Here is a 72,089-nt window from a genome sequence, read left to right as displayed (position 1 = left end):
TCTGAAATGAAATCTTGCTTTAGTTTCCTTCGATGTTTCCCATTAGTGGGAAGTTTCCAATTTATTGGTCAGTCTGTATAGAGCTGGTTGCTTAGGACAATCCTGAACCTCCTCAGCAACTTAACATTTAAAAAGTAAATTCATTCTTGCGTGTGTGCGCGTGTATTGGAGGGGTGTTGTTTGGAGGGAGGGTATGGATGGAGCTATAATGCAAGCATTTAATGCCCAATCTCAACTGCCCTTAATGTGGCACTGTCTCTTCTTCAGTGAAGTCGGTGTGCTGTAGGTACGGACAATCTAATGCCGAATACATCCATACCACAAACAAATTACACACAAACTGATTCTGGGTGCAAGTTGCAAAATCATTGCATATGATAATTGTGTCTGTATCTGTGAAGCTGAGATAATTTGTTCCCATCTGCTTCATGTTCAAATAACAAAGGCTGTACCCATTGCAAAGTCTGAAAGGTACAGAAGGTGATGCGGACTATTAACCAAGAGCAGAGATTCCTCTTCCACAAAGGATGTTAGCACACTTTACTGTGAACTTGTCACTTCTAAGCACAAAAAAATGCTGCATAATAAAAGAGAGAACAAAAACAACTTGGCTGTCAATGGTGTGTTGATAGAAGGCTGTAAAGGTTCTCGAATCTTCCTCATTAGTACAGGAAGAAAAGCACAACCATTACTTGCATGATTCTGGACCTTTTCAGCAGAATCTGGCTAAAGGAGACATGGGTCAGAGAGAGGAGGTCACCAGTCAGGGGTAAACTGGGGGCACCCAGCTCCCTCGAGCAGCTCTTTCATACCCTCCAGTTATGGTGCTTTCAGGAAGTATGGCCCCCTGAACAGTTAACACAGAATGAGGACAACTTTCACGAGCAGGACACAGGGAAGATCAAAGCAATTTTCGATGACCACAGCACAAACACCACAACCCCAGTTCAGACTCTGTATATCACGGCATAGGCTCAGTAACCCCCAGCACAGACTCTGTATCTCCCAGTACAGGCTCCGTATCTCCCAGCACAGGCTCTGTATTTCCCAGTTCAGACTTTGTATCTCCCTGTACAGGCTCCGTATCTCCCAGCACAGGCTCTGAGACTCCCAGCACAGGTTCTGTATCTCCCAGCACAGATTCTGTATCTCCCAGCACAGGCTCCGTATTTCCCAGCACAGATTCTGTATCTCACAGCACAGACTCTGTATTTCCCAGCACAGATTCTGTATCTCCAAGCACAGGCTCTGTATTTCCCAGCACAGACTCTGTATCTCCCAGCGCAGATTCTGTATCTACCAGCACAGATTCTGTATCTCCCAGCACAGGCTCTGTATTTCCCAGCACAGACTCTGTATCTCCCAGCGCAGACTCTGTATCTACCAGCACAGATTCTGTATCTCCCAGCACAGACTCCGTATCTCCCAGCACAGACTCTGTATCCCCCAGCGTAGACTCTGTATCTCCCAGCACAGACTCTGTATCTCCCACTGCAGGCTCCGTATCTCCCAGCACAGACTCTGTATCTCCCACCACAAGCTCCGTATCTCCCAGCACAGACTCTGTATCTCCCAGCACAGATTCTGTATCTCCCAGCACAGACTCCAAATCTCCCACCACAGGCTCCGTATCTCCCAGCACAGACTCTGTATCTCCCAGCACAGACTCTGTATCTCCCACCACAGGCTCCATATCTCCCAGCACAGACTCTGTATTTCACAGTGCAGGCTCTGTATCTCCCAGCACAGAATCCGTATCTCCCAGCACCGACTCTGTATCTCCCAGCACAGATTCTGTATCTCCCAGCACAGGCTCTGTATCTCCCAGCTCAGACTCCATATCTCCCAGCACAGATTTTGTATCTCCCAGCACAGATTCTGTATTTCCCAGCACAGGCTCTGTATCTCCCACTACAGGCTCCGTATCTCCCAGCACAGGCTCTGTATCTCCCAGCTCAGACTCCATATCTCCCAGCACAGACTCCGTATCTCCCAGCACAGACTCTGTATCTCCCACCACAGGCTCTGTATCTCCCAGCACAGACTGCATATCTCCCAGCACAGAATCCGTATCTCCCAGCACAGATTCTGTATTTCCCAGCACAGGCTCTGTATCTCCCACTACAGGCTCCGTATCTCCCAGCACAGGCTCTGTATCTCCCAGCTCAGACTCCATATCTCCCAGCGCAGACTCTGTATCTCCCAGCACAGATTCTGTATCTCCCACTACAGGCTCCGTATCTCCCAGCACAGGCTCTGTATCTCCCAGCTCAGACTCCATATCTCCCAGCACAGACTCCGTATCTCCCAGCACAGACTCTGTATCTCCCAGCACAGGCTCTGTATCTCCCAGCTCAGACTCCATATCTCCCAGCACAGACTCCGTATCTCCCAGCACAGACTCTGTATCTCCCAGCACAGGCTCCATATCTCCCAGCACAGATTCTGTATCTCCCAGCACAGACTCTGTATCACCCAGCACAGGCTCTGTATCTCCCAGCCTAGATTCTGTATCTCCCAGCACAGGCTCTGTATCACCCAGCACAGACTCTGTATCTCCCAGCACAGGCTCTGTATCTCCCAGCACAGGCTCTGTATTTCCCAGCACAGGCTCTGTATCTCCCAGCACAGGCTCTGTATCACCCAGCACAGACTCTGTATCTCCCAGCACAGATTTTGTATCTCCCAGCACAGGCTCTGTATTTCCCAGCACAGACTCTGTATCTCCCAGCACAGATTTTGTATCTCCCAGCACAGGCTCTGTATTTCCCAGCACAGGCTCTGTATCTCCCAGCACAGGTTCTGTAACCCCTGGCATAGACTCTGTATCCCATCACTGGGAGATTTGATAAGATGGCACATAAAAGTTTATTGTGAAAACTGAAAGCTCACATAAGGAGTAACCTGTTAACATAGAGGATTGGCTGGCTGACAGAAAACAGAGTGTGTGCAATAAAAAAGTACTTGACTGATTAGAAAGATGGAACGATTTGAGTCCTGCAGAGATGATACTGTGGCCTCAACCTGTTACAGTTTCCTTCAATGATTTTGAAGATAAAAGCAAAGGTAATAGTAGCTAAATTTGCAGGCAATAACGAGACAGGTAAGATGGATTCGATAGTAAAATGGGCTAGATAGTATGTTCTGAATGAATGGCAGCACTGACGTATATACAAAGAAACAAAGAAACCTACAGCACAGGGACAGGCCCTTCGGCCCTCCAAGCCTGTCTAACCTGTCATCTATTTTCTAACGGTCTGTGTCCATTTGCTCCCTGCCCATCCATGTACCTGTCCAAATATATCTTAAAAGACGCTAACATGTCTGCGTCTACCACCTCCGCTGGCAACGCGTTCCAGGCACCCACTACCCTCTGTGTAAAGAACTTTCTACACATATCTCCCTTAAACTTTCCTCCTCCCACTTTGAACTCATGACCCCTTGTAATTGAGTCCCCCACTCTGGGGGGTAAAAGCTTTTTGCTATCCACCCTGTCTATACCCCTCATGATTTTGTAGACTTCAATCTCCGTCTTTCTAATGAAAATAATCCTAATCTATTCAACCTCTCTTCATAGCTAGCACCCTCCATACCAGGCGACATCCTGGTGAACCTCCTCTGCACCCTCTCCAAAGCATCCATATCCTTTTGGTAATGTGGCATCCAGAACTGTACGCAGTACTCCAAATGTGGCCGAACCAAAGTCCTATACAACTGCAACATGACCTGCCAACTCTTGTACTCAATACCCCGTCCGATGAAGGAAAGCATGCCATATGCCTTCTTGACCACCTTATTGACCTGCCTTGTCACCTTCAGGGAACAATGGATCTGAACACCCAGATCTCTCTGTTCATCAATTTTCCCCAGGACTTTTCCATTTACTGTATAGTTCGCCCTTGAATTTGATCTTCCAAAATGCATCACCTCGCATTTGCCCGGATTGAACTCCATCTGCCATTTATCTGCCCAACTCTCCAGTCTATCTATATTCTGCTGTAATCTCTGACAGTCCCCTTCACTATCAGCTACTCCACCAATCTTAGTGTCATCAGCAAACCTGCTGATCAGACCACCTATGCCTTCCTCCAGATCATTTAAATATATCACAAACAACAGTGGTCCCAGCACAGATCCCTGTGGAACACCACTGGTTACAGATCTCCAAGTTGAGAAACTCCCTTCTACTACTACCCTCTGTCTCCTGTTGCCCAGCCAGTTTTTTATCCATCTAGCTAGTACACCCTGGACCCCATGTGACTTCACTTTCTCCATCAGCCTGCCATGGGGAACCTTATCAAACATATAGAGAGATTGGATCAGTTAGGATTATATTTGCTGGAGTTTAGAAGATTGAAGGGAGGAATCTGATGGAAACCTATAAAATTCTCACAGAATAGACAGGGTAAACACAGGAACAATATTCACAATGATCAGAGATTCCAAAAACAGTGCTGATGCTCTAAGAATACGGGTTAGGCTATTTAGGACTGATATGAGGAGAAACTTCTTCACCCAGAGAGCGGTGAGCCTGAGGAATTCTCTGCCATTGAAAGCGGTTTAAGCCAAAGCATCGAATGTTTTCAAGGATTTAGATATTGTTCACAGGGTTAAAAGAATCACAGAGTTTGGGGCCAAAGCAGGAACAGGGGACTGAGATGGATGATCAGCCATGATCGTATTGTATGGTAGAGTAGCTTTGAAGGGATGAATATCCTACTCCTGCTCCTATTTTGTAAGCTTCTATGCCTGTGTTTCTATGTGAAGAAGATGTTCAGTTTGCAGACAGATTATAGATGGGTTAAGTGCGTAGACAAAATCTGACAGATGGCTTATAATGAGGGAAAATGTGACATTGTTCACTTTGGCAGGAAGAAAGAGAGTATTGTTTGAATGGTGAATGAATTCCAATGTGCAGAGGTGCCACAGTGCATGAGTTGCTAAAGGTTAATGTGCAGACACAGCATGTAATCAAGAAAGCTAATGGGATGCCATCCTTTACTGAGAGGAATCGAACATAAAAGTAAGAATGTTATACTGAATGCTTCAGTTAATCAGGGTACTAGCGAAACCACATCTAGAATATTGTGCGCAGTTTTGGTCTCCTATTAAAGGAAGAATGTGAAAGTATTGGAGATGGTTTATTAGGTTGATAGGTGGAATGAGTAAACTGACTTGTGAGGAAACTTTGGACACATTTGCCCTTTTTCTACTGGAGTTAAGAAGAGTGAGGGGTGACTTGATTGAGGCTTTGAAAAGGTGCTCCTTTTTGTGTGTCTGTCCAGAACTAGGGAGCACCCTTTCAGAACAGAGAGGAGGAGAATCTATTTTCTCTCGGGCTTTGGGACTGTTTGCCTCAGAAGGTGGTGGAGTCAGGGTCATTGAATACTTTTAAGGCAGTGGTACATGAATTCTTATTGGGATCGGGAATTAAAGGTTATCAGGGAGAGATAGGTATATGAAAAACACAAACACAAACAATCTTATTGATTGATGGAACAGGCTGAATGGTCTACTCTTGCTCCACTTTGTAGGTTTGTAAGTTATACCCTAAGTATCCAGGGAATTGCAGCACCTTGTTCATCCTTTGCCAGTATCTGGTTCTGCAGCTGTTTGTGCCTGTGGACAGCTGTAGGTGACTGAGGGAGCAAGGGATAACAGCCAGTGATCTGATGGATGAAATCAATGACAAACGTCATCAACCAGACACTGAAGAGTTACGAATCCACAAGGGCGCAACTCAGCAAGTTATTGGCTTTCAGAGTTTGCTATTATTGATGGGTCAGCAATACTGTGCTGCCTAAATCTGAACATTTATGATGAACCATCCAACTCTCCGAGGCCTCTCTTTCTATTGCCAAGATATGGGTTTAAACAGCAGATAGGGCAGAGGGATGGAATAGGGATAATTGTGCACTAATTATGATATATCCACACCCAACAATTTTAGGCCTGTTATCTCCAGGCCTTAAGGAGCTCCATCGCCAACCCCATTATCAATTTGCAAATGCCTTAATGTGGAGACCAGACTGGGAAGGATATTTTGAATATAACAATGGATACTATTGAGTTCAGCGCTTTGAGAGACACCCTGAAGTTGTGAAAGACTCTACAGAAAGGCATTTGGCTCCTTTTTTCTTTTGAACTTTGTGATATATTTCCCTTGAAGTACAGTCAAAGTCAAGTGAAAGGCACTCCCAGAAATGTTTGATCAAACACTAAGGGCCCTTTCTCCCACACCCTTTATAGAATAAACCAGTGTGTCATAACATGCCTTTTACTGCACCTCCCCCCAAAAGAACTTAAGAAGATTCCAGAACCCAACCCATAACTGTCATTCAGTAGCAAAACAAAAGATTCTTTACATTTCTTCACATCAAATCTTTCACCAAAATGGCCCCTGGAATAATTGAATTGTGAACACAATAGCAGTATAATAGGACTGTGAAAGTCAAAATATACCATACAAATCTGGATGAATGACAATAATGCCTTTTGACAATACTGCCTTTCAATTGTTCACCGTTGCGAAAACATATCTTTTTTAATGAAGTTTGTTTTTAAACTGTTGACATGAATGTTACAATGGCTGCCCACATCAGCTGTAAAATCTTTCTTTTGCAATGAGTCGGAAAACTATCCTTTGCAAAGTGTTTGTTTTCCTGGAGTAACGCAATATGTTGTCTTAAATCTGCTGAACAATTCAAAACGGGGTGTAGGAATAAGCTCAGCAATTACAGAGCAATCAATTTAACGTCCATGCTAATGGTTCTTCCACAAACAGTAATGTGGGATTGAATTAATACTCACACGTATAAATGAGGGTTCAATACGCAGAGCCAGCACAGATTTCTGAAGGGAGAATTGAGTTTAAATAACCGGCAGGAGCTTGTTCAAGAGAGAGTCGATGAGAATAATTCTGCTGACAAGAGGGCATGATGGGTTGAACGGCCTCCTTTTGTCTCTTAACAATTCTGTGAAATGATGTACATGGACTTTCAAAAGACAACTGGCAATGATTGGCACAAAAGGCTTGGGATACCAGGGACAGCAGTCACATGGATATGGAAATGGCTGAGTGGTAAGTAACATAGAAATGGTTCATGGATATATTTTTGGGCTGGTGACACCCCCAGTACATCAGTACCTGGTATATTAATCACCCAGACCCTCGTATGTTGCCCACACACTGAAGATAATTGTGATGGCAGGACAGGAAGGACTTCATGGGCTGAGTCATATAGATGCATCTGATCATCGCAGACCAGAACCAATTGAGGTCAACCTTTAGTAGGTCAGTACCAACAGGAATCAGTTGTTAAAACTGGCATGAAACAGCAACATCCAGGTCTAAAGCTCCCTTACCCGACCTAGTTGTGCCATCTGGAGGCAACATTTAGGTTCCTCAGAAGAATGGTTCAAACTGGTTGCTACAAGATAAAGTTTGATCAGGAAAATAGCAGTGGAGAATATTTAGTGGAGGTGAATAGTGTCTCATCTGTTAATAAGAGAGCAGGCTCACCATTTTCTCTTGTATTAGGTACCACATCAGGCACCAAAATGGATCCCGAGAAGCCTGAGGTAGAATCAGAGCTCAGTAGCCCCTATTACACTGTGGTGCCAATGGGTAGATGGTGGCGGTGCTGCCAACATGGCACCCATGGGTGGCCTGGTCTTGTCATTAGATCCCAGGCTACAGGCAAGTGATGGCAGGAATGGGTAGGTGACTTGGGGTTATGGGCAAGGGGCTATCAACAGCAAGGGAGAGAGGGTTGGCTCTAAGGGGACACTCCCTGCCAATGTCAAGTCCCTCTGTCAGGCATTGGGTACTTTGGAATGAAGGACCCCTCCTGGCCGCCCACGCTGCAAGATGCCAGCTGGGTAAATACCAGCAGTGGCTAGGAAAGACCTGTAAGGGCTTTCACCTAACTGTTGGTGACACCTCCGCCTCCCCTTCCACCACAAACACACCTCCAGTCTCCATAATCCCCCAAGGACATGACATGTCCCTCTCCCTAGACCACCACTCCTCCATCCTACTGTTCCCCAGGGTCTAACACTTTCCCTTGCCCTAGGATCTAAATCCTCCCCTCCCCAAGGGGCACATAACTTCCCCCTCTCTGGTTGGAACCCAACACCACCCAATTTTTTTGGGACCCAACAGTTCCTTCCCCTCTCCAGTTGGGAGATGTCCAGAAAATGCTGCCCCACTCACCTAGGACCCAATACCTTCTCTCCAATGATCCACTAAACCCACAATCTCATGTGGTACCCTGTCAAATCTCCATCAACCATCTTCCTTTGTGCCAGGAATGACATAAACCAGTGGAGAGATTGTCCCAATACCCGTTGATTCTAGTTTTGCTAGGGTTCCTTGATGCCACACTCTGTCAAATTATGTCAAAGGCGTCGCTCTCATCTTGGGAATTCAGCCCCTTTGACCTATATCTGTAATGAGATCAGGAGGTGAGTAACCCTGGTGACACCCAAAGTGGGAGCCAGTGAGCAGGCTATGGCTAAGCTGGTGCTCTGCAATAACTCTATTTTATGACCCTTTCCAATAGTTAACCGATGGTGAATTGAGGCAGTAATAACTGTCTGGGTTGGTTTGTCCTTTTTTAACGTACAGACCATACCTGGGCACTTTTCCACATTGTTGAGTGTTGTAACCGTACCAACTAGGGGAACAGCAAGTTCTGGGGCACAAGTCTTCTGTACTATTGCTGGAATGTTGACAGAATCCATTGATTTTGCAGCATCCAGTGCCCTCAGCCATTTCATGATGTCACGTGGAGTGAATTGAATTGGCTGCAGACTGGCACCTGTGATGCTGGGGACCTCTGGAAGTGGATCATCCACTCAGCACTTCTGACCAAAGGCTGGTGCAAAAGCCTTCCACCCTATCTTTTGTGATGATGTGATGGGTCATCCTCTTGAGGGTGGGAACATTTGCTGAGTCTTGTCCCCAGTGATTTGTTTAATTGTCCCCAACGGTTGGCTCCTGACTGGATGTGTCAGGGCTTTGTTGTGGAAGTGAACTCCAGAGGGAAATGGTGACAAATAATCGAAGCAGTGTTCTTTATTCTATTGGTGTTAAAGTGTATTTATATTCTACGTTGAAACTCAGAGGAAAGTTTGAACATTAATCTCTGCAACTGAGCAAACTTTTCAAGTGAAAATTAAGGAGCCCCAATCAGATCAGAATGCCAGTGACTGGGGACACCTGCTGGCCAGTGGTGAGAACAGCAAGGGTAAATAAGACCAGTTAGTTAAGGACATGCTTGTCAAATTAAATTCCACAGAGATAATATCGTAAAAATGTTGACTTTTAGACTGTCACATTTGATTTTAGTTAGTTTTTTATGAATATAGAAGCAGGACAAAGGCATTTTGTGGCAAAAGTGTACTGAATTGCAGTGCACTGTAGATATTCAGCACTTGTTTTGAAACCCGATGCTCAAGTGATATGAAGTTTCCTGTTTTCAAACAGTGTAAAATTAGATAGGGATTACTTTACATTAAAATATACACCTTGTTCATTTATCAGGTGAAAATAGTCTGAAACAAGCATGTGATGATTAATGAGGTGAGACTACAGCTAATTATTGTTTCCTGCAGTAATTAGGTTGGCAAAGCTCATTAAGATGAATGAACACCCTGGTCTTCCATTCTCAGAGTGAGGATGTGAGCAGTTCCTAGTTTCAGCTGCAATAAGATTTCATTCTGAAGATGAAGCTAATATTGAGTTGTCTGTGTGATTTCATTCCTTTGATATACAAAGCATAACATGAAAGCAGCTCTGAAGTTTTTCACTGTCTGAATTTATATCAGAATCCCTAGTGTGGAGAAAGGCCTTTTGGCCCAGCAAGTCCACACTGACCTTCAGAACATCCCACCCAGACCCATCCCCCTACAACCCACCTAATCTCCACATCCTTGAACAATATGGGCAATTTAGCACAGCCAATCCACCCAGCCTGCACATCTTTGGACTGTGGGAGGAAACCAGAGCACCCAGAGGAAACCCTCATAGACAGTCCCCAAGGGTGGGATTGAACCTGGGCATCCAGCACTATGAGCCAGCAGTGCTAACCACTGAACCACCGTGCCACCATACGGTGTTTGTGTGTGTTGAACAGTTTCCTGAGATTTTTTTGAAACTTGTTTTTCCTTCTGTAAAGAATCTGAGTGTTTTGTTTGGTGATACTAAATGACTTGTTTTCAGTAGTTGAAAGCTTATATTTCAATCAGTGAGGACTTAGTTTCAATAAGGAAAAGACAGTAGTTCCATTTCAGCAGTCTCATTTTAAAAAAAATTCCAATTCAATATAAAAAATCTAGGTCTGGGTGAGGTGCTCTTTGGATGGTCAGTGCAGACTTGATGGACCAAATGGCCTCTATCTGAATTGTAGCATAGAGTCATGGAGTCCTCCAGCATGGAAACAGACCCTTCCAACCAGCCAGTCCATGCCAAACATAATCCCAAACTAAACTGGACTCCCCCGCCTGCTCTGAGCCCACATCCCTCCAAGCCTTTCCTATTCATGTACTTATCCAAATGTCTTTTAAACATAATTGTACCCACATACACCAGTTCCTCAGGAAGTTCATTCCACACTCAAACCACCCCCTATGTAAAACATTTGCCCCTCATGTCTTTTTTAAATCTTTCTCCTGTCACCTTAAAAATGTGCTCCCCTACTCTTGAAATCCCCCGTCCCAGGAAAAAGACAACTACCATTAACTCTATCTATACCTCTCATTATTTTATAAACTTTTATCAGGTCGCTGCTCAACCTTCTACCTTTCTCCAGAGAAAAAAATTGGTTCAGCCTGTCCAGCCTCTCTTGAAAACTCAAACTTTCCATACCCGGCAACATCTGGTAAATCTCTTCTGAGCCATCTCCAGCTTAATAATATCCTTCATATAACTGGACACAGTTATCAGACACAGTATTCCAAAAGAGGCCTCACCAATGTCCTGTACAACTTCAACAGGACTTCCCAACACCTATATTCAAAGGACTGGGAAATGAAGGTATGTGTGCCAAATGCTTTTTTAACCATCCTGTCTATATGTAACACAAATGTCAAAGAATTATGTACCTACACCCCTAGGTCCCTCTGTTCTACAACACTACCCAAGGCCCCACCACTAATTGTATAAGCCCTACTTATTTGCTGTACCAAAATGCAAAACCTCGCATTTATCCTGATTGAAATCCACCTGCCATTTTAAAGCCCTTTGACTCGTTTCTATGAATGACAGTCAATGAGCTACAGTGTGTAGTGTCCCTGCCTCTCAACTAGAAGCTCCACATTTAAATCTTAGGTCAGGGCTTGCTGGCCCAGGAAGGTACATTTGTAGCAAAATGAACCAGGTTGATTTTCAATCTGTGAATGCTTTTGATCAAACTACAGCCTCTCGTGCCAGGTTTGCATTGTGTTCCAGGAGAAATTAGCTATGAAAACAGATGTAAGCACATGTTTTATCTGAATTGTACACCACTAGGGTTGAAAGGAGTGAAGAGTAATGAAGGATCTGAGATAAAATTCCAAGTTAGGGTGGTGTATGACTTGGAAAGGTACTTGGTAGTGCTGTTGCCCATCACCCTTTCCTTGTACGTGGTCGTGAAGTAGGTTTAGGAGATGCTATCTGAGGAGCTTTGAAGATAGTACACGCTGCCACTGTGTGTCAGTGGTGAAGGGCTAGGTGCTCCAGACAGTGGATGGAGCATCAATCAACTGGGTTGCTTCGTCTTAGATTGAACCAAACCAAAGTTGCACTTATCCAAATGCGAAAATTAGTCCATCACATTCCTGATTTTTCCCTATGAGGGCATGCAACAACTTTAGGAAGTCAATAGCGACCTGCTGCAGGATTCCTGATAGCTGACCATTACTGTAGTCACTGTATTTAAGTAGTTGGTCCAATTTGGGTTCTGGTCAATGGCAAACCTTACCCCAAGCTGTTCATGGCAGAACATTGAGCAAGAGTAACACCGTTGAAAGTCAAGGGAATGGAGATGTTGGTTGCATCACACGCTGCAGTCATTGCTTGCCTCTTATGAAGCCAATGATGTTGTCCAGATCCTGTTGCACGCAGGTATGCACTGCTTCAGCATCTGGGTAATTACAAATGATACCCAAAATGATGCAATTATCAGTGGGCATACCCAAGTCTGAGCTTACGATGGTAAAATGTTAATTAATGAAGCAGCTGAAGATTGTTTGGTAGCGGAACCCGAGGAACTTCGACACTGATGTTCAATGACAGGGAGAGGTGGTTAGTGTGATTGCTCCTGATGGTAAATTGTTGATCATTAATAGTCAGTAGGTTTGTGGCAGAACGTTAGTGCATTTGGCTCTGGATCTAAAGCTGTATCAAATCACAATAACTCAAGTTCCTGCATTAAGAGTCTTGGGAGACCGTAGTAGCGTCAGCAGGTTCAAATCCGACCTGCTTCAGAGGTAGGCCCTAACAGATTTTTTTTAAAATACATCTTAGGTAATAAGCTAATTCATTTCAATTAATTTCTGACTTGTTTATTAAATTGCTGCCAGCAATAAGCTGACATTATTTTCCCTTGGGCCTATAAATGATCATTCTCTCAGTTGCTGCACTTTCTTTTAACGAGGCAGTATTATCACCCTCAAGATGTTACAATACGATAAATTTCAAAGAGAAGCATTTTGTTTAAATTGACGTGTAAATACATTAGATTGCAATGCTGTAGACATAAACCTGAAAAAGCCCATAAGTACTGTAAATATATTGCACGAGGGTATTGTACCAGAGCATTGTTGAGATAGGAAGTGTCACGAGTTGGAACAGATCAAGCTCCAGGTTTCAAAGCTTGGTTTGTGCTACTGCAGAGGCTGGGAATGATGTGCATAGGCTGTTTCTGCAGGTGGGTACTCTGCAGCCTAAGGTTGTTCAGAGACAGAACGAGATGGAATGTGATTGAAACTTACAGAATACCGAACGGCCTGCACAGAGTGGATGTTGGTAAGATGCTTCCATTGGCAGGAGAGACTAGGAGCCGAGGGCACAGTAAAGGGAAGTGGAGTAAAGAGAAGGCCTTTCAGAACAGAGGTAAGGAGAAACTTCTTCAGCCAGAGAGTGGCGAATCGATGGAGTTTATTACCTCAGAGGGCTATGGAGGGCAGATCATTGAGTATATTTAAGACAGAAATAAATAGGTTTTGATTGTCAAAGGAATCAAAGGTCACAGGGAGAAAGAGGGAGAATGGAGTTGAAACCTTATCAGCCATGACTGAATGGCAGAACAGACTCAATGGGCTGAATGGCCTAATTTCTGCTCTGATGTCTTACGGTCTTGTAGAGTCACTGCTGGTCAATCAGGGAGGACTGAGCAGATAGCGCAGGAATTCCCCCTCAGCTCTGATGCTGAGGACAATGATTCCTTTAGGGAATGCAGCTAGAGGTAGGTCTATGCTGCCACAGCTGACTCAGATGTGCGGGATGGGACTGGGTAGAGTGGGGTGAGGGGGGTGAGGGGGGTGGTGCAGGAGGAAAATTGGGAAAGATAGAGTGATGGAGGAATTCTATAATGAGGGCTTTGCTGTGGCAGGTGACATGGATCACGGAATGTACATTGTCATTCTGGTGCCAAGGACAAAGATGTCACTGATGGCTGCAGCGTTGGTAGAGAGGAAACATTTGGCAGTTATGATTCATATCAAAACCAATAACAGAGGTAGATATGGGGATAAGCCCTTCAAACAGATAAAGAAAAAAGGCCCAGCTGGAGAAATAGATCAGGATTTAGGTTCCTGGAATACTGAGAACGGTTCTGAGGAGGTTTGACCTGTGCATATTTGGACCAATTGTCCTTCAGGACAGTTTGCTAGTGTTATTGGGCAGGGCTCAAACTAACCTGACAGGACAATAGGAACCAGGAGGCAACGGTATGTAGAAGAAAAACAAGGAATTGAGACACAAGTAATACTCAACAAGGAACAGTAACGTATCAGGGGGGGTAAGAGGAAATGTACTAAAGTGTAATGCTAGTAAATAAGACAGATGAGCTGCAAACACATACAACCACCTAGAAATATAACCTGCTGTTATAATAGAGACCTTGCTCAAAAAGATAAGTAGGACTAGGTAATAATTATTCCTGGATACAAGATATTCAATTTGATTTGATTTGACTTGATTTGACTTGATTTGACTTGACTTGACTTATTGTCATGTGTAACGAAGTACAGTGAAAAGCTTTGTTTGCAAGCAGTACAGACACAGTGGGCAGGGACACACAGATCATAGGGTGAAAAAAACTTTTGAGTGTGGCATAGAGGTTACGCCGCACAGGATGTACACTAGGCAAAATCAACATTAACAAGATTAGTACTATTTGAAGTTACAGAGTCCATTCATCAGTCTAATAACAGCTGGGATGAAGCTGTTCGTGTGTTCGGGCTTCTGTATCTTCTGTCTGACGAAGAGGTTGTAGGAGAGCATCAGTAGGGTGGGATGGGACTTTGATGATGCTGGCAGCTTTTCTTCAGCAACAAGTAGTGTAAGTAGAGTCCATGGATGGAAGGTTGGCTTCTATGGTGGTCTGGGCTACGCACACAACCTCTGTAGTTTCTTACAGTCCTGGACAAAGCAGTTGCCGTACCAACCCATTATGCTTTCAATGGTGCATCTGTATAAGTTGGAGAGAGTCAGGAAAAGTAGGGCCAGTGGGATAGCAGTACTGGTTTAAGAATTACATTACTCAGGAGTAAACATGTCCTAGACAGGACAAAGTCAGAAGCTAATTTTTGGAACTAAGGGGCTGAAAATAGGAATGGTGAAAACAAACTAAGAGCTGCAAAGCGAGAGTATAGCAAGAGAATGGCAGCTACAAGTGGGAATCCAAAAGTCTCCTGTAGCCACATAAATAGTGAAAGGGATGTAAAAAGGGAAGAGTAAAGTCAGTGTAAGACCAGAAAGGATTTGTCTGTGGATGCAGAAGGCATTGCTGAGCAATTAAATGAGCATTTTACATCTGTTTTTTTTAGCAAGGAGGAAGATACTCCAAAGTCATAGAGCAAGATAAGGCTAGATGAGATAAAGACTAACAAAGAGGAGGCATTGAAATTACTAGCTGTACTTAAGATTAGTAACTTACTAAGACCTGATCAGATCAGATACTTATTAAGTAAAATAAGGGTGGATATCACAGAGATTCTCACTATATCTTTTTATAGATACAGAGTTAGTGTCAAAGGTAAAAATTGCAAATATCTCTTGTTGAAAAAGGCATGCAAGGAAAAACTCGGCACCAGTCAATTTAACTGAAAAAATCAAATATACTGTGGATGCTGGAAATCAGAAACAAAATCAGAAATTGCTGGAAAAACTCAGCAGGTCTGGCATCACCTGTAGAAAGAAATCAGGGATTAATGGTTCAGGTTCAGTGATTTTCTTCACAACCAGTTTAACCTTGCTGATGAGGGGAAAAAAAAGGCATTGATACAATAACCCAAACAAAACTAACCATAATTTGGCCAAAATGTGGATGAATTTAAAAAAGCCGAAATAACTCTGTTAAAGTCAAATTTTGGGATTAAGTTTATCGACAAGAGTAATGTGGTCAATGTGGTGTCAGTGAACTTTCAAAAGGTGTGTAATGGGCAGCAAAGTTGCCACTCACGGAATAAAAGGAAAGGCAGCAGCATTGATGAGGTTGGATGAGTGACAAGAAACAGATGGCAGTGGTGAATGACTAACCTTTGAACCGCAGGGAATTATGTCCAGTAATGGTGGCTCCACAGGGGTCCATGATAGGGCCACTGTTTCTCTTAATCCCTATTAATGTCATCTATGTTCATCATTATCCTGAAAGGAAACCAAGGTGGCATCTGTTATTATCCTTTGACAATATCCATATGGTTTAAAATATATCCCTCTAACCCTCCTCCACTAGTGGAAATCTCTACTGGCCATATTTTAGTCCTTGCCTTGCCAAATTTTCCTCTTTCTCCTAACCGTTTTCTTTCCCAAATTTCCCCTTTTCAGTGTGTCATTTGTGCCAGGCATAAATACTGGCTTGAGGGTTTGAGGTTTAAGAGAAGAGTCTGATCCCATGATAACCAATACTCTTTAGGTCATTGTCACTACACGTCGGTATACAGGAATTGTAAATGCAACTAACATTGAGGAACTTATCTGAATCCCCCACCCCACCAGCTGCAAGGATTGAATAAAAAAAGGTGTAAACAAAAGGGACTGGGTAACATGGAACAAATGGCATTAACAGTTAACCTCATAATGTACTGAGAAGTAGACAACATCATGGGGGGGGGCGGGTGGTGTAGGCAGTGGTAATTGAAAAATATTACACAGTCATGAAAACTCTGAGAAAACAGACAATCACTGCTTGCAAATTACAGCACCCTGTCAGTACAGTATCCCTGACAAATGTCTGGAGAGCAGCATAATGGTTAGGAGGGATGCCACAAGCGCTGGCATCAATGTGGCATGCAATCATTGTAATGCGGAATGTATAAATATGGTGTACTTGACTGGAAGAGTTGAGTGCCTGAGAGACTGCACCAGAGACCTTCCCCACACTGTGTCAGGAAATTGAGTGATCTGTGCTGCTGAACACAGGACTCAAGACTCCTATTTAGAATCTCTCCCCAACAGAGGGTCGATCCCAAAATTTAGAGCTGGGAGCACAGTTGTGTGCATCCGTATTTGTTCTGTAGTGTCTCTTTTATTGTCTCGGGATTGGTGCCACCATGTTAGCTGGGCCATTTTATCTAGCTCCCAATGGTTGATTGCCAGTCTCCAAAAGGTGTCTGGTTTTCTAAGGGGCCAAACTGGTGAATTGTTTGCTGGAGCTACAGAGGATGTTGTCCGAGGCCAGTGATTACTTTAACAATCTTGCCCATGGCTTGTTTTGGAAAACCATACTGTTTTGGGGGTTTTGGATTGGGGCCCCTGTCATTCAGCCATTCATGTTCATGCCCTGTGAATCAGTGTGGGTTTTGTAAGGGTCTCCTGTGCTCCCAAGTCTTTATCCAAAATTCCCTTACTGAAAAATCCTGCCTGTATATCTCCCCATAGCTACCTCTGTCAGTGCCTTGTCTATCTGAGTCATCAGCTCAACAACAGTTTGTCAGATCACATGACAAATTGTATTTATGCACGGAATTGGAGCCCAGGATATGCTCTGTTCCTGCAATGTAGATTCACAAACATGGCTGGGTGATGATACACTCTTTTCACTATCCTAAAATCGAATGGGCCTATCTCTGCTCCCTCCTGTAAACATCCAGTGATCCCACTTGACTTGACTTTTCTTTGTGCGCCATGTGCACCAATTTCTTGGCTGTATTCAGGGCTGAGTGGGAGCCCTTGGCTTGTGTCCCACAAGAATGCAACAGGGTGACTCTGTACCTCCCTGTCCACTGGAGAGCCTTTCTACCCTGTCCCACCTTACATTACACGCTCATTTCGGTGTGGTCTGACCCCGTAAGACACATGCTCAGCTGAGGGGACAGGAGAAAGGAGCTCTCGGTTTCCTCCATCTGGCCTATTGGGGCTTGTCACACTTGTCCCTCTAGTGGCTTGGTTCAATATCCCTGCTCTTTTTGTGGGGAGGATGGTGGGTGCTCTATATTGTCAGGCATGATGAACTGCTCAGCATTGCACGTGCTGTGGTTATGGGGTACCCTTGGAACTGACGTTTTTACACCCCCCCCCCCTCCCCCCAAAAGGGAGAGACAGTGTATGGAAGCCATTGACCTCTGCCTCTGCAGACTTCCGCCATTAATTCTCTGTACTGTACCTGGGTTTGAGACTTGTTTTTTTTGCTTTATTCATTGACGGGATGAAGGCATTGCTTGTTATGCAACATTTATTGCCCAGATGGCTGTTAGGAGTCAACCACATTGCTGTGGGTCTGGAGTCACATGGCAGCCCAAACAGGTAAAGATGGTAGTTTACTTCCCGAAAAGGACATCAGTGAGCCAGATGGGTTTTTCCAACAATCGACAATGGATTCACGGTCATCATTAGATTCTTAAAGCCAGATATTTATTGAATTCAAATTCCATCATCTACCATGGCAGGATTCAAACCCGGGTCTCCAGAACATTATCTGGGTCTTTGGATTAACAGTCTGATGATAATACCAGTAGGCCATTGCCTCCCCTATTTTACTGGGATTATTTTACCACTCTTATGTGCCTGAACCTAATCTTCCTTCTGAATCTCTTTCTCCCAATCTTGGGCCATTCTCCTGAGCACCCATGCCTCTGTGTAACTATTATGTGTGGGGTTGAAATTCTCACAGGTCTTTCTACACTTTTCAGGAGCACGTGCCACCAAGATCCTGGTCCAGTTTGAGTGATTTTTGTCCATCTAACCTTGTTCTGCTCATATTCCCAAAGAATCCGGCAAAGTGGCTCCACACACAACATGTGAATTGAGGTGGGTGTTCGTTTGTTTATACTCTCCTGCTGACGGCTGCTGCTGCCAAATAAAAAAAATCAGTTTGTGCCCAGCAGTCACTGCCACCCTACATTCTGGGAATTGGGTCAGGTAGATTAGACCATGGCACTCATTAATATTAACATTAGTTTACTTTTTTCTGTGTCATCAAGCCCATGTAAAACTTTGTTGACAGGTATCCTCAAAGAACAAATGGTCAGCAGAGGGCTCAGTTCTGAGGATCTCTCACTATCTCAGCCACTTATGCTACTGGGAACAGGCTTGGGTACATGACTGGACTTCCACTGCTTTGGTCATTCTGGTGGCATGTGCAGAGGGCTCTGATTTCCCAGTCATCGCGTTCAGTGTACCAATGAACCGATTCCTCCAGTTCTGGTCAGGGCTACCATGTAATCATTTCCTCTTCTGATTCTTCTGTTTCAAATGCACATCACTCCTTTCTGAAATCTAGAATTTCATCAATAGTGCACTGGCATTTGGAATAGTCCGCAGCATAGGTTTTATTTTCTTTGTCTGCTTGGTGCAGGGCTTCCAGCAGGAATTCTAAACTTGCATTTTTCTGACAACTCGCCCTTTTGGTCTTTATTCCATTCACTGACAAGCCTTTTGATACGGAGTGTGGAATGGGCCCATGTGGAACAAATTCATCTGGGTCCCCTACTCCTGCTGCTTTATTCTTTAGTTTCTCCATCTTCTGCTACCAAGCAACTCCTATCTTAATGTAGTAGTTGTGCAATCTCTCTCTCATAACTGGAATATGGGAATTGATTAGGGTTGGCATCCAGCTTTCACTTAAGCCCTGTTCCTGTGCTTCTAAGTTTAAGGCATAACAGAAGCATGCATCAAAGCCCTCTGACAGACCAGGAGATGGGTCTTAGGCCTTCTCGAGTTTGATTTGAGTTTACCCACACCCTTAGACTGAGCTAGTTGCAAATTCTGCCATTTGTCTCACTGATCAAAACACCTGGTTTACGGCCTAATTACTGGCCATTCACCAAGTTGAATCCTGGCCATCACGTGGGGCAACTACCTTCTGAGTTCAGGCTCAGGCTGAATTTCTAAGAATACAAGGTTCTCGGGTTCAACTTTAGACCAACTTAAAGTCACTAAGTAGCAAAGCCCACACAGGAATGTCAAGTGCTTGCTGTGAAATATTCTATACAGATACTGTGTCCAGTTTATTACTCGTAACATGCATTTCTGATACCAGTTGAGAAAACATCACAGCACTTCATCAGAGGGTGCTCTGATGATGTTAGCCAGCAGGGTAATGAAACATCTGTGAGCAATGAACCATCTCGGTGAACGAACCAACCACAGCATCCACAACCCGAGCTAGAAATCTTCAAGAACCTTAGTTCAAACTTAATTTTATTAAAACATTGCAAGTTAAAGAACCAACCCTTACTTAACAAATTAACCTTTCCCCAAATTAGGCTGCTTGCCTGAAAAACACGTACTACATACTGTAGTAAACTGGTTGGGCTGTTGTATCCAATTCACTGAGCTCTGTCAATGGGTGGACTCAGGGTCTACTTGGTGCTTAAGTGTATTTCACTTGTCCTTCCATTGTCACACATTGAAGACTCCATCAGCCCGCTGAGACTGCAATGAGAGTTGTCTCCGGGTGTCCAATTTTACCCTTTTCCAGATCCTTCTGGCATGTTTCTGGCTTCAGCTAATATAGTCACAGGGCAGGGGGCACATCACCCAATGAGGTGAGGCCAGGTCATCTTAGGTATAAATCTCCCCAAATCTTTCACTAAGAATTCTACAACTACTAATTCTTAACCTTAAGCACTGATTTAATCCAAGTTTGGTGCAGGACATGGCAAAAAAGACTTGAAACTCATGATAGCAAAAGTCATCTGTAGGTTGTCATGCAAATCACCTGCTGGTGCTCATTAAAAAGACTGCATGACATTTTGGTGGCTAACATTTGACCCAGCCTTCTCTTCTGACAGCAACCAACCTGATTACAAGTCAACAAGTGGTTGCTGAGGAATTCCAGCCTTACATAAAGATATAGAATCCCTACATTGCAGGTAGAGATATTTCGCTTGTTGAGTCTGCAATGGCACTGAACAGCATCCCTGCCTATCTCATATTGCCCACAGTTAACCCACCTAACTTGCACATCCCTGGGCACCACAGGAGAATTTAACGTGGCCAATTCGCCCAACCTACACATCTTTGGACTGTGGGAAGAAACCAGAGCACCTGGGTGGAAACCCACACAGAAATGGGGAGAATGTGCAAATTCCACACACAGTCACCCCAGGCTGGAACTGAACCTAGATCCCTGCTGCTGTGAGGCAACAGTATCATTGTGCCGCCCCACTGTGTGACTGCGGTACAAGATTCATGTAATTCATAACTGATCACATGACTGACAAAAGCATAAAAGACAACATCAATCTAAATACAAGCGAAGAGAGACATCTCAGACACTGCAGTGGAGAACTGCTTCTGACATCTCACTATGAACAGATATAATTAAGGAGTGTTACAGCATATAAAAGGAGTTGGAGAGTCTCGCTCAGTGATAAAGAACAAGCAGTCTCAGTACGTGCAGCCAACCACAGCGCAAAATACATCAGAGCAGTGTTTCAATGTACAGGTAGCTGTATTGACTTTAGACAATAGATGGTGGTAGCTTAGGGGGGAAAAAAAACTACAGTACAGAGTGTGGCTTTGAAGTTAAAACACAGTCCAACGGCCAGGGCTGAAAATTTAGCCAGGACAGATGAGGCTTGCATGCTGCAGGTTAAGTAAATAAATAACTCTGAAGGCAGCCAAGACCGTAGGAGAATTTGAGGGAAAAAGTGGAAAAGGAGAAACCTCAGAAGACAGAGGAAAAAATTTCATAAGACTTTGCTTACAGAGCCACAGCACGGCAACACTCAAAGCGGGGAAAAGAGACTTCAAGGCCTAGCCACCAACTGGTTTTACTCGGGAGAGGATAAAACAGTCAGAATACTTTGAAAGTAAGGAGGAAAAACAAAAAAGTACTTACCCAAGTTAGTCAAGTGTTAGTTCATAGGATGACAGCTTTTGTTGACACCTTACTGTTACCTCTAACAGGTGATAACACAAGACACACAATGATGTCAAAAATGGGATCTCTGCAAGCAGCAGTTTGTTTGATAATAGCTTCAGACTTACATGTGCAGGAGCAGCAACATAGAATGGAAGTGATTTATTGTCGTTTGCATTTTTACAAAAAAAGTGAGATGTGTTTAATTCCCAAACTCTGGCATCACTATTAATTTTTACATATGTCTTTTGTTAAGACCAAGTCTATCTTGGTTCAATGTACAAGGTGGAAGGAGATAGGAACCACATTCTCCACTGCTGCAGAATGCCGACAAAGCTGCCAAATCTTGGGCCACTAGAATTCCAGGCTGAACCACCATACCACCAAAGACAGTGGCTCAAAGAATCCCTTCACATCAGGTCAGCAAGTTTTATATGCTGTGTCTCTCACAGCTAATGATGTTCTGATGTGGAGGTGCCAGTGTTGGATCGGGGTGGACAAAGTCATAAGTTACGAGATACCAGATTATAGTCTGACGTGTGTTAAATTCACAAGTTTTCATAGCACTGCTCCTTTGTCAGTCAAAGTGATTTTAAACAAGCCTGTTGGATTATAATCAGATGTCATGTGACTTCTGATGTTCAAGTAAGACAAATCATGGAAGAAAGTATCACAAAGTACGACACATTGACTTAAGCACTTGTGTGTTCTTTCGTCTCAAAAGAATTGTGATAGAATGCATGAGATTTTGTAGGCAAAGGCAGCTCAGAGAAGCTTCACTAGATTATAAAGACAGTTTGAACAGTTTAGGCTGACCCTTGCTAGGCTTTAGAAAGGGAGATCTAATTGAAGTATATAAAGATGCAAAATGTGTTTGTCAGAGTAGATGTTTCCTATTGTGTGGGAAAACTAAAATGAAGGGTCACAGTTCTAGTCCAAGGGGTGACAGGTTTAAAACAGAGATGAAGATAAATTACTTCTCTCTTTGGGTCATAAATCTGTGGAATTCACTACCCCAGAGTGCTGTGAACGGCAGGGGCACTGAACAAATTCAAGGAGGAGATAAGACATTTTTAATTAATAGTGCATTAAAGGGTCATGGGGAGTGGGCGCGACAGAGGGTTGAGGCTGGGATGAGATCTGCCATGATCATATCAAACAGCAGAAATGGGCTTGAGGGGATGAACTGTCTACTGCTGCTCCTAGTTCTTAATGTTCTTTATACAAGCATTAGGAAAACACAATTCAAACCTTTATAACAGATTTACATTGTTAGCTGGAGGTTGCTGGTACAAAGTTTTGAAATGCTATTTAATTAGTGACCAAGTAATAGTCAGGTGAGGAATGAGAAATTACAAGACTTCCTTTAATTTGACGATTTAATATTGGAGCAGGCAATCCAATTCTCTGCACAGAGAGGCAATGGTATCCAATAGCGTTAGTACTGTGGGAAAACATCAAGGATTTTTCTGAAGTGATCGAATGAGTAGTCCCTAAGATGGTGTCATCACACTTCAGAAAGGCTGCCAAAACACACAGAGCAGAAACCAATGTTATTTACCATTGTAAGGTTGTACAAGGTGCGGTTCCATAAACAACCACAAGTGTAACGTGTGTCCAGCATCAGGACCTGTATGCCCATTTAGGGCACTTTAGGAAATATTGTAAGCTAACAACATTTTCATCACCCCAAAAAATAAAGTCCCTCAATAGGAAGATTTCCAGAAGAAATGAAATCATATTGCAAGGAATAAGTTAAACAAAGCTGCAGAACAGCAAGTAAAAGCAACATCTCCACATGAGGTTAATAAAAAGTCAAAACAGACTCTGGATATTCAACTAAAGGCTCGAAACAAAACTTAAACCCAATATAGGGGTAGCTGTTTCAATACTGGAAGGCAAGTTGCCATTGTTGAAGTCCACAAGAGACAGGCTAGCACATATAATATTTAGTACAGAATGTCAGGTGACAAAATCTTCATATATATGGGCGAATCACTATAGAGCTTAATCAGAGGGGAAGAAATATCATGCAATACTTCAGATACAGGGAGCAATCAAAAATACTTCTTCATTGAGCAAAAAACAAAATGCACATATCCACTCTCCAAGAGGCAGAAATGCATACAATAATTCAGAATAGGATGGAAGAGCAGTGAATTTCCAAAGTTGTTCAAAGATTTAGGCAAATTAAACTTGAAGTATCGCATTAATCCACAAGGTAATGTCAAACTAATCCGCTTAAACACATTCAGGACAATTTCTCATCCTTTAACGGAGAAGCAAAAGCTCAGAGAGAGATGTGGATTCATATTACGACACAGCCAGGACAAGTTGAGAACCAAGACTTTGTGTAGATCTCACTCAATTTAAACAAAGGTGTAAGAAGTGGAAAATATTTATTTTGTCCATCAATAATAATTTTACAAAATTGGCAACAAGCACCTTCTTTTCTGCCCCCACAGAACTGTATACAAACCATGTGCTCTGGCAGATACCCTTAGACCACTTAGAACTCATGACCACTTCCATCTAGAAGGACAAAGGGCAGCAGATAAATGGGAACATCACCATCTGCAAGTTTCCCTCCAAGACAGTTGCCATCCTGACTTGAAAATATATCACTGTTCCTTCACTATAACTAGGTCAAAATGGAACTCTCTCCTTAACGGCATTGTGGGTCAACCAAGAGCACATGAACCGCTGTGTCTAAAAAGGGAGCAGTTCACCACCACCTTCCCGAGGGCAAATAGGGATAGGCAATAAATGCTGACCAGCCAGTGCTGCAAATGTCTCAAGTAAATTTTTAAAAAATGCCCAATGAGTCAGGAGTGGTGACTACATCTATTACCGTATTCAGGTAATAGGGTATTACTTCAACCATGTATCATTTGGAATCTCCTCTGACCCAAAGACTTTGCAAAGGAAAATATCTAAAACTCTGGAAGAGAAACAACAAACATTTTGCCTTTGCATATCATCCTATTTCACAGTGAAACAATGGAGGCATCACAGAACATGTCTTATACTAAATGAGAATTCCAATTCTCCATTTTTCTAGGACACAATACCTAAGACTAGATACCACGATGGATTCAAGGAAGACTACAACACTTACCAGTGAATCCCTGGTTCTTTTTAGATATGAGGAGTCAAAAGGGGAGGGTTATCCCCAACAGAAAGTCCTGTTCAACCCATGACAGTCTTTGAGAATCTGACAGAAGTGGATTTAAGTCAGAAATGGCTCCAGCTTTGGAAAGAATCAAAAAGTTACTTTCTACTTACATTTTAGCACATTATTGTCTAGTCTCATCTACTGTTGTAGCCACAGGTGCATCTTTGTGATTTTGCAAGGTTTGTGATCACAGTTACATGATCAAGGCAGTTAACAACTTGTTACAATTTTCTTATACATCTACTGAACATAAACTGAATAATCTTAGTTGGTGGTAAGGACCAAACAGTCTCAGGGACAACGTCTATACAGTCACCCACAAACTAGAAATTCTCCAGACCTGAACCTCAAAGTACAGATTGCAGTATCGGCTTTGAGCACAAATAAGCAACACTGGTTTTTCCTGTTCACTTGCTGCCACATATTTGAACAACTTTAGCAACATATCTGAAAACAACGTGTGATACCTTTGTCAACCAGTACTCATCAACATTAATTGCTGCATGAAAGCTGGCTGCCACATTCACATTAAACTCGATTACAACTACCCCCTTCAGAAGTACTCAATTAGCTATGAAACAATTGGATGTCCTAAAGACAAGTTCTCAACATAAGTGCAAATTATTTTCTTTGATATTCATTCATATAAGTCAATTCTACTTCAAAGTTATTTAATTATGAGAGAGCAATGAATTTGCATACAGCAAGACTCCACAAACAGTATCTGCAAGCAAGCTGTTTAGGAATGATTGAAGAGGTGGTGTGTGTACACAGTTATTTATTCTCTACTAGAAATGATCAGTCAGATTGCAGCTGGTTCTAAAGATGCAACAACCTCCTCCATAGGTCCTCACAACAAGGACATCACACCATTCATAATCAGTACAAACACAGTAGTGCTAAACAGCATGACTTTACCCCAATATGCAATGAAGTCTGTACAAGCTACAATAGCTGTCCGTTTCAGATCTTAAGGACTACATTTTGACATTCCTGTAACAGATACTTTTTTTACAACATGTCTCAAGCTGGGTGAGACCTGCCACAGAATCTCACTCCTACCTTGGGGCAATGGTGAGTAATTTCCACAACTGCTACGGAGGGTTTTAAGAGTCAATTCAATGTGAGGTAGGCAGACTACAGGAGGAAGAAAAGTGGAAGATCAATAGAGGTGAAAGACTTTCTCACAAAAGAAGTTATAATTACAGGGTGGTATATTGTCTCTTTCATGCCACGATCAATGACATAACTGAGCAGCGAAATGTAAGCCAAGGAAAGTAAGGTGAACAGCTAAAATCTATTTCATCACTAACACTACAGAGCATAAAAAGAGATAAGGTTCTGCAGACACAGTTTATGGAGTTCAGAGACAGCAAGTAAAAAGCAGGATTTCAACTGGAAATACTCATGATGCCACTTAAGTATAGAGAAATAGGAAATAAAAATTGTTGAATGTGTGGCTGGAAAAACCAAGTAGGAGGCAGGGCTTTAGATTCTTGAGGCATTGGGACCCATTTTTAGCAGGAGGTGTAGCTTTTACAAGCTAGATTGGTTAGCATCAGTCCAGCCTGAACCAACATTTTATCTTTGTACTGTGTCAGTGTTGTTGGGGAGAGTCTAAACTAGCCTTGCAGGCAGATAAGAACTCAAACAGATTCTGAAAAGGGCAATAAAATGGATATAAGCAGGCAGAACAACTTGGAAAGGAAAAAAAAAGACATCAAGTTTAAGGAATAAAGCAGATGACTCGATAGACCAGATTGACATGTGGGAGCATGAAATTCGATAGGAAACATAATGGAAATAAGGGTTAGCATGACAGCTCAACTTTCCAGGTTAAAAAGTTTTCTAGACAACAAAGACATTCAAAAAGGGTCATGGACACAATGCTCATTAAAGAAAAGTACAGGATAGACAATACAATTGAACTAATACTAAATAAAGCCAGATGGGTTGAAATGAATAAAAAACAATTCCAGGTTATTCAGGGTGTGTACTAGAGGCCTCCAACAAGGAGGAAAGAGTAAATCTGAAAAGTGTAGAATGGATCAGTAATTGGGAGGCAGGGGATATTGTTCAACTACCCTAATATTAACGGGACGACTAATGCCTAAAGGCAGAGCAGGATGCTGCTCATCTTGCTGCCTAGGGAGGGATCAGATCAGGGCCTGTGTTTTAGGAATGAAGCTGGAAACGTGACAGGAGGAATATATAGACAGTATTCTGGCGGCAGGGATCATAACTCAGTTAAATTTAGAGTAATGATTAAAAAGGGCAAAGCAGACCAAAAATAAAACCTTAAGTGGGGAAATGCTGACTTTATTAAGCCAAGATGTGATGTAACTAATGTGGACTATTTGAATCAAAGCTTCAGACTGTATAAAAGAAATTAATGAACCATTCAGGTGGTGCAACACAGTAAATTGAGTTAAACAAAAGGTGAGGGGCAACAGGTTTGGGCAATGCTAAAAAAGCAAGTACTCATTAAATGGTACGAAAGTACCAGGTAGAGAGAAACAGGACTCTTAAAAGCTACATGCTCTCACATTCCTGAAGGCAGCTGGACGGATAACTAAAGTGGTTAAGGAGACTACAGTTGGATGCACATTAGCTGAGCCATAGAAGTGCACAACAGTTATGGTAAAATTACATAACAATAGCAATTTAGGAGATTTGAGAGAATACTATCAGGGTCAGGGATTTTTTTTAAACTAGAGGACTGAATTGGTTAGAGTTCTTTTCTTCAGAACAGAGGATGAGGAAATTGCTAACCGAAGAGCATCAAAATAAGAGATCTTGATAGATCAGACAAATGATCCTATTCTTATTGGTCAAAGTGTCCACAACCAGGTATAAAGTGAGAGGTTGGATTAAGAAATTGGAGATGGAATTATTCCACCGGATGGTAATAAGTATCTGTAACTCCGTCTGCCCTGTCACAATTTCAGGCACTCTTGTTATATTGAGAGTACTTAGATATGCACTTGAAGTGCTGAAACCTGCAAGGCTATAGGGCAAGATTTAGTGGGTGGGACGAGCAGGAGGGCACCTTGAACACCCTATGGTGTAAATGTCTACGATTCTCCTGAACATAAAAGATAGCTACAATTGATTCTATTCCCTGAAGTACATTTATGAATCAGTTGACATTTTAAAAGGAAGCTTATAGCATTTATCTTTCATTCCAGGTAGTCCACATTTGTTAAATGGAATTTTGCACAATGGAATCCAAAAATCAAAACTTTTTCATTCCAATAACAAGATCACTACTGTATTATACCTGGCAGATGTCAGAAAACAGCGACAGAAATTGGACCACCAATTGAAAAGCAAACAGATTAAGAATTTTATTTACAAATTTAAATATTGTCATGCTGGCACAAATCTTCTTTATATGTTATATGTGGCTCACGTTTGGTGATTAATTTACATTACGTTGTATAGTTATTACAGAAGCATCAAATTCTTGCGAATGTTACCTAAAATAAGCTCATGTTTAAATGAACTCCCCATTACATGATAATACAAAAACTAAAATATCTCAATCCTTGATAGAACTGCTACAGGGGAGGAGGATGATTCCTATGTTCAAATTGCAATTACCTGGAATATCACTATTGAACAATTAAGTGGGCATATATTCAATAGCAACCTTTTTTAGGGGGAAAAAGGGTGGTGTCTGTCAGGAAACAGCACAGGGTTGAGACTAATTGGAGATATTGACTGATGAAACTGTTCAGGAGATGCTATGACACATCTTTAGTGCAGGTGGTTCTTAATGTGGGCTTCCTCAACTCAGGGATAGGGATACTGCCACTGCACCTCAGGAAGCCTGCAATTAATTGGATAGCTGGTCAAATAATTCCCGTTGTCTGCACCAAATGAATACTTTAATGCAACAGCCTTGAAGTGTCTTGCATCAGCTGAGATGTTTAAAATTTTCGTTATGTGACACTTGAAAGAAGATGCTGATTGAAACAACTTGGACAGTTGCATCTGTCATAATCTAACTATATCCTATTTTCAGCAGATTGATGCACAATGTATCTTACAGGGTCATAAATCTACACAATGTTTACATCACTTCCACAAAATATATTAGTTTCTTTGAAGCCATCTTAGGAAACATTATACAACTTCACTTTTGATAGTTAATTTCAGTGCTGTAGGCCACAAAAATCAGATCCTCCAACTTTAATGTGATAGAACATGTTCTCATCATCACTCAAATTAGCCTCCACTGATGTATTATATAGTCTCCAATAGTGGATTCTCATTAAATAAAAATAATTGGGTATAGACACACACAGACCTCCAAAAGCAGTTAAGTTAGATTTAAGAAAGCGAGGACTGCTGAATTTGGGAAACAATAGGTACCTCCACAAATATGTGGGTAGTAGATACATGCTATAAAATGCAATACTGGAAGTATCCTAGCTAGGTACAATATTAATTTTCTTTGCTTATTTTAATTTGCACGAGTTCATTTTAAAACTGAACTGTTCAAAGCAAGTGCAGGAAATACTGGGGACAAAAGTTAACCTTTAACTTTTCCATTTTAGATGAAAGGCATCATGTAGAGAAATGCAACAGATTTTAAGCAAGATTTGCTGCTATTGCAAGAAAACAATCCAGGCTGATGTTGTGCAATGCATTAATAAACTTTGCATAAAAAGTGTAATTTAAAAATTACCCCCATTGTATATGTCTATATACAAGACTGACAGACCATCATTGAACTATGTGGAATAAATGGGAAAAATATGTGGCTTATGAAGTCAGTCTATTGAATTAGAAAATAGATCAGTCTTGTCATGTTTGACTGAAAGACCAACATTTTACAACAGGGAGAAAGCTTCCATTTTATATCTACGCTGATATTTTCCCGAGAAATAGAGAACCTATGTCTACTTCATTAGAACTTATTTTTTGTTTGTAGCAGTTTCTTCATATTAATTATAGTGATTACATACCCATTCTGACCAATTCATGGAACATAAATGCAGGAATTAAACTGGAAGTTTGTAAGCTCAAAACGGTATTTGGTTTTACTTCAATCATCTCTAAATTTTAAACAAAGCTGCTGCACATCACCAGAGAACAGAGAGACAAGTGACATTCTTTTACAATATATAAATTAATTTTACATTCTGCATACCATTTAATTCTCAGTACAGGTTTGGCTGAGCGCATGAATTTATGCAGCTTAATTCTTAATAGTTCATTATTCATACAAAGAATTTAAAACCCTTTACCAAATTTAGGCAAACATTTTTTGGTTCAAGTGCAAACAGTGAGCAACTGTTCTGGTCAAATCACAAATTCCCTTTTCCAAGGATGACACAAGTTAAATAAATTGTTCAGCATTACTTCACAATCAGAGTTACACAAATGAAAATATGCTTGAAATAAGAGACCGTTTTAATGGAAAGAAATTACAAAGTTTAAAGATGAAATTGTGATCAAGCTTAATTAACAATTTAACCCCAAAGCCTTACACCATTGACAGAAGGTACTTTACATAAAATGAAGAATACAAGAATTGCTGCAATGCGTTTCTTTTTATCGTCTCCATTAATACAATGCTTACATTTAAAGGAATGGAAGATGAACATAGTTTGTTGCATTATAACCAGTAATTCTTCAGAGCTAAGGTATTGTCTTTAGCTATTGCAGTATGGATTTAAGGTTAGCATTTCCAGTTAAATTCATCATGGCTGGCATTTTGCAGCAGGAATGACAGGAAAGCTGTTGGAATTTGCTGTCGTTACTCTCCTGAAATTAACAGCTATTAAAGTTTGCACGTGCTAAGTTAAACACTGATATCCAGAAGCTGCTAAATCACTGACTGTACCCGTCCTAATACGGTGTTGAAGTCACCCCAAATTTGCAATTTACTGATTGATGCCTTAGTACACCTAGACTCACTGGAAAAACAAAGTTGTAAATTTTTATTCCTGCGAAGTGCAACAGAGTTTGAAGTTTATAACTACTTAACAGCCTAGATGCTTGAAGGTACAGTTGTCAACAGTAAGGTGAAAGAAGTGGGGGATGCACAAATTTGCAGAAAAACAATTCAAAATATTTTAATGTTGAAGTGTTCCAGGACCAGGGGCCAACGTAAATCAACAAGATAGTTGAAGATGGGACAAAGTTAAAAAATAATACTGAATTGGAAGACAAGGAGAGAAATGGGGAAAGTAAATGGAATTTGCTTGTAACCAAATTAGTTTTGAGTAAAGAGCAGTGAGCTGAAACATTAGCCTTTTCTCTCTCCACAAATGCTGCTTGACTTGTTGAGCATGTCCAATTTCTTTTATATATAAATGTAAATACGCTTATAAAATATCCTTGACATGTGTCCTCCTATATTCAATTCTTGATGGGTTGGAAGATCTGCATATTACCTCAGCTGCTGCTGGGTCACAAGAGTCATCTAAAAATAACTCTAGCAACCATATGTGCAAATTAGACAACCGAAGGTTAGGGTCTTGAGCCAGCTAACATCTGAGTATTTAAATCAAATTTTTCCAATAACAGAAACACAAACTATTACTCACTGAGAACATTCTTTCCCCCTGTACCTTTAGATCTCACAATACTTATTGCACTAGCTGGAAGAGGAAACCATGCCCAGCTGTGAACAGGGCTTTTGTGCAAGGCACGGCAGCACTGGTGAAGATTTTCACAATCTGTTGAAGCATGTAATTGCTTCATGGTTGTGCCTCAGCACAGATAGTGGCAGTGGAACTGTAGATGAAGAAAATTTTTAGTTGCAGTGAAATGGTGTTTTCCACTAAAAATGTAGAATATCCTTACCAATATTGCCTTCAAGCATAATTAAGTGGCATAATTAGTGTCAAATTACTAAAGTATGCCATAAACTATAATTTTTGGCTGATTGTTATCTAGTTTTAATATAATGACATGATGTTCTAGAAAGCAATAGAATTCCGGTACTTTGTAACATACTCAATTCATTCAGCCTGTTTTCTCTTCAGTAATGGTAAAGCTGCTGTCATTCAGGAAGTTTTAGGTTTGTAACTTCTGGCTTCATTTTGAAATATTGGCAGAATCGCACAGAAGCATACCTGGGGAGAAAAAAATGAAATAGTCAGGATTAATTTTAAATTTACTGGATTCTTCATGTGTTCTTCATAAAATTCACGTGTTGTCAGGACCAGACAGCACATACTAGCCCTACATTATTAAAACTGATCAATGAGGGAGGAGTGGGCAGGGATTCAATTTAGTACATAAACTGTCAAAGAGAGGTACAAAACACTGAGTTAGCTTGCCTTGGGAGGAAGAAAATGTACTGTAATTAAATGAAAAATAGGTTACTATTTAAATTGGCACGGGCTGATCAGAAACAAACAGTCGGAAGTGAATTTCTAACTTGTATGTCAGATTTGAGTAATATGGAAAAACCTGGTAAACTCCATCCCTCTAGCAATGAAGTTCTAAAAAAAAGGGAGGTAATGCTGCTGCTGTATAGAATGCTAGTGAGCCAAGCCTGGAGTACTGTATACAGTTTTTGTCTCCGTACTTAAGAAAAGGATGGACTGACACATGTGCCGGCAGTGGGGGTGGGTGGTTAGACAGGAGGTTCACTAGATTGATGCCAAAATTGACAGTGTTGGCTTATGAGGAGTGATTGAGTAGACTGGGACCATATTCATTGGAATTTAAAAGAATGAGGATGAGCTTTTATAGAAAGATATTTAAATTTATGAAGGGAATAGATGAGATAGAAGCAGGGAGGCTGTTTCCACAGACAGATGAAAGTGGAATCGGGGGCATAGCCTCAAAATAAGGGGGAGCAGATTTCAGACTGAGTTGTGGAGGAACATCTTCACCCAAAGGGTTGTAAATCTGTGAAATTCCCTGCCCTGTAAAGCAGTTAAGGCTACCTTGTTGAATGTTTTTAAATACAATAGATAGATTTTTGGAACAGTAAAAGGATTAAGCGCAGGTAAGTGGGAGCTGAATTCATGAAAAGATCAGCCATAATTTTACTGAATGGCAGAGCAGGCTTGACAGGTCAGATGGCCTACTCCTGCTCCTAATTCTCACGCTCATATGTAAAATGATGAATGCAATATAGCATACATTTCTGAAAAAAGGCTTTTAAATAATACATAATTTGCAAGCATATTCCTTTAAGGCACAATCCTCAAAGTAGCTCAACTGTGATTAACAAAAGCAACTGAAGGTAGTATTTGAGAAGACTAATTTATAATGTTGCAAAAACAGCAGTAAGCCTGGGGATTGGGGGGATTTTAGAACTCAACTGTGACCAAGAATTTGTCAGGAAATACAACATGAAATGAAGTTGGCACTAAACTCATTCTGGACATAATAGGGAACCACAGGTATGAAGAGAATAAGGAATTTAAGCAAATTATCTTGGAGAAATTAATGGGACCAGGTGGCAATCTTCTGAAGCTGACAACTTTTATTCCTGGGTTCTAAAGAGGTAGCCACAGAGACAGTGATTGTGGTTTTGGTCTGTCAGAGTTTCTTAGATTTTAAAGTTCCCAAGAATTTAGAAGATGGAAAACATAACTTCGCTATTCCAGAGAGGTGAAAGAGGGGAAAAAACAGAAGCAGGGAAATACAAGCCAAATTAACCTCAGCCCTCACAACAAAGTGGTTACAGGGTGATTAAGCAGAATCAACTTGGATTATTGAAACTAAAATGATGATGGGATAGTGTGGGGGGGACGAGCTTAGATTAGTTCACAGGTCAGCACAATATCAAGAGCCGTAAGGCCTGTTCTGCACTGGATTGTTCTATGTTCTATGTTTGGCAAATCAGTTAGGATCTTTTCAGGATGTAATTAAGATATGTAACAGAAACTGTAAAATGTTTTTGCATTGTGGAGCAATACAAGAATGGAAGAAGTTACACAGGGTAGGAATTGGGTTAAGTGTTTGCTATGTTCATGCCAATCAGCAAATTCAAAGATTCTCAGGCAACACCTTCCAAACTCAAGACTACTATCATCTAAAAGGACAGGGCAGCAGATAGATGGGAACACCACCATCTGCAAGTTCCCTCCAAGCCACTCACCATCCTGACATAGAAATATATTGACTTTTCTTCAGTGTCACTTGTTCTGGTCAAAATCTAGAAACTCCCTCTTTAACAATGCTGAGTTTATCTGTACCCCCAAGGACTACAACAGTTCAAGGCAACAGCTCATTACCACCCTCTCAAGGACAACTAGAAACTGGGTAATAAATCTTTGCCAGGCCAATGATACCCATGGCCCACAAATGAAAATTGAAAAAGAAATAATGAAAGAAATCAAAGATAGAATTCATAACATGGAAGTTTGAAGTTACCTAATTTAATTAAAAATACTCTGAACACTGAGGCAAATGCTTGCATTCAGAGCAGCTTGAATATGAATCACAAAGTTAACATAGAGGTAACGACAAAAAATTAGGAAGGCAAATATTATGCTGAGTTTGGTTAAAAAGGATTGTAGTACAAGAGTAGATAAAGTTTCTAATTACGCAATATTACCTAAAAGAGTTTCATGGAGCTATGATTTTAGTAAGAAGCAAGCAGACTTGACAGATCAAAATGGCACAAACCTGCTCCTATTTCTCATTTTCTCAAAGCACTGGTTGAGAAAAGGCAGACCATGGAATGTGGTAACATAAATGGAAACAAAGTGAGGATAATTCTAGACACCAAAAAAAATGATAAGAGTGAAAGTGTATATACTTCTGGGATCTTCACCACGCAACAGCAGAGCAACTGGAATTCTGATGTTATTAGGACTGAAGTCCCAATTACACAGCTTGTGGAATTTAACTAATCAATATATTTCCTTAGAATTCAGAGGGAACATCTGGCCTCAATTTAAACTATGTGAATCCATAGCTTACACCAAATATTACCACTTATGAGCCCAAATGGACTAGTCCCTTAATTTATAACTGGCTAGTATCTACAGTGAAGTTTCATAGTCTTAAATAAAAATACTACTGAACTGCAACTTGAAGGAACTAAAAGTCCCTTCAATCCACGTATGCTGGTTCACCAACATACAAAATATCTGTAAGGTAATCAAGTGTTCTCAACATGCATAAGACAATAGTACAACACAAGCACTTGAGAGATTGGACAAGATTTTTAAAAAACTTGATCAAGAGATAGGTTTTACAAAGGGCCATGAACAATGGAAATAAGGTAGAGCAGCAGAGTAGTGCAGAGTGGAAATTCCAGTTCAGGGCCTGGGCAAGCAAAGGCATGATGGAAAAATTTAGGTCAAGAATGCTCAAAAGGGCAGAATTAGAGCAGTGCCATTATTTCATAGGATTGCAGTGACTGGACATTATGGAGAGAAAGGGTAGAAGGAAATGCATACCTGGAGGGATTTGAAAACAAGGATGATAACTTGTAAACCAAAATGCTGGCTAACTTTCAGCCAGCCAGTGTAAATCAGCAAGCAGCAAAAGGATGAAAGTTGAACAGGATTTTGTATAATTTGGATACGGAATACAGATTATTAGAATGACAAGTCTACAGTCAGTAGAATGTGGGATACCAGTCGGCAGTGCATTGAAGTGATCAGGTCTAGAAGTAACAATGCCAAGTATGTAAGAGTTTCAGAAATTTAAAGTAGGGGTAAAGTTATAGAAGCTAAAATTAGGCAGTTTTGTGGCTGTGGTCAGAAACACACCTTCAGGTCAAATACAGTACTAACGTTTCAAACAGTCTGACTTAGTAACAAAAACCAAAAGAACTGTGGATGCTGTAAACCAGGAACAAGAACAAAGTTGCTGGAAAAGCTCAGCAAGTCTGGCAGCATCTGTGAAGGAGAAAACTGAGTTGAATTCTGAGAAAGGGTCACCGGACCCAAAACGTCAACTCTGTTTTCCCCTTCATAGATGCAGTCAGACCTGCTGAGCTTTTCCAGCAACTTAGTTTTTGTTCCTGGTTTAGTAACAGGCAGTTATTTGAGACACAGCTACAGTGACTAGCCAGGGGACAGGAGTTTGGAGTGGCAACTGGAAGCAGTGACTACAATATTCCCAAGAGACTAGATATCGGATAAGCACTCTGATAATTTAGGGACAGTGAAGAATCTAAGACTGGTAGAAGTGAGGTAGGGTTAAAATGATATCTTCACACCTTTGTCATATTTAAGGAACCGTGAGCACCCAGAACACAAGGATTATCCAATCAATTACCACCTTCTCTCTCCTTTTCCAGGGACTTCTGTCCTGTTGCGCACTAAAATATATTATTTATTCCTTTCTGGTGCAAGGTATAATATTACCTAAGCATCTCAAAAATAATAATCTTTAGTTCCTGTTGAGCTATCAGCAGGCACACTGCACAACCTGTTTTGTCTCAATCAGGCACAAGCATGTCTTACACACACACAGCACCTTTCAATAATTGTAAGACAGCTTGAGGGCTAAACATTTGTACTGCTGCAACAGGACATATGCCTGCTGAGTACAAAATGAAAAATTCTTGGATGGCCACTCTGGCTTTTTCTAAAAAGGAAACGGACTTTTGTTCTTTTACAAATATTAGTCTAGTACAATATATATTATAGAATGTTAACCAAAAACAGTGTCTAATGTTTTGACCAGGAAACAGGGCAAACTGTTCGTCTCTCCAATTTCTGTGTGTCGTTGCACCAGGACAACCGGTACCAGAACTGGATCCCTCATCTTGTATTGTATAATCTTTTACCTGCATGTTCCAGTGAATAATATAAAGCTAATCTGGCACATTTATTTTGAGTATAACAGGCAGTTTAAGGAAACATTACACAAATATATTTTTCATTGCATATCAGCCAATATAAAAACATTTATTTCCAGTTTAAAAACGTTTTATGCATTTGGAGACAGAAAACAAACAAATAACATATTTAATATACTTCAAAACTTAACTTGAAAAGTAATTATGGCAATTCAAACAAAGTTAAGGCAGGGCTTTGCAGATTGAATGGTAGTTTTGCTGTTGTATGAAATATGTTTCTCAATTCTAATGGGTGGCGAAATATAGTTAGCAAATACTACATGCGAAAATTAGAAAAATACTTTTTTTGAAGAGACGGCGAACCACTCAAACTAAGGAACTGTAAAAAAAATTAAGTGTTTTTTTTAACAATGCTACAACAGGGGCTTGGCTTGTGCACAAATTAGCCAACATTAAGGATGACCACAACTACAGAAGGACGTTATGTAATAAACTAGCAGAATGGACGAGTGAAGCACACCACAAATGTAACCTAGCACATTTTCATAGGAACAGTAAGGAGGTAACTTACTATTTCGAAGATACAAGCCTAAGTTGGGTAAAAAAAAAAGGATCCAGCAGCATAAATCACTAGGCTGTGCCACAGGTTGACAAGATTCTTTTAAAAGAACACAAACCAAGGATCAGGATTGGGATACTGTGCTAATACATCAAATCTTAATTAGACCATACTGCACAGTCTGATCGCAGACCGTAGAGATGATAACTCTATTGATAGAGGGGCATAAATGGCAGGTTTAAAGGAGGACAAGTGAGGGGGCTCAAGTGGAGGATAAACACCAACAGGAACTAGGTAGGCCTAATGGCCAGTTTCCATACAGTTTATCGCAGTGCTTCCAAAACGTTTCCCCCTTGACCCCATTTTGAGGTTTGAAAATAGCTGCAACCCTGCATTATAACTATTAGAGCAGGAGAACAGCTATGCAGCTGCTATAATTCGGCCAAAGTTTCGGGGCAGTCATTACAGTCTCTGAGCTGACAGCTCCACTTGGGGTTCTGGCCTCTACCTTGGGGAGCCCTGGTTTATCCCATGTAATCCTACGCAGATTGAATATTGTCAAGTTTTATTTATGTTCTGGTTTCCTCCCAAAGTCCAAAGATGTGCAGGCTAGGTGGATCGGCCATACTAAATTGCCTGTGGTGTTCAGGGGTGTGAGGGTTACAGGGGGATGGGTCTGGGTGGGATGCTCCAAGGGGCGGTGTGGACTTGTTGGGCCGAAGGGTCCGTTTCCACATTGTAGGGAATCTAATCTAATCTAAAAAGGAGCAATACAATACAGTTAGCTAATGGTCAAACACAAAGACGATACCATCAGGATAATGTTATTGCAACCCTCAATATTTATCAATCCATTGAATCTAAAAGCCACAATACAGGAAAGAGTCACTTCCTTGTTAGTCAGTATTAAATCAGAACAGGACAATAAACCAGGTTGAAAGTATTTTGAAAAATACTTGATCCATCCTTGCACATGCAAAAATCTATTCTAAAAATACTTTTAAAGGTTGAAGTTACAGCTACAATTTGCGCACAAAGCTGGAATATTTTAAACCAAGCAGTTGCTATTGGGATACTATTGGATAGGATGCGCTTCAGAATGTCCATGCAGACTCAATTGGCCAAATGGCCTCTTTCTGCACTGTTGGATTACTATGATACCCTCCTCCTGTAACTCAGATTCAAACTCAACAACTGACAATGGTCATTACAAAGCACTCCACTCATTGTGCCTTCTGAAAATATGCAAGCCTCAAGCTACAAATATCTCACTAATTTGCAAACAAATCCCCACTTCAGTGGTTAAGATTTCCAAGCTCCTAAATAGTTGAGTGCTCCTTGTGGGCAGGTTTGAAATTCTCTCTCCTTTGCAGCCTCACCTGAACCACTTCGTTGGTTCCAAGTTCCTCTCCACACACTCTACTCTCCCTTTCCTTACACCCTCAGTCACACATGCTGCCTCCTCACGTATCTCTCTGGTTCCCTTGGCAATCTGCCACCATAAAGTCATGTCTGTTTACTCACCCTGCCGCAATTAAAGAGCAGCTCATCTGGCTTTTGACCCTCTGCTCCATGCCCGGCTGCCATCTCCTTCAATGCATGCATTTATTTACCTGGATGCTCACTGCTCCAATCACAGATTGTTTCTCTCCTGTATTTGTTGCTGACGGGTTAACTTTTTTCCAAGTGCTAATCCAAGTGCATTTTCTGATGCAACCTGGGGACTTTGGGGACGGATTTACCTATGTAATTTGAACAAGGCTGCAATCCATTTGCTATTTCACACTGACATTACAGTCTATTTTTCCCTGACATTCACACATGATATAAAAGGAATTCAAGGCAGCAAGCTCAGTATCACGATAATACTTCCCTAGAGGAAAAAACTCCTTACTTGTAAGAACAATTTTAACATAATGGATACAGATAGAAGTAAAAAAGCGAACAGGATAATCAAGTATATAAATGTAATAAATAAAATGTCAAAGTATCAGAAGATACATCTTTACCCTTCACTTAGATTTTCATCAACTCTTGTGGCAATTTACAAGGAGGACAAAGAACTGAATGTATTTCATGTTGCAAACTGATTTTATAGCTGAATCATAGGCAACTAATAGATCATAAAACAGCTTTCACTTTGGTAATAAAGTGAGTCCCCAATTTCTAAACAAATATATCCACATGCATGCACATATGCAGGCAGATTTTAAAACAAAATGGGCTTGTGTTATTAATTGCCATTATCAGCTGTGGGAAACTTAAATGACCATCAGTCATGTTTACGGCTGATTTGCGAACAAGAAATAATTGTTTCATATTTCTAGCCCTTATTAGCAAATCATTCCAAATCATTAAGTATTTTAATAAAATCCAGTTCTATTATAGGAACAGAACAGAACAGGCATTATTCAAAAAAGTACATAAATTTGTCCTTGTCACACCTTATTAGCATATGCATAAAATTAGTGCTCCCCTGCAGCATTCTCCGAATTTCACACACTTCCTATACATGTCAATATGCTCGACTAACTTGGTTGCCTTCTGCAACTACACTTTTCAATGCATAATTTTGGGAAATTTGTCACTCCTTGTAGTGATATCTTAACTCATTCCTGTAGCATTAAACACCAAAGGAAACTTTAGGCTGATTTTTCTGTGTAATTAAGATAGTGCAGAGTTAAACATTGTTCACACCTCTTTGCTGGTTTCCAACTATATTAAAACCTGTGTGTTGTATAAAATTTACACCAAGACACATCCATTGCTTGCTCTCCCGTCATATACATTCCTTACAAAAAATACAAAAGCTGCAAATTTAAATCAAACTTGCAGTGTACAATACAAGATATTTTGATTCAGGATGAAGTATGGGAAAAGCATGAAAATTGAAATATTAAGTTTAAACCTCCCTACACCCCCTCCCCCCAAAAACTATTTCCCAGCTAGGCAGGTTTCCTGTCTTCCTTCCATTGTGGCACATAACATTTAATGGCCCTCATAACTAATTTCCACAGAAATTCTATTAGAAACCCTGACCAGATATGGGGCTGCGCACTCCAAACCAGCTTCTGGGCCTCAAGTCTCTGAGCCCAAAGACATCGCATATCAGATCAGCACAAACTACCTACCGAAAATGAACAAGTCAGCTCTCTGTTGCAAACAGCTTATTGTTCTAGCTTCCATCATGGAAAAAAGGTGCGAAGAGAACTACACACCTATTCTCATAGGTTTTGCAGGGTGGGGCAGCTGATTTGATTCACACCCCTGCCCAACAGGTTGAAAAATACACATTCATAAGTCCATATTTAATATGATTAAATCTAGGCTCAGAGAAGAGGTCACAAATTTAAATCCTGGACATCTAAATAAACTTTGGCACATTACACTTCTAATTAGTTCCATCTAATCTTACAGATAACAAGGAGAGACAAAGTCGGCCACAACGCAACAAAAATTGAGGAGCAGCAGTAATTTCGGAGGCACCAAAAGAAGCCTTTTGTTTTCATGTGCTGCCAGTTTATTATTCAAGGAGCCTCAAAGGACACACAGAAGTCTAAATGTATGTTCCTATCAATTCACGTACATCAAGTTATTGATGTTAATGAACAGCAAGCAGTTGCTTGGACTTCTAGAATGGAAATTCGATTACTGATTTTTTTAAAAAAGTTATTTACTGTACTTTTAATTGTAATTACCTATAGTCCACAAGCCACAACAGGTGTTACGGTGAGAACTGAGTATGCATATGAGTAAAAAGTGGCTATTATTTGAAGGGGCACCATGTGACATCAAGCTAGGGGTCAAGACAAGGAAGTAAGTCTTCATGAGCTATCACATCTTGTACGAACATTGAACCTACAACTTTGTTATTTCGCATCACGCTCTATCCTTACGAACAGGAAGAAAATCAGAACTCCTACGCACTGCTTACAAAACAAATTCTTTACATGGTGACATCAGAGTTGTTTGTGTAGATGAAACTCGAACTGGATGAGAGAATGAGGAGAATCAGTTTAGTTACAACTGATAGTTATGCTTTCATGATTCTTTCTTATCATGGAGAAACTCAACAGCATTGAAATTATCTTTTGTCTTGACTCGTAGGACCCAAATACAGCAAGCAATCACCCCAATGCTGCTATTCACTAACTATTCTTATCTTATACTGGCAGATTAACCCTCATTTAAAAACAAGCTTGAGGGTCTGTAGTTTGATGAAGTGAGGAGGCTTTAGTAATGATTTTTTGGTTGATAAAACATAATTTTTCATATGATTCAGAAGTTGCATGGGTATTTAATATATTCTGCTCATAGAGTGCACACAATTTACAATGCCATCTTGTGGCTATCTGGTACTGCAAACGCTCAAATTATTAAATAAAATTAGAAACCAAGTGAAAGAAATCAAACAACAATTTCCATTTAGACAATTTCAAAAAATGAGAATGATAAATGTTACATTTTAGAGTCCCTTCCCAAAAATATGTAACGTTATCCCTTACATGGGAGACAGTGGCAGAAATATGATTCTGGATATTATGAAAGAGAGGAATCTAATTCAAGAGGCAAGAACAGAGTAAAGGAACTTAAACAGGTGTCATAGAACTAAAGGCATTCCAACTATATTCCAAGATACACCCCCACCCCGCCCCCACAAAAGGTTAATACACAAGGCAAGATCACACTGGATTAGGGACAATTTAGTTGCTTGAATAAAGGATTTGCTTTCTGCTGGTTAGCCAAGAGTAGGGATAAGTAGGCCTTTTTCTGGTGGTAAATTGTAACCAATGGAGCGCCCGAGGCTTCATCCTTGGGGCCCAACTTTTTATATTAATGACTTTGATGTGGGATAGAAAGTACTATTGCCAACTTTGCAGATGGCACTAAAATAAGTGGGAAAGTAAGCTGCAATGAAGAAATAAGACATTTACAGATTGTTATGGATATGAGTGATGAATGGGCCAAAATTTGGCAGATGAAGTTTAATGTGGAGAAATGTGAGGTTATCCATTTTAGTTGGAGGAATTAAAAAACAACTTATCTAAATGGACAGACACTTCACAATGCTTCAGTGCCAAGGGACCTGCATGTCCTCAAGCACAAATCACTGTTTGCAAGTACTAAGGAAGGCAAATGGCATTTATTGCAAAAGGGAGAGAGTATAAAAATAGAGATGAAGTGTTGCTGTAACTGAAAGACATTAGACACTATGCCTGGAGTACTGCGTACAATTTTGGTCCCCTTACTTATCGAAGGACGTAGTTGCATTGGAGGCAGTTTAGTGAAGGTTCACTAAATTGAATCTGAGAGAGATAATTGGAACTGCAGATGCTGGAGAATCCGAGATAACAAAGTGTGGAGCTGGATGACACAGCAGGCTAAGCAGCATCTTAGGAGCACAAAAGCTGATGTTTCAGGCCTAGACCCTTCGTCAGAAAAGGGGGATGGGGACAGGATTCTGAAATAAATAGGGAGAGAGGGGGAGGAGGATTTGTTGAGACATTGAGCCTTTTGGACCTACACCCTCCAGTTTAGAAGAATGAGAGGAGATCTAACTGACATATACAAGATGCTAAAGGGGTCTAACAAAATTGGCACAGTAAGGATACTTCCTCATGGAGCAATCAAGAATAACAGGTCACATTTTTAAAGTTAAGGGGGTAACAGATTGTGAGTCTGAAATTCACTACCTTAGAGTGTGGCAGATGCTGGGACATGGAGTAAATTTAAGCAGGGGTTAGATTTTTAAATTAGTAATGGATTGAAGGTTTGTAGGGAGTAGGCAGGAAAGTGGAGTTGAGGCCTGAAGTGAGATCAGCTAAGAATATATCAAATGGTACAGCGGCCTCTCAAGCCTGCTTTGTTTACTTCTAGTACTACTTTTTAATGGCTCAAACAATCAAATTAGGTGGAGGAATAGGCCATTCAGCCACTTGACCCACTCAGATTTCAATAAGTAGCCTTGTTTTATTGATTAGTACACATTAAAAGCTACAAAATATTTTGTGCTGCCAAAGATTCACAAAAGGTTTCAGCATTTTTTAATGCTGTATGGTTCTTTGTTGTCAGTCTGCAGACAACTGTAGATCTTTAATTCACGGGGAATTCATGGTGTTGCCCCTAGGTAAATCAAAGGGAAAAAGAATACACAAACAGCAGGCAAGAATTGGTACAGGGAACTGCAGCTCCCCACTGCCTTTTCAAGGATTAGTTAAAGATGGGCAACCAAAGCTGGTCCAATCAACAACATCCATATTCTATGAAAGAATACGTGGTGCATGGTGTGCAGAGGTATGTACTTCAAGAAATTGTGTCACATTGGTACTGAAGTGAAAGACAGCTTTGTGTGAAGTAAAACAAAACATAAAATAACTTAAACCTGAACTTAAACTCCAACAAGGGACTGTACAATTATTAGCCAGTTAACTATGTAGAATTGTACAATCCTGACAGTATTTACTGGTCAGTTCAAGTCCAAGATTAAATGAAATGCAATGTATTGATATTTCCGGTTTCCAACGCAACCTGAAGCAAAGCATGACTGCATGTTGTTTTGATGACTGGAATCTGAGAAAATCCTAATGCCGCCAAACCTAGAATCTCAAAAGACTGGATGAGATCATCAATGGGTTAGAAATCTATTAAACTCATAAACAGGGTTAAGCAATGGCCTAGTGGTATTATTGCTGGACTGTTCATCCAGAGATCCAGGTAACGTTCTGTGGATTTGGCTTCGAATTCCACTATGGCAGATGGTGGCATTTGAATTCAATTAACAGTTAAGGAATATAAGGGTTTAATGGCGACCATGAATCCATTGCTGATTGTTGAGAAAAATCCACTGATTCACTAATGTTCCTCAAGGGGGAAGGCACCATCCTTACCTGGGTGGCCCACATGTGACTGCAGACCCCATGCAACGTGGTTGATTCTTAACTGCCCTCTGGGCAATTAGGTATGGGCAATAAGTGCTGGCCTGACCAGCAATGCCCTCATCCCATCAACAAATCTTTATAAAAATGGGGTGTGCAGCAAGAAAGAACACAAGCACACAAAATAATTAATTGACTATTTCAAAATCATTAACATGAAATTTAAAACTTCAAATTTTATTAAGAACAAACTTCAGAAAATGATCAATTTGACTTTTCATAACTCCATAAAAACCAACTTGAAATAATATTAAGCAATCAAGACATTTGATCTTTCAGCTATTTTCTTTTGAAACCACCTTTACATTAAGACTTCGGATTTTACTGAATATACTGATAGATTTAACTAGTCTACATTGAGAACAAAAACCGTTATGGCTGTCAAAATAGTTGGTTCATTTTGGGAATCTTAAAGTTTCTAGCAACAAGAGAAGCTATAATTAAAGTTACTCAACCTTACCCCAAAAAATCAAAGTCAATTGTCGAATACCTCGCCTGGATCAGTGCCCAAAGACCCCAGAAGAAATGGGAAGCCTGAAGAAACAGGAGAGAGAATTAAATATTGGTCTAGTTAGCTTAGTATAAGCTGCATCAAGCACCTCAAGAAGGTGATAATGAGCAGTCTTCTTGAACCACTGTAGTCCATCTGGTGTAGATTCAAGATTCTTGCATCACCAACTGTGAAGAAATAACAATATACTTCCATGGTCTGTAAGGGGAACTGGCAGGTGCCAGTGCTCCCATGCCTCTGCTGCCCGTTCCCTTTTAGCTGATAGTGGTCATACATTTTCAAATTGCTGTCAAAAGAACCTTGGTCAGTTATTGCAGTGCATCTTGTAGATAGCAGCACTACTACCGGTATGCCCATTGGTGGAAGGAGTGAATGTTGAAGGTGTTGGAAAGGTTACTAATCAACTATAAGATAATAAAATGTGAGGCTGGATGAACACAGCAGGCCAAGCAGCATCTCAGGAGCACAAAAGCTGACATTTCGGGCCTAGACCCCTCTCCCTGATGAAGGGTGTAGGCCCGAAACGTCAGCTTTTGTGCTCCTGAGATGCTGCTTGGCCTGCTGTGTTCATCCAGCCTCACATTTTATTATCTTGGAATTCTCCAGCAACTGCAGTTCCCATTATCTCTGATACTAATCAACTACATTGTTTTGTCCTGGATGGCAAGCAGAAGGGTCATTCAGTGCTGTTGGAGCTGCACATATCCAGGCCAATATTCCAAGCACAACCCTGATCTGTGTCATTTAGATAGTAATTCCCCAAGCACTGTCTGCTAAAGTTACTCACCTCAGCATTTCCAGCCTCTGATCTTTCTGATGTTCTTGTAGCCTGAGGTTTTTAAGATGGTGGTCCAGTTAAGTTTTTGCTCAATGACAAACCACCACATCAGTTGTAAGATATTGGTAGTGTTAGCAATGTTGCTGACATCAAGGGGAGATGTTTAGATTCCGTTGAATGCAATGATCTGAGGCTAAATAGCCTAAGAGTGCCTCAAGTAACTAAAATAGTAGCAACTTGGGTGAGATTAAAAAAAACCATCCATGCCATCTCTGAAAACAAATCTCAACCAGTTTTCATAAGGTAGAGGACATCAAAGAAAAAATGTTCTCTTCTAATGTAGAAGCATTCTCAATACTAAAAAAAAGGCAACTGACATAGAATTATATAATTCCTAAAGTGCAGCAATAGGGAGACCTAGCAATGCAGGTGCATAGTTCCTTGAAAGTGGAACCGTAGAATTCTGGTCCTCCTCCTGAACAAAGAATGTTGTTAAACTGGAGAGGGTATAGAAAATATTGTAAAGGATTTTGCTATGACTGGAGTATGTAGTTATAGGGAGTTCTGAATAGGCTGGGGCATTTTTCCCTGTAGTGTCAGGGGCTGAGGGGTGGTTTTATAAAGGTTTATAAAATCATAATGGCCATGGGTAGGGTGAATAACCAAGGTCTTTTTCTTGGGTGGGGAATCCAAAACTAGGCGGCATTGGTTTAAGGTAAGGGGAAAAGATTTAAAAAGGACGAGGGGCCATTTTTTTTTTTAAAGGCAGAGGGTCATGCATGTATGGAAGTGAGCAAGCCAGAGGAAGTGGAGGAGGCCAGTACAACTATAACATTTACAAAACATCTGGACGGGCACATGAATAAGAAGCATTTAGAGGGACGTGGGCAAAATGCTGGCAAATGGGATGAGGTCAGATTGGGATATCTGTTCAACACAGATGAATTGAACTAGAGGGTCTGTTTCCGTGCTGTATGACTCAATAACACACTTCTCTGCAATATCCTTTGCTGACCTAACAGCAAAACACTGCAGATGCTGAGAATCTCACACAAACAGAGAATGCAGGAGAATCACTGCGTTTGGCAGATTCTGAGTGAGGGAAACAGAGTTAATTTTCCCACCTGGCATGGCTGAAATGTTACACCAGGCTTGAAACATGCATTTTCCTTCTCTCTCCACAGACATTGCCAGATCTGCCAAGTTTCTTCAGCATTGTTTTTGTTCCCTTTCTGACCATTTCTTGGATCTCAGTCTTGCAATATTTGAAAATTTAAAATTGTCATTTCTTCGTTTCACACCCTTTCTTCCTTCCACCTGTTTCCTCTAACAGTCCTCCTATGTGTTCTTTGACCCTGGGCTTCAATGTACTGCCTTACCATTGCTACATGTACTTCAGCAACACAGAAATCCTCTCCTTAACTACTTGCACTGCTCCACTTACCTTCTCTCCCTATGATATACCTGTTCAACTATACTTTTGGTCACCTCAAAAAAAGCTATTTTGAATATTTACGGCATGTGAGCTCAGATTTTAGACACCACTAATCAGATCAGAAATTCAATCAAATTTGAAGTGAACATTCCTGTTATATATCTATCTTATAGAAAACCAAAACTGGAAATACAATAGATATATGAAATCTGGTAGCCAGTACTTGTTCATACAAGGGAGGCAATGGCCTAGCGGTATTATTGCTGGACTGTTAATCCAGCAGACAAGATAATGTTCTGGGTTTGAATCCTGCCGCAGCAGATGGTGAAATTTGAATACGACAAAAAATATCTGGAATTAAGAATCTACTGATAACCACGAATCCATTGCTGATTGTCAGAAAAACCCACCTGGTTCACTAATGTCCGTTGGGAAAGAGAACTGCCATCCTTACCTGGTCTGGCCTAGATGAGATTCCAGACCCACAGCAGTGTGGGTGACTCTCAACTGCCCTTTAGGCAATTAGAGATGGGCAATAAATGCTGCTTAAAAGCAATGCCCTCATCCCATGAATGAATAAAACAAAAAAAAACTCATGGTTTAACTGCATGTTTCACATAGAGTAATGTATTCAGGCAATATGTTAAAGAATCAAACTTGATCACACTATCTACCGAAAACAGCACTCGAATGTTCCCATCTATACTTTAAACTTACCAGTGTAAATACATTAACTTGTAAATAAAGTACTTCCACTTCCTTATCAGTTACTTCTGCAGTATTTCCTTGACACTCTTTCAAAGCTTCAAGATAGCATTTCAGCCAAAGTAATTGGACATTTTTGTCTGGGTACAAACTGTAATCAACTTCATTTACACCTAAGGTTAAAAAAACGGATGAAACAGTAAAATGTGTTATACAACTTGAGTCCATGGATTGTATTTAAAAAACTAAAATTTCTGAATGTCTTACCTGCAAATTCATTGAAATGGTTCCCAATATCAAAAGCCTGGTAGTTATAGCCTGCATATTCATAATCAATGAATCTTACGCAACCTATTCAGAGTACAAAAGTAATCAAATCAATGCACAGACTAAAATTGGATGAACAGGCAAATTCCTAGATGCATCTTAGAAAGTAATACATTCTCTTTCCTTTCATTTCAATGAGAACTGTGCAACACAATGTTTGATTATATTGAGCTCACAACTGAGAAACAGGCCACTTCACTTGGTCTATGCTAATGACAACGTTCCACATGAACTCTCCTTCATCTAACCGTTTCTATAATTTCTCCCTCATGTTCGCTTAACTTCTCCTTCAACGAATCCATGCTTTTCACTTCAACCACTTCTGTCAAGTCTCGCGTTCTAATCTCTTCGGATGTGAGTTTCTGCCAGATTTCCTACTGGATTTATCAGTGACCATCTCAAAATAAAGCTCCTAGTTTTGATCATCCTATAAATGCTAATTAAAAAATTAAATCCATGCAATTTCACAAAGACCTGACTTTAAATTTATATCTGTTTTAATAATCCACATTTGAGCTGTTCCGAATCAGTTTTCTGGTTAATAATGATTCTATGACCATCTTAAAGGAATTTTTATCATTAGTCAACAGTAACAATATTATAATGATAAATTATGTTCTCTGGACAAGATTGGAAACCAATGGCAGTAAGAGCAGAGGAGATAGGGGCAGGGCCTCTGCACTGCTCTGGATTTAAATCCACAGTGATGACAACTGGTTCCTTCTAGCCTTGGGCTCGTAAAATGTCCATTCACTGCCTCTACAGTTTTTAAATCACCTCTCATGATACCTTGGTCCCCAAGCACCAAGTTCCCCTGAATGTAAAATTCTTTCCTGCTAGCACCAACCACTTCTTCCCAAAGCTTCCATGACAACTACTATGCCACTGTCTGACTGAAGCAAGTCAGTCTCTGAACAGTGAGAAACTTGATGGTACAAAATTAACTACACATATGTAGCTCTATTTAACCAATAATGCTGTAATGCATTGACACAATATTTATAATTTTTGAAGTAGAGTTCAGAAGAGATTTGTGCTCTGCACCATGCCAAATCCGTGTAAAATAAAAGTAAAGTGCTTGTCAATCTAAGGAAAGTGATGATAGGGAAACCCAATCAGGTAGACCACTGATGACCAGTTGAATACTGCTACTGTCATAGCTCTGGGAATTTATCAACCAACTTGCCACTTGACGAATAAATAGCTCATATGGTAGGGGCGAAAGACAACAGGGGAGAAAATGAAATCAGGTGTGCTTAGAAATAGTTCAACATACTAAGTGATCAGTAAAATTAAAGTGGAGTGAAAATATAAATTTGTTAAGTTGTGTTCACCAAGACGCCATGAGTTTTTGGCAGACGTTTTTCCCCAAATTTATACTAGTATTATACATTTCTGAAATCAGGAATGATACAGTGATTCAGAGTGGAGTTCACTTGAACTCCAAATTACCTACCAATTCAGAGGATATTTAGCCTTTAGTGAAAGTATTAGCTCTCATGGCCTGGATTTCATTCTTCATACCCAGATCCAATATGAATGCAGCTACAATTTTTATAAATACATCTTACAGTTAGCAAAAGAATAAAGTTGTGAAGTTTTCATTCTTTAATCCAGGATAAATTTAACATATTTAGAAAGAAACAAAACACTATCTACTGCGCCCACAGACTAAATCAGTAGATTCTTGCTGTGAGAAACACATCTAATCCTCAACATGTTAAACTAATAGGAACTACATGCAGATTCCATTTTCAACAATAAAATGTTTTAATATGCTTAAAGAAATACTACAGTTTAGTAAAACATTCTGGTATTTTATACTATTCAAACAAGGAAAATATTGCAATGTTTTGTATCAAAGATGCAGCATATTCAGTGCTACGATAAGTTGACTATTTCAGCATTTCAAATTTCACAAACATCCCTAATGTCTTTAATGTTATTACAATACCTGTGTTTCACAGGTTCTTGTTTTGTGATGCCTCCAACTTTACAGTTGCTTGTTAATTTGTCAAAAGACCTACAAATTAAATAGATATTACCCAATGCAAAGAAGTTTTAGCTTTAGCTTGATTTCATTAAAGTCGAAAGATTGAAAAACAAAAATACCCAAACGACTTAAAAAGGTGTGCAACTAAACCTGTCGCAAGCATTCATAGCCATGCACCTTTCTCAGAGCTATTTTTATTGCCCAACTGCATTTTTCTGATTCTTATTCTCAATTTGCTGACACGAATTACATTAACCACCCAAAAGCTCAATCGTCATACTGAGAGTTTCTAAAAAAAAATGCTAAAACAAACATGATCCAAGTTACATTTCGTCCTGTTACGGTCCTCCCTTTCATACGTATGATGAGATTCACTAATTATCTATGAACATAGCTATTAAACGTTGAACTTACGAGCATCTGGAGATAGGGTGTATCGTCAATTCAAATCTGATGTTTGAAAAACTGACAGGTTTCAACAAATATTTCAAATGTTACGTATTTTAATGATTGAGATTTTAAAATAACCAATTATACCCAACTTTTGAAAAAAATTTCCTTTACTCGAAATAAAGTTACACTGTTTATAATGCCTAAGCTGGCATGGGGAGATACAAGCAAAGCTATTTATTGGATATAATTTACTTAAAAAGAAGAGAAAAGTTTAAACACATTACCTGGTCCTGGTATTTAATTCGGTGAGCTGACCTACAGAAATAAAACCTTATTTGCAAACTTTATAGATTTATAACCGTGACAACTGAATGTTAAAACCGATAAATAGTTTACATACTGAATGCAAATTTCTAATTTGAAACAAAATCACATGACTCAAATTGATAAACCATAGGGGAAAAAAAAGGACATATCAGAAAAATATTCTGACCTTCACTCAATAGACATTTTCAGATAAGCATCACAGCAATGTCTGAAATATGGACATTGACATTGATTGACTATTAACAGATTGCGTGCCCTCTCATAGTGGAGTATATGCGTGAACAACTATGCAATTAGTCCCTGATCAACGCATTATGGCAGTATGATGCAAACCAACAACTTTTGGCAGCACACAATGTTGCTGAAAATAAGACAAGCTAAGCAAATTCAAAGTCAAAATCTAAGTGCAACAGCTAAATGTTTTCCATGTGAACCATAATAAATAGCTAATTAGATGAGTCAATAAAAGGAATTTATTCCTGAACAAATAAATGTATTTGTAATTGTTCCATTGTTACATTTTAAGTCAGGCAGTTTACCTCCAACTCAACATTACATAAAACAAAAACAAACTGCTGAAGAAACTCAGGTCTGGCAGCATCCGTGAAGAGAAAACAATTAATGTTTTGAATCCAGCGACCCTTCTTTAGATGCTGCAAGACCTGCTGAATTTCTCCCGCAATCAGCTTTTTTTAAAAATATACAGATTTACAGCATCTGCAACTATCATTTCAACATTACATTCATGTTTTTGGGTTTTTAATCACTAATGTGACAGTACAGTAACTACACATAAATAATGTACACAGTCAGTTCTGGTATAACGTGTATGCTGACAACGCCAGAATGCGAATGATGAATAAAGGAATGCTGTTTCCAAAACATGAATCTGTGTTGCCTGTAACGTGTTTCCATTGGTGCGCGGGCTTTGTCTTGAGTGTGCACAATGTTAGCGCTGAAAGAGTCTGAATAATGCACCAAGCCATCCTCCCACCATTGGTGAACTTTCTGAAAGTGTCAAAGTGCTAGTTCTACCCACAAACCCAACCTCTCTCCTTCAACCCAGGTTGCAACAGCAGCTTTTAAAGCTTATTCTTCAAGGTGCATATTTAAAAGACTGATTACAACCCACTGAGGGGGAATAAGGGCAGTGTTTTTCAATTTTGGAAGAGCTTTAACATCAAGAATGCAACTGTCATTATCGTGTTATAGCAGAACCAACTGTACCTGTTGCAGCTCAAATATTTACTGAACTACCCTGTCTTGGAATGGTTTTAGGCTCACTAATTTAGCACAGGAACAGTCAAATCTGGAGATATCTTTTAACTGTGTGAGGATATTTGTTGAAAGGAACTATAGATAAGTACATTGGGTATAACCTTCTCTACATAAACCTGGCTCTCTAACAATGAAAGTGATGACTGCATGACAAACTCTCAAAAAACAAACAAAAGGAAAACTAAGTTTGAAACTAAAAAGGGTAGGTTTCGCTGCACTTTCAGATTCTCCTCACAACAATATATTTGTATTTTACAGATAGATGAAATGCAACGGTGGCACTAACCCTCAAACTACATGATGAGGGAGAGAACTAGAATATATCACTACAGGAGGTTTCTGGAATTAGCAAGAACATGGAGGTCTCCAAAGAGAATGGGATCTGGAGATCATTTTTCTGCAACATAAGTAGTTAGTGGAATTAGGCAAGGAAAGTTGATGGACTAGAAGAACTGACAAACCACATGGCTTCAGTATTTGTAATAGAATTACAAGTGCTCTCAGGCCAACCAGACTCACCTATTTATCAAAACAGGAAGGGCTGTAAACAAATCCAAAGACAGCATATGGTCCACTAGCAGCATTTAAAGCCTGCCAAAATTAATATGGTGGCATTAATTGTACCACGTGTCTAAAATCTCTCAAATTTCTGTACGGACAGTGGAGTATGCTAAGGGTTTCTCCATTCAAATGGGAATAGGTGATCATAATTCACTTATCGGGGGAATAGGGGTTTTGGAGAAAAAGTGCAAAAACAGATTTTAAGAAGTTCACATTAGTGCAAATGACAAATCCAAAAATTGGCTATTAAATTTTAACATTTGGCAAGACTAGACTTTGATAAATTAAATTTATTTCATTTAGAAAATAGGATAGACAACAACCTTGCAATTTTAGAAAGTTAAAACATATAATCTGCACAAAGCAATTATTCACCAAACCAAAACAGATATTTAATATTTTATAGCAAAACAAATATAAACCTAGTGAGCAAAAGCCCAGAAATATATTATGAAAACTAGTTATCAGTACAAAATGTAGAGATGTACATGGCCTGCATTCTCTCCCGCACATTAAACATGTGCAAAATTCATCATCAGTTCATGATTATTCATGGAATGCTATGGATTGAGTTTTCAATCCTTCTCTACTTTGTGCGAAGTCCATATCATGGCCTACCAATATCTATACTCAATGAAGAGGACAATACTCACAGTTTCTCCTCCCTTTATTGAAATATGCTGAAACTCCACTCAGTAACTGCCATAAAAGATCTTTTGAAATCAGCAACAATCCAAGTAAAATTCACTCTCCATTTCTCACTCATGTAACAGTGCTTTTTTTTAAAAATCAGTCAGCATGCCACTCAATGATAATTTCTCTTCACTCCATGCTGTTCTTCAAGTGAAAAATAAGCTACACTTTCAAATAATGTACTATATTGACCAATAGATGGCACACACTCTCAACAATTGGATCCCCAAGTATGGTCCCAGGAGTCTAGAAGCAAATAGATATACTGATTGTAAAGGATAAGCTAACTCTACTTAAAAGACAAATGAAGTTTGAATATTTTCAGAAGTGAGAATCAATGAACTGAAGTTCCCAGCATTCAAATCTAGAGGGTTATAACTGAAATAGTTAATCTTTTCTAGATTCATGGTCATCAACTCAGGATAACACCATCCTGCGAGGGAATGTTCCTCAAAAAGAGATTGCCACCTCATCCCAGCAAACACCAGCAACCAATGTTACACTTATCCTATGCCTCTTTTTCCACATGACAAAATTTAAATTATTTATCAAAAACACAAGACATGCTAAAGATACAAACACACTTTCAACTGAAAAAAAAGTTTAAATTATATAATTTGAACAAGATTTCTCACAGAACTAGAACCAACTGTATAACTGGTATCAGAGATAGTGGGAACTGCAGATGCTGGAAAATCCGAGATAACAAAGCGTGGAGCCAGATGAACACAGCAGGCCAAGCATAAGATGCCGCTTGGCCTGATGTGTTCATCCGACTCCACACTTTGTTATCCAATTGTATGACTTATTAGGTTTTGCTCTTTAGCTTTCCTTCAGTTTTCTTCCCTCCAGTAACCTATTTTTCCAACACTTGGCCCATAGCCTTGATTGTTATGGCATATCAAAAGATAATCCGCGTACTTTTTAAAAAATTTGAGGTTTCCCACCTCAACTGTCACACCCCCACCAAGTCAGTGTATTCCAGATTCACACCATCCTCTGCATGAAAGAAGTTTGTCAAATTTCCTCTAAACTTACGACCGTTTTCCTTAAAATTATACTCTTTTGTTACTACCCTTATTGTAAGTGGAACAGCTACTTCCTATCCACAGGCACAGTGTGGAGCTGGAGGAACACAACAAGCCAGGCAGTAGAGAACCAGGAAAGGAGGGTCCCGAACCGAAACATCAATTTTCCTGTTCCTCTGATGCTGCCTCGCCTGTGCTCCTCCAGCTCCACACTGTGTTGTCTCTGACTCCAGCATTTGCAGTTCTTGCTATCTCTATTTCCTATCCACGCTGTCCATGTGGCTCAATCTTGTACATCTCACAGCATGGCCCCTCTCAGACTTCTCTGCTCTAAAGTAAACAACACAAGCCTATACTGCCTTTTCATAGTTAAAACGTTCACCCCAGGGGTATCGCCTCGGCATGCCCAAATACATCATTTTGTTACCAGAACTGCACACAGTACTCCAGTTGAGGCCTCACCCAAGTTTCGTACAGCTCCAACCTCCTTACTCTTCTCATCTATACCACGACTGATAAAGGCAAGTGCCTGAATGCCTTAACTACCTTATTAACTTCCCCTGCCATCTTCAGGGAACTAGAGACAAGCACCCCGAGATCCCTTTGTTTCCAAGCTTCCGAGTGTCTTGTAATTCATTGAGTATTCCCTTGTCTTGTTAGTTTTCCGCAAGTGCATCACTTCACATTTTCATGATTAAATTCCATCTTCCTCACCACCTATTGCGTACTGTAATCTAAGATCTTCCTCCTCAACATTAAGCACCCAGCTAATCTTTGACATCCACTAACTTATCATCCCTCCCCACATCCTCATCTAGAGAGCTCATATAACCACCAGTAATAAGGGACGCAGCACTGATCCGTGTACTACATCAGTGGATACCAGCCCCAATCATAGTCTTCTGTCTCCACCATCTGTCTCCTATCATTAAGCTAATTTTTGGACCAACTTGCCATGCTACCATGGACCCATGTGGTTTTACGTTCTTTTATCAGTCTCACATATGACACTTTGCTGAAACCCAACTTAATGACATCAGCAGCACTACCCTTGTGTACACACCCGATCACCACCTCAAAAAATTCTGTAAAATCTGTTAGGCATGACATCTTTCTGACAATGCTCCACTGACGAAGCCTGATCAACCCCTGCTTCTCTAAATGGAGCTTAAATTTTCTCCTTCTCTAGTTAGTCCAATAGTTTTCTCACCACTGATATTAAACTTACCAGTTTATTTCTACCCCTTTTTGTAAAATGGAACCCATTAGCTATCCTCCAGTCCTCTGGTACCTCCCTTAAGAACATGGAGGCATCAAAAATTTGGGTCAGAGTCACTATACATTCCTCTCTCATCTCCCACAACAGCCCCTGGACCTGGAGATTGGTCCAAGATGAACATCCTGGGGGTTGCACTGACCAGATGAACAGGCTAGCCATATAACACTGGGGTTACAAGAGAAAGTCAGGGGCTAGGAATACTGCAGTGAATAATCCACCTCCTGACTTCTCAAATCCTGTCCACCATCTACAAGGCTTCACTGTTGCTGGGTTTGAAATCCTGGCAAGCTTGCCGCACTGGCATTATGGGTGGACCAACAGCACAAGGACTGCAACAGTTCAAGACAGTTCACCACCACCTCAAGATCAGCTTGGGATACGCAATAAATGCTGGCCAACCAGCAACATCTGTGACTCATCAGTGAATTTTAAGAAAAGCCTGCCAAAACCTCCAAGACCTCTTCAGTGCCTAGTGCTTATGCTTAAAGCAATTATAGAAGTATTATTATAAAAACACACCCAACCTTGCCTGCATAGAAACAGGAGTCTTATGTACTTACATTTTTAAACATAATACTCCATTTAGACTGTGTTCTCTCCATAACCACTCCAAGTTACAGGTTAGGAACCCAATTAATTCAACCAGACACAGACACACACAAACACACTGAGCTTTTGGACCCTGAATTCCAAAAACAAAAGCAAAATCCAATTCAAAATGGAGTAATGCGTTTGTTATCGGGCTAAATTAATCTACCATACTCACTGCTTACAAGATGCAGTTCATTTACAGACAAATTGAATCACGTCAAATACTTGCTGGAGCTTTACCTTGTATTTCATTATAGATAATATTTTTAGACAATAAATCATTGTGGCACAGCACTACTGGGGAGCCAAGGCTAGACAGGTGTTCCTTCATCCATGCCAATTCCTGTTTAAGTTCATGAAGACGAGGGACTTGCATCGTGAACCTGCAAGAATTGGCAAGAATGTAAAAGAAAGTCAGGGACATTCTCATTTTTCAAATGAACCAAAAAACTGCAGTAGAAGAAGATCTGAAACAAAAGTAGTTTACAGTTTATATGGACCAAATGAGACAATATTATCCTAGATCTTGTTGTTGTTGGAACATACTTCATTCATTCCAGTGATAACATGTACCATCTAAGCTCTTCCTTCTATCAATGAAAGTATACAAAATCTAAAGTAAAGTAATAAATCATTCTGCCCATCTATTCTATGCTGGTGTTTAGGACTTATTTTTCCCTTCATCCTATGTGTCTCTTCACACTCTGCCTATGTACTTCTCCAGTTTGGTCCCTCAGACCCGTAACAGGTTTTTCCTCAAGTACTTTAAATTCGATGTGCATCAACAACACGGCTGGCAGCCCGTCCTGCATTCTCAAACACTGCATAGACGTATTATGACCAATTTCTTAACCATCAGCTATTTGCCATCTTATATACGTACCTTAGTACCAGACTTTCACACAAGCAGAATACTTCTCCACAGTGATCTTTAGCGAAGTCCTTTACAATATTAAGACACCAGTCTCAGTCTGCTCATTCCAATATGATAGATGCATCTTAACATAACTTGGGATAAACAGGAGAGAAGGAGGCATATGGCTCAACAAGTTCATGCTATTAACACTCCATGAAATTCCTTCAACTATCAGTACATAATGCTTTTCTGTTCTCATGTTTGTCTAGCTCTCCATCTCGGATCACATCAAGGAGATAACTTGGGAATATGAATTTGAAGTGAATGATTATCTATGATCTAGAACGTTGGAACAGACTGGAGGGGCTGAATGACCTACTCCCACTCAAGTTCTTTTTAAATGAATTCAAGCTATTCATCCCAACTATTTGTGGCAGCAACTTTCACAAAGTACTATCCTCTTAATTTTACTTTCACACTCTCACCAAGGCTTTATATCTAACTATTGCAGTCTTATTTTATGATTATATCCTTCAAGAACTTCACAGCAGTACCTAGCACGTTTTGACTCATCAATTTGTATCTCTACTTTTAACAATGGAGTTTTAACTTATCATGCAAGGTCAGTGGAAATCAACTTAAAATCTTCCACATTCAATAATTTTAAAACACTAAATGCAACATGACCCTAATTACAGTTCAGGAAGGTAAAAGATGCAAATGGTAGATTTGCTTCCAATGTCTTCTTTCCTAGTAGGGATCTACAGGGCCAGCCTGATCTAATACAGTAGAAAACAGCATAACAATCTAACAGGAAGAGGCTGCCTTCAACAAAGATGTCATGAAATTCATTATTTTATCCATTCTTTGAACCGAGCAAGCCAGCCAATCCACGGCTCGCAACAGTTACGGAACAGATAGGTCCAAAAGTTGCAAAGTAGGAACATTCAATTTTGACAAGACAGTGCAGATACCACTGAAAAGAAGTATAAAGGACAAAGCTGGAAAAAGAAACCGGTGTAGACTGCATGTTGGAGTGCCTGTTATTTTTCTAAACTGTACTGGTGGGAATGGCAACTGAACTGCAGAGGTTCCAGACAAAAATGCCAGTGAGAAGTCAGAAGTAGCTGAATAGCAGTGCTGCAGAACATTAGGTTATTTTAGGAATTAGTAGGCAGTTAGGTATTGAAGTCAACGACATCCTTAGAACTGAAGGTGGTGGTGGGCTGGCAGGATTGTGTTGGAAGAGGCCAGAGCACAACCAGTTCAGTACAGCTGAATGTTTCCTGAATGCAACTATATTTAAGATTCAAAAATCCCGCACTGTATTAGTATTGGCTTGGTTAATCAAACAAGTTGAACATAATATCAGATTGGAAGAAATATATACAATGTAGCAAAATTAATCATAATCCAACAGATTGGGTAAATTTTAAAAGACAACAGATGACCAAATAAGAAGAAAATTAACTGTAACTAGCATGGAATATAAAGAGACAGTAAAAGTTTATTTAAATTTATACAGAAGAGAGACAGGCCAAAGTGAGTACAAGTCCCCTTAGAGAATGAGGCCAGGAAATAAAGGGGAACCAGGAAATGGCACAGGAGTTGCATAGATACTTTGCATAAATCTTCACTGGTAGAGGACACAAATAGCATTACTTAAATATTAAAAAATCTCAAGGGGCTAAAGGATGGATAGGGTAGTAAATGACTGTTATTAGTTTCAGTTGTACTTTTTCTCCAACGAGATTAAAGGCCAGTAAGTTTACCAAATTAGATGAGTTGCACCCTAGCATTTTAAAGGAAGTAGCCAGAGGTAGTAGTTGCACTCACATTAACCTTCCAAAAACCCTTATTCAATACAGGGAGACAACCAAATTACATGTAACTACAGGCCAGTTAGCTTTGTATCTATCGTTGATAAAAAGTCATCACCTTTACTTTAAAAGGATGTGGTAGTGGAGCAGTTAGAAATACAAATACAATGAAGAGAAAACATTGCTTCAGGAAAGGTAAGTCATGGCCTTATTCGTAGGAATTTAGGATGTAACAGGATGATTGATAAATTAGAATCAATAGTTATAGTATATTTAGAGCTCCGTAAGACATTCCATCAGATAGAATACATAATGTCTCGAAGTTGGGTAGAGCACATGCGAATTGGAAGACAGGAAGTTAGAATTTGATATTTGTAAAATGTTCAGGAAGAAAGCAATGCGTCGTCCCTTTAAAAGATTCTACTTTTTCTTTGCTTAGAGATATCTGTGAGCAACAGCTTATAAGTTTGCAAGTACACAAACAGCACCCAAATTCAAACATTTGTATCAAAAGGTTGTACAGTTAGCAGGCCAAGCGGCAATTTTTAACCAGGACAAGTTTTGAATTTAGCCAATCAATTTGAACCAGGCACTTAGATACTGAAAACCAAATTAAATTTAAATCTAATGGTTTTGACAATGTAGGACCAATCCCATCCTAAGAAATATTGACGTGTCATCAAGGGTATAAAAGAAGGGGGCAGTTGGTCAAAGACTTCAGAGCTAATAGCCCTCAGCTCTCAAGAGAGAATCACTGGCTCTTACGGCATCCTCTATGCCTTACAGGAGGCACCATCTAAATAACAACAGCTCCAATGATACAGTGAGTTAATATTCCTGACTATTATTGATGGAGAAAGCACAGAACATTCCGAAAGACATAACCTGGCGGTAATTTCGAAAGAACAATTTTTTAAAAAATATACAACTGGGCCTTATATTTATTCGAACAGCATGCCATTAGAATCTTGCTATATTTGGCAATTGTTAGTAGTTAGAAGGAATTTATCCTGTTTGTTAATAGTTTAGTTAATTTGTTCACAGTTAGAGCTAAACAAATAAAATGTTTGCTTGTTCATTGTAAAGTGAGCACCAGGGATTTAGTTTATTTGACCAGTTGAAGTTGCTCAAAGTCAGGTTACATCACTTTTCACACTCCTTTTATAGATTATAGAGCGGGGTGCTCCTCTTTGGGTGTTTTGGTGTTAGTTCTCAGGGGTGGGACGGGGGATGGTCAATGTCCACTTTATGACAATAAGGCTACTTGAAAAGATAAATGTACATATTTTAGAGGATTGTATATTAGCATGAAAAGAGAATTGATTCACAAATAGAACAGAGAATTGGGATTAAAATAAGAAGGCATTTTCAGGATAGCCACATATAACCATCGGAGTACCACAGGAATCAATGCCTGAACCACAATTATTTGTAATATGTTAATGACTTGGATGAGGACAGTCAACGTACTTCATGAAGTTTGCAGCGGACACAAAAACAGGAGGGAAGGCAAGTGGTGTCAGGATGTCAGAGCCGAAGTAGAGATACAGACAGGTTAAGTGAGCGGGCAGAAACTTAGCAGATGGGTATAACAAGACATTATGCATTTTGGTAAGATGATAAGAAGAGGTGACTATTATTTAAATGCAGAGATAAAGCAAAAAATTAAAAAACAAACTGCAGTGGTATTTGGACAGCCCCATGCATGAATCACAAAATGCTAACATCCAAATTCAATATGTAATATTGAAGGCATTTGCACTGCTGGCTTTTATTTCAAAGGAAATAGAGTGCTAAACTGAGGTTTTGCTAAAATAATATTAATTAGATTACATCCGGAATATTGAAAGCAGCTTTGATAACTTTATGTACTTGCAGTCTAGAGAGGTTTAACCCAGTGATTCTGGGTTTGGGGAGGCTGAGTAGGCTAGTCATTTACTCATTGGAGTTTAGAAGAGAAGGCTTCATTGAAACAGACAAGATTCTTTAGATGCTCAGCAGTGTGGATAAGGAGTGGCCTCTTCCTTCTGGAAGAGTCTAGGACCAAATAGGATCATTATAAAGTAAGGGGTTGTCCATTTCTGTCTTAAGTGAGATGTAATTTGTTGGCTTAGGGTAGTGAATGTATCCAACTTCCTTTACTTGAGAGCTTAAGTATATTTAAAACTCAGTTAGGCAGATTTTTAATTCAGAAAGCAAATCAAAGGCTATTAAGACAGGAAAGTTGAGTTGAGGATTCTCAGCTTGGTTATAATCTCATTGAAACCGATACAAATTCCACAGGCTGCATGGCCTACTTCTGTTTCCTTTTATAATCTAAAAATTTCTGACCTTCTGTTTTTTGATTCATCCATTGATTTCACCTTGAACATGCCAAATAAATAAAATAGCAAAAACACTGCACCCTACACGTTATTTTTGATTTCCAAATGCAATACTTTGCACATTTGCATTAAATTACAGCTGTCATCCACCCCATATATTGTAATTTGAACTTTCACCAATTCCACCACTTTGGCTCAGCTGGTAACTGATGCAATGTTGACCATTTTGCATGGGGTTTTTGAATACAACGTAATTTATGAAAATTAAAACTGCAGTTGTCCCAAGACTATGCCCATGGGGCACAATTCCACACCATCTATCACCCTAAGCTATTCTAATGTACATCAGTGTTAACTCATTTGCCACATACATAGTTACAATTTGCTCATGGAAGACACCTCCTGAAAAATACAAAAATGATGTAGCTACATAGTGCAGTTGGGTCAAAATACAGATTTTCAATGAATAAATCATACCTTGCCTGCAAACGTTCATCTGCAAATTCAGTGGTAACAAGACTGAAGTATTTTTCCAGCTTTGACCATAGATTTGGCTTGGGATTCCAGCCATTATGCGCATGAATGGAATGAATCTTTGCTAGTTGTCTGGTTATAAGCCTGAGCAGCAGAAAATGAAGTGGCATTTTAAATGGAATCAAATTAGACCAGCAGTAATGTTAGACTACATTGGAATTGAAAAACACTCACTCACTGTTAACATTCCTATTTATCTTTAGAAGTCATATCTTCGACAACATTAAAAAGCTCACGTCTCTTCTAATTTAACTGTCAAAAGGCACAGAAAAGAACTGTGAGGACCAGAACAAACTGTCACCATTTGAAGGGGTAATTCACTGTAGCATTTTGTGAAGTACAATACTGAAAATACATCTGGATCTCTCCTTGGACACAGGGCCTGTAGCCAAAGTCCCACCACACTCTTTGACAAACAAAATGTGACACTGGATGACTTTGTTATATTTTATAATCACCAATTCCCAACATGAAAATTGCAGAATAGTACCATACTACATAGTTTTCATTTTCCAAGTGTTTATGGAACATTTAACAATTTAAACAGCAGAATGACCCATTAACAGCAACAATATTTAATGGTGTTTTAAAAAGTGAGTTGTTGCACTTTTATTTAGACTAGGGCTCACTTAAATGTTTGCACAGTATATTTTTTTTTCTATTCGAGTTAAAGGTAGTCATTCTAAACCTTCAACACACTCTTTAGCCATTTAGTTACTGATTTGAATTGTGTAATCAGAAAAATAAATCTGCAGGTCTTCAGCCAGTCTCCAATTTGCAATTTGCAAGTCTCCAGTAGGATCAAAGTTGCAAAGGCACATATATGAGTAAAATGCACTGCATCTGGAATTTCCATTTAAGGACGCATTTCATGAAATCATAGAATTCCTACAATGGAGAAATAGGTCATTTGGCCCAATAAGTCCCCTCCAACTCTCCGAAGAGCATCCTACCAAACCCAACCCTATCCCTGTAACCCTGTATTTCCCATAGCTAACCTACATAATCCTGGACACTACAGGCAATTTGGCATGGCCAATTCATCTAACCCGCACATCTTTGGACCGTGGGAGGAAACTGGGGCACCCAGAGGGAATCCAAACAGATGCAGAGGGAATATGCAAACGCCACACAGGACAGTCACCCAAGGCTGGAATGGAACCCGGGTCCCTGGTGCTGAGACAGCAGAACAAACCACTGAGCTCAAAATATAAATTGGACGGGGCTAAACCTGTTAGAGTTAAATAACTATTCACTTCTAGACCAAGGCACAATTTAATGCTCAGCCTGTAAAATGCATTACAAAGTACTGAGTGAGAACTTAACAACCAGTTCAGATGCATGACCACCCCCTAACAAAAACTAAGGTAGAAAATAAACGACCGATGCTAGATAGAAAAATCATGCAACAGGCTCACAAAAGACTATTTCACAAAGTTTAATTCTGGTTTTTACTAAATCAGCAATTGTCCTTTAAATGAAATTGTGCTGGTGCTACAATGATGTGCTCACGTTAAACCACAAATAGTGTGAAAAACAAAAATTATGATTTTCTATTTTTTTGAATACTTGTGAAATCTAGAAGAGGTGGAAAGAAGTACCTGAAAATGGATGGATTCCTGACATGTTCTGGATCCAATGCAACGCCTTCCATAAATTTATAACACAGCCCATTCTGAAAGGTGCAGTACAGTTGTGGCGCACAGCCATGAGCATGCAAGACGTGAAAGCTCTTCACTTCATTTTCACGATCAACAAACAAGTCTGTCTTGTTGCCATACACCCTCACCAAAACTGCATCATCTGATGAATCACTAACGTAACAAGCAACAAGTTTATTCGTGATACCATCTGTGAACACCTGTTGAATCAAAATTAAAAAACTGAAACAATAAAACACCTTAAATCATATCAACTGGGCAAATTGCTATTCTATCAATATCTTACATTCAGATCATACTCTAGTAGCACTGTTAAAAGTGGAAAGAAACACAATCAATCATGCACTATTCTAAAGTATCAAAGCTTCAGAAAGTTCACCAACATATACTGATGTTCATACAGGCAGCCCCTGGTTGAGAACAGGATCCGTTCTTGAATCTGCTCACAGTTTGAGCACAACCAAGTCATGGTTTATAAGGAAATGCCTGTGGGATTTTTTAAGTTACACCTTTATGGGATTACAATCATATGTATGAATGCACATGAGGAGGGTATTCGTAAATCAGGAAACCCTTGTATTAAAATTGTACGCACACAGACTTCAAACACTGTGAAATTTTAATAAAAGTACTGAAGAAATATGGATACTGGAAATCAGAAGCAAATTAGAATTTATTAGAAAATCTCAGGTCTGGCAGCATCTGTGGTCAGAAAGTAGAGTTAATGCTTCCAGTCCAGCAACCTATAAATAAGTTCTGAAGAAGGGCTATGGCACCCAAAGTGTTAACTCTACTTTTTTTCCACAAATGCTGCCAAAACTGTTGAGTTTATCCATCAATTTTTGTTCATGATTATGAAATCCTTAGTTGGAAATCTGGCACTTATCCAAGTCAAGAAATCTCAATATAAATTTCATATTTTGCATGCAACTGATGGCACTGTTTATCTTCAACTAAATGACATTAGAATGAGTAACAAGACTAGGAAGGAGAAATTAAATTACTTGACGTCTCCTACACTCAATACAAAGTCTAATCAGCTTTACCAACTACTATCTATTCCTATCAATACAAATTCTGAATAATTTGTGGCATAAAATAATTAAATGTAGCAAGACAGTGAATCAAATATTTTGCTACTACATAGCAATCTCCTACACAATCAACCTAGCAGACATATTGACAGGATCCAACTAGGTCTGGATGGCCTTTCAGATAGATCTCCATTGACAAATCCGTTTATTCAGAAAATCAGCATCAGATATCTTCTGCTGTAATATGACTGTCAATATAACAAACAAATCTATAACCAAGTTACCATACAACGATTGTTCTCAGTCCTGCTGGATCTTCTCATTGAGAAAACAATTTGTATATAGCCTAGTTAAAATGGTGAAACCATGCAGAAGCACTTCAAAAAGAGTCAGACAAAATTTGACTAAATGAGCACACAAGTGTATACTATGTCAAACCGCCCCAAAGCTCGGTTTTAGGTGCATCTGAAAGGGGTGCCTGGACAAACAGTCAAGGTGACAATGAGAGTTTAGAAATGGGAAGATAAACTATTGCTTGAACTTCTACGGTGCACTGGACATATAAAAACGGGACCAAGCAAATGCAGTGGAAAACAAATTGGACACAGACAAGAGAGACTTATGTTATGGCTGATCATTGCTACTGCTTGGATAATGAGGGGTGAAACAGGACAATCAATTGTAGGATAACATCTATAACTTCAATTAGGATTACTGAATGCCACTTTCAGGATCAGAGATTCCTGATTCAGAAACAAAATACTGCAGAAGTTGGAAACCTGAATGTGAAAAAGACATTGCTGGAACTGTATAACAGATCAGAAAGGAAAATATTGGAAATACATAGCACGTCAGGCAGCACCTGTGGAAATAGAAACAGTTAATATTTCAGGTCAATGACCTTTCATTTGAACTGCTTGTCTTTCAGGTTCTGAGATATGAGATTCAAATTTGGAAATGCATGCACAAGCAGAAATGTCAGAAAGTGAGAACCCAATGAAGGGCATGAAAGGAAATGGAAGCACAGCAGATGTAATAGAAGTTAGCTAACATGGTGCCACCATTTAAGACAGGTAGTGAGGGAAAGCCAGGGAACTACAGATCAATGAGCCTGACCTCAGTGGTGGACACGTTGGAGGAGATCCTGAGAAGCAGGATTTACAAGTATTTAGAAAGGTAAAGTCTGATTAGGGATAATCAACATGTCTGTGTGTGGGAAATAACATCTCACTAACTTGATTGAGTTTTCTGAATAAGTGACAAAGAGGATTGATGATGGCAGAGCGGTAGATGTTATTTGTATGGACTTCAGTAAGGCAGGGGACAACGTTGCTCATGGTAGACTGGTTAGCAAGGTTAGATCACATGTAATACAGGGAGAACCAGCCATCTAGATACAGAACTGACTCAAAATGCAGGAGAGAGGGGGTAGTGGTGGAGGGTTGATTTTCAGACTGGAAGACTGTGGCCAGCAGTGTGCTGAAAGGATCAATGATGGGTCCACTGCTTTTTGTCAGGTATATAAATGATTTGGATGTGAATACGGCAGGCATGCTCAGTAGGTTTGCAGATGACACCAAAATCGGTGGTGTTATGGACAGCCAAGGATACCTCAGAGTTCAACAAGACCTTGATCAGATGGGCCAATGGGCTGAGGAGTGGCAGATGGAGTTTGCTTTAGATAAATGTGAAGTGCTGCATTTTGGAAAGGCAAAACAGGGCAGGACTTATATACTTAATGGTAAGATCTCAGGGAATATCACTGAACAGAGGCCTTTGAGTGCAGGTTCCTGGAAATTGGGGTCGCAGATAGGACGGGTAGTGAAAAAGGTGTTTGGAATTCCTGCCTTTATTGGTCAGTGTATTGAACGTAGGAGTTGGGAGATCATATTGCTGCTGTACAGGACATTGGTTAGGCCATTGTTAGAATACTGCGTTCAAGTCCGGTCTCCCTGCTTTAGGAAGAAAATCATGAAACTTGAAAGGGTTCAGAAAAGATTTACAAGGATGTTGCCAGAGTTGGACGGTTTGAGCTACAGGGAAAGGCCGAATAGGCTGGGACCATATTCGTCAGAGTGTTGGAGGCTGAGGGGTGGCCTTAAAGAAGTTTATAAAATCATGAGGGGACACAAACAGGGTGAATAGCCATGGTCTTTCCCCCAGGGTAGTACAGTGCAGAAGTAGACAGCATAGATTTAAGGTGAGAGGGGAAAGTTTTAAAAGGAACAAAGGGGCAACCTTTTTCATGCAGAGGGTGGTGCATGCATAGAATTAGCTGCTAGAGGAAAGTGGCAGAGGCTGGTACAATTACTACATTTAAAAAGCATCTGGATGGGTACATGACTAGGAGTGGTTTAGAGGGATATAAGCTAAATGTTGGAAAATGGGACAAAATTGATTCAGGTGGTCTGGTTGGCACAGACCAGTCAGACCGAAGGGTCTATTTCCATGCTGTACAGATCTACAACTCTATCCACACCATTTGACAACACCTCCTGTAGTGCAGATCCCATGCCAAGGACACATTTCCCAAATGGCAACTGCGTTCAGTCCACTCTGCCGTGTTCCCCCGTCCTCCTGTGCCCCCACAGCCGCTCCCCCCCATCGTGTTCCCCCATCCTCCTTTGCCCCCACAGCCACCCCCCAATCGTGTCCGAGATAAGGGAACTGCAGATGCTGGAGAATCCACGACAACAAAATGTGAGGCTGGATGAACACAGCAGGCCAAGCAGCATCTCAGGAGCACAAAAGCTGACGTTTCGGGCCTAGACCCTTCATCAGAGCCCTCTGATGAAGGGTCTAGGCCCGAAACGTCAGCTTTTGTGCTCCTGAGATGCTGCTTGGCCTGCTGTGTTCATCCAGCCTCACATTTTGTTGCCCCAATCGTGTCCCCCGTCCTCCAGTGTCCCCACAGCCGCCCCCCACCGTCCTCCTCTGCCCCCTCAATACCTCCTTCCTCCGCATCCACAGCCCATTCCCTCTCTTCCCATCAGCACCCTCCTCCTCACCAGGGCCTAACCCTTCTAGCAGTGCTGCCTGATTATCTTCTGGAAAGAACAGATGAGGGGAGGGGAGGGGTCACGGTTAAACAAAGTGACAGAACACCTCATCACCATCAGCCTAGTCCGGCCCTGCCAACAACGGCGCAGATTCAAGGCCCTGGCGACAGAGACACACACCCCCTCTCCCCCAGCCTTACGCTTACCTTCAGCCTGATCTGAGCCGGGTCCCAGTGCGGCCTCAGTTCTTTCATGAGCCGCAAAGAGCCAGTTTCCATGTCCTGTTCATCCACGCTGACGTGAAGCCTGGGGACTGCGGGGGCCGCAAGAGGGACATGGATGTAACCGGCCATGGAAGCACCGGCTTCTCACTGCTGGAACCTTCCAGCGAGCCACGCGTGCGCCGGCCCGGCACGTTCCCAGCAACGTCAGGACGCGAGCCACTGCGTCCACCCCAACCACGTGACAGTTTAAGGAAGCAGGCGGGGCTTAGTCACACTCATCAACAAGTCGCGTTAGTCCTCATGTTCTTTAAGTGATGGCTCAATGTTTAGTTCTACTGCCTCACTACACCAAGGACCCGGGGTTTGATTCCACCGGAGGATATCTCTGCGGAGGTTGCACAGTCTCCCCTTGCTCTTCCCACAGTCCAAAGATTTGCAGGTTAGGTGGTTTAGCCCTGGTGAATTGTCCATAGTGTTCAGTGAGATGTAGTTAGGTGCATTGGTTATGGGAGTTATAGTATGGGTCTGGGTGGGATGTCCCCGCGCTGAGGGGATTCTGTGAGTGAAACGTCCCAGGGGACTTCACTGAGCAATCTAAATGATGACACTGATCGTAGAAAGAGGTAGTCTTTGAGAATTGTATTCTGTGAGAGGTTTCTTGTGGCGCATTGTTACACAAAATACTGTGCTGCAGGTCATCTGAAATAACAGAACGTTTTTGTGCTCAAAGCCTAAATCCGCAAAGGTAAGAGTATTACTAACTGAATCACAGCCAATAATGGCTGAATAGCGATGACTAAACTTCCAAATATAGATTTAAAAACCCTGGAATCTTGTAAAACAAAACTGAGATGTCATAAGAAAGGCTTGATATAAATTTCTAGATAAATAAACTAATATGATACTGTTCCTCAACTATCTGATGAATATTTTCGTTTTAAAATTAAAAGAAATAACAACCTATGTTTGTGTCATGTTTTTAATCTAATGAAACATCTCAACTGCTTCATATGAGCATTAAAAAAATGATTGTGATATTGAGACACCTACAGAGATATTAGGTCAGATGTCACTGAAGCATCAGAAACATCAGTTTAGGCCACAAGCGAGTTAAAAAGATATTTGGGGTTTTAAACCTGAACAGCGCTTTTGAAATGCCTGACAAAGAAATGTAAGGAGTAAAGGACCTTGGACAGAATGAATAGAAGATTTTAATGAAAAGAATGAGAAATGACACATTTTGAGCTTAGAAAGATGCAAGCTAAAAAATTTCAGTGAAGTATTAATGAAAAAAAATCAACAACATAATATATAGGGGTCACCCTATGCCAAGGATCCAAGTTCAATTCCAGCCTCAGGCGACTGTCTGTGTGAAGTTTGCACGGTCTCCACATGTCTGTGCAGTGTTTCCTTTGGGTGCTCCAGTTTCCTCCTACAGTCCAAAGATGTGCAGGTCACGTGAATTGGTCATTAGGAAATGTAGAGTTGAAGGGTGTAGGGTAAGGTCGTAGGCCTGGCTCTGGGAGGCACTTTGGAGGGTCAGTGTTGACCCAAGGGGCCAAATCGCCTACTTCCACATAGAGATTCTATGAACAGATAGATGAGCAATAAAGGTTACATCAGAGAGCTGTTAGAGGCCAGGGTTGAAAGAATGGTGAGGCAAGGGTGATGGAGGCAGCATTTAAGAAGCATCTGGGTAAGCATTTAAAATGCCAAAGCATTGTAGACTGTGGACCAAGTGCAAGTAAATGAGATTAGTGTAGCTTGGAAGAAAAGCAGAAGTTGCTGGAAAACCCCAGCAGATCTGGCAGCATCTGTGAAGAAAACAATCAGAGTTAATATTTCAGGTCCAATGACCATTCCTCAGTTCTGTGGAAGGGTCTGTTCTAGGAACGGGTCACAATAACCAAAAGGTTAAATCTGATTCCTTTTTCCACAGATGCTGCCAGACCTGCTGAGCTTTTCCAGCAACTTCTGTTTTTGTTCCTGATTTACAGCATCCGCAGTTCTTTCAGTTTTCATTTAGTATTGTTTGGTGTTTCCTGTTTGGCATAGATGCAGTGGGCCAAAAGGCTTGTTTCTATCTTACACGACAGTATGACTAAAATGGTGGAAAAATTATGGTCAGTTTCTTTGGAAAGTAAAACGGAGTTAATGTTTTAATTCATGACTGTTCATTAGAATGCTCCAGATAGATGCCAATCAACTTGCCTTCAGTTTGCAGCATATTTAGATTTCAGTGCATTTATACTAGGTCGTTCCAAAACAGCTTCATAACCAATCATCCATGTTTGAAGCAGGGCCACTGTTTTGTGAAAACATTCTAGTATTCAAAATCCTCTGTGGTCTCACTGTTTCCCCAGCTCTGTAACCTCTTTGAGTTACTCAAAGCTTCAAGATTTCTGTGCTCCTCTAATTCCCTTTCCTGGCTTTAATCACTCCTACATTGGTGGTTATACCTTTAGCTGGGTTCTAAAATCTTGCTCCAAAATGTCTCCGCTAATCTTTCTGTCTTCTTTGAGATGATCTTTGACACCCATATCTTTCAGCAAGAATTTGGATCAGTAATCACTACATTGCTGGATGTCAAATCTTATTTAATAATACACCCTGGGACTTCAGTGAACGTGTGAATGACATCAAGAAAATGCAGAGGATTTTTACCAAATGTATTCAGGATGGTGAATTAAGCTGTGAGGTTAGGTTGGAATTGCTGGGGTTATTCATTTCTGAGCGAAGAAGGTTTGAAGAAAGGCTACTGAACTTAAAACATTGACTCTGTTTTCCCAGCACAGAGGCTCCCAGACCTGCTGAGTTTTTTCAGCAATTTCTGAATCTGTTTCAGATTTCCAGCATTCAGATTTCTTTGTTTTATTTATACAAGACTGTGGGAAGCTTTTATAGAGATGTACAAAATTATGACAGTTTAAATAAGGTAGGGAAAGAAACACTCTTTCTGTCAGTCTATTGTATAAAGCTCGTGGGGCACAGATTTAAGATTTTGGTCAAGAAGTGCAAGGGGAATGTGACAAAGAACCTTCTGTGGCAGGGAGTTATAACGATCTGGAACTTTCTGCCCACACGCACAGTTGAAGGAGAAACAACAATTTCAAAAGGAAATTGGATGCATACTTGAGGAAGGTGAAACAATGGGAATCGCAGTGATGTGCAACTGACTGGATTACAATATGGGGATCTGAAATGGACACAATAGGCCAAATGGCTTCCTCTGCACGCTAAATGATCTACTTAACCATACAGCTTTAAAAGTCTGCCATATTACTTATTGATTGCTGAAAGCAAATCCTCAAAGCCAATCCATATCTTCCTCATTTGCCCAATGCACGATAATTGTCCACCATTTAGTCATTGTAAATGTGCACCATTAATGTATCTCTTCACAAATACATAATATACTAAGGTCGCAGTAGTGGACGTTGGCTGCACAGTGAACCTTTTGGTAAAATTCCTCATGTCATATTTGTTCAAAGTCTGCCATCATGATTTTTGATACCAGGAACACATTAGTGACTTGCTCAGTTTCCTCTTCCTTGATGCAAAGGTAGGTTTTGTACAAAAACGTTGCTCCATAAGGGGCACTGAGATGGAAGGTGTGCGGTAGGTGGATGGAACAGGTCATCATGGAGTGATAATTGAGGTGTAACAGGGACGGTTTCAACCAAATTGTTGGTTTTCATTCATCAGTGAATGTGTGGGAGAGTAATGTTTGTGATGTTTAGTGAGCTGAACAGCCTACTCCTGTTCCAATGTTTCTACGATCGGAAGTCAAGGGAGGGGTGTTGAACAGAGGCTTCCAGTTACGATAGGTACTGCTACATTCAGTTGAGCTCCGTGTGTGTGTGTGTGTGTGTGTGTGTGTGTGTGTGTGTGAGTGTGAGAGAGAGAGAGAGAGAGAGAGAGAGAGACAGACAGTGTGAATGTGTTGACATCTCCCAGACAGTGCACAGTAAGTACTCGGCTGTGCACTATTTTACAGGGCAAATGCTGAGGTCTAGAATGTTGTGATAACAGTGAACCACAAAGATCTAACAAATTTGATTCATAGTTTATTTCTGGTTTGACCTTTGTTGGTTTTTGCTTCATATGTTCGCAGATGGACAAAGTCCAATCCAGAGGATGTTGGGCTGGGTCATGCTTTTGCCTCTGGCCATCCATGTAGATTGGCACTGGCAATGGGGAGATGTTATATTATAAGCAAGTATGACAGCCAATTTGGGTGGATAATTAAATATCTCAGTGCAGGAGCAGGCTCCATAAACATCCTCAATGATAAGGGTGTCCAGCACATCTGCTCGAAATTCAAGTCTGAAGTGTTTGAAAACATGGTGAGCCAGAAGTATCAAGTGAACAACTCATCTTGAGGTCCCCAGCATCACTCTGTAGGATTGTGATGGAATACTCTCCACTTGCCTGGATAAATGGAGTTCTAACGCTCAAGAAGCGGACTACATGCCTCATTCACCACCTTCAACATTCACCTCCTCTCTAGATATGTGAGTCTTAAACCATTTTGATTAATGCCTACGTGAAGGACCAACTAAGTACTGCAAACGCAGTTATACTGAAGATCTGTGCTCCAGAATCACTCTCCCAGCCCAGCTGTTCCAGTACAGTTACAACAGTTACCCAGTCATGTGGAAAATTGCCCAAGTATTGTCCTCATTGCTGTACTCTCCGTCACTAGCAAAGTTAAGGAATGTGTTAACAGCACTATTAGTCGGCATTTACTCAGCAATAACATGCTATGATTAGGATCCATCAGGGCCACTTGGCTCCTGCCCTCAGTGCAGCTTTAGGTC

General features: G+C 40.4%; 1 protein-coding gene and 1 long non-coding RNA gene across 2 annotated transcripts; both read right to left on the bottom strand.

Annotated features, from left to right (window-relative positions):
- Positions 1–12,547: 12,547 nt before the first annotated feature.
- LOC125463150 (uncharacterized) lies at positions 12,548–24,756 on the bottom strand. The gene is made up of 3 exons (XR_007249768.1): positions 24,631–24,756; positions 15,746–15,853; positions 12,548–14,675 (listed from the first exon to the last, which is right to left on the bottom strand). It is a non-coding gene; the product is annotated as an uncharacterized LOC125463150 (long non-coding RNA).
- A 3,305-nt stretch (positions 24,757–28,061) lies between these two features.
- Positions 28,062–67,464, bottom strand: etnk1 (ethanolamine kinase 1). Its single transcript, XM_048553967.2, has 8 exons — positions 67,252–67,464; positions 62,953–63,212; positions 61,295–61,435; positions 56,058–56,200; positions 47,615–47,698; positions 47,360–47,520; positions 44,379–44,452; positions 28,062–31,778 (listed from the first exon to the last, which is right to left on the bottom strand). The coding sequence occupies exons 1-8, from the start codon at positions 67,396–67,398 to the stop codon at positions 31,706–31,708; spliced, it is 1,083 nt and encodes a 360-aa protein (XP_048409924.1). The 5' UTR covers positions 67,399–67,464; the 3' UTR covers positions 28,062–31,705.
- Between the last annotated feature and the right edge of the window lie 4,625 nt (positions 67,465–72,089).

Source organism: Stegostoma tigrinum, chromosome 25, assembly GCF_030684315.1.
Source record: "Stegostoma tigrinum isolate sSteTig4 chromosome 25, sSteTig4.hap1, whole genome shotgun sequence".
NCBI lineage: Eukaryota > Metazoa > Chordata > Chondrichthyes > Orectolobiformes > Stegostomatidae > Stegostoma > Stegostoma tigrinum.
Note: the sequence above shows the minus strand (reverse complement) of the source record. Positions and strands in the feature narration are given on the sequence as shown.

Bases quoted from the DNA above. Each gene is read 5' to 3' on its own strand.
- etnk1 (XM_048553967.2), bottom strand. From the start codon at position 67,398: ATGGCCGGTTACATCCATGTCCCTCTTGCGGCCCCCGCAGTCCCCAGG. The intron at 47,699-56,057 runs GTAAAGCTCCAG...TACTCTGAATAG, and splicing joins TATCTATAATGAAATACAAG to GTTGCGTAAGATTCATTGAT. The intron at 31,779-44,378 runs GTAAGGTTGAGT...TTTTCTCCCCAG, and splicing joins ATTGACTTTGATTTTTTGGG to GTATGCTTCTGTGCGATTCT.